Source organism: Dipodomys spectabilis, unplaced genomic scaffold (assembly GCF_019054845.1).
Source record: "Dipodomys spectabilis isolate Male_0828 unplaced genomic scaffold, ASM1905484v1 ptg000004l, whole genome shotgun sequence".
NCBI lineage: Eukaryota > Metazoa > Chordata > Mammalia > Rodentia > Heteromyidae > Dipodomys > Dipodomys spectabilis.
In genome coordinates, this window is record NW_024870681.1 from 6,258,873 (window position 1) to 6,330,961 (window position 72,089).

The following is a 72,089-nucleotide window of genomic DNA, read 5'->3' on the forward strand; positions in this document are numbered from 1 at the left end:
CAGAGATTGGATTTTTTAAATTATTCCTGAAAAAGGAGACATGGTTCAAGTGGTAGAGCACCAGCCTTGAACAAAAAAAAAAAAAGCTAAAAGAATGCATAGAGTCAGGAGTTCAAACCCCAATACCACCCCTACCCCCCCCCAAAAAAAAACAACCAAAAAAAACCTTTTCAATTTGGAAGTGGGAGTTTTTTGAGCCCCATAGAGGAAGAATCTTTGATTTACACTGAAAAGGGATAAGAACAGAAACCAATGAAGGAAGAAAGATACTCCAGGCAGGGAACAGCATATACAGGTATACAGGTAAGGCAGATTGTGTTTGCAGAGGATAAAGAATATGAGATAGCTGGGCTGGGAAGCAGAGAACAAGGCTGGAGAGGCAGGCACGGGGAAAACTGTGGATAGTGGAGGATGGAGGAGCCCTGGATGACCTCAGAGACAGGCCATCTAGAGGGAGGACAAAGGCAGGAACAAGGAGATCAGTAGGAAGGGTGTTCGGTGAGGAGTGAGTAGGCAGGGCAGGACTGAGAAGCCCCTCTTCCCTCCCAGCCCTCTGTCCTTAACTTCATGCTGCCAGTCTCTCCAGCCTTAGCTGTGGGGATCAGGGTGTGAGCTGAAGAGGCTGGAGCGATGCCTCTGCAGGTCCCCACCAGTCTCAGTGGCTACCAAGCCATTCCCAAAAGGGGCTTCCCAGGCCGCTCAGGCAAATAGGGTAGCTGGAATAAGTGCCACAGGCTTGGCAAGGACAGAAAGAGGCCGGGCAGCTCCCATAGGGATGGACAGCGCCCTGTTCACCTGCTCCAAGATAACCAGCTCACACACCTGCGCACCTGCACCTTAGATGTTTGTATCAGAAGCACGGGTATAGAGGAGAGCTTGGAATGCCTTCAACCTGGCTCCTGCAGCTTCCAGGAAGGAGCCAGCCCAGTTTCTCCAGCCCCTTCCCAAGAGATACCTGAGACCCTCTGCCATGCACAGGAAACAGCTGGCAAAGGGTTCAGAAAGCTCATATTGTTATGGATGAGCCCTGCCAAGGATACTCAAGACAAGAACTATAAGGGACCTCCTAGAGGGACCTAGGCCAGTACCTTCCCCCCCCCCCCCCCCCCCGCTTCCAAAGGCCCCTGTCTGGGAGTCTGTGACACCATGGAGTCTGTGACACCATTTTCTCCCTCACACTCTGGCCCTCCACTGCCTAAAGCCAGATCTGTCTCCGCCCCTGCACTTTTCTTTTTAAAACTCCTTTTTCTTTTAACCTGACCTTGAGCTCTCCTCGGTTGGAGGGAATAAAGGGATGATTCTGAATGGCAGGAAGGGATAGGATGAGGATCCCCACTGGGGGCGTGGGGGGGGGGGTGTCGGGGGGGGGGGGGGCCGGCAAGGCAGACATGTCTGGCTCTCCACAGGCCCTGAGATGTTCTCCAGTTCTTAACTGACTCAAAATAGAAGGGGTTTGGAATAAAGCTCTTAGGAAGGGTCCTCACTCAGCTGGAGGCGGCAGAAGGAAGACAGGACTAAAGGTTAGGGACACAGAGACCCAACTACACCCCCCCCCCCCGCCACATTCAGCTAATAATCATCTTTGAACACAGCTAAGTTCCAACTGTGCCAAGCTTGTTCCCACTTTCTACCCCACCTGCAGCCCTGAGGGAAACAGGAAGGGAAAGAGGAAAAGGAGAGAGGGAGGGAACAAATGTTCCTCCACGAGATTCAGGTCTTGAGGGAGATGAAATTAACCTCTTACCCAATCCTCAGCCCCAAATACAATAACCTATGTTACATTCCACACAAGTTCAATAAATATGTCACAATGGCAGAAAGAAGTATTTACTGAGCAACCTTAGCCTTATTTAATCTTTGTATTTTTATTTCTTTGTACTGGTTCTGGAGCTAAGACTTGGGGGCTGGGGGTTGCCCTATGGCTCAAGGCTGGCCCTCTACCACTTGAGCCGCAGCTCCACTTCTGGCTTTTTGGTGATTAATTGGAGATAAAAGTCTAGGCTGGCCTCAAACTGTGATCCTCAGATCTCAGCCTCCTGAGTGGCTAGGATGACAGACATGAGTCACCAGCACCCCCAAGATAGCCATATTTAATACTGACTTCAATGTGTTTAGAGAATTATGGCTCTTCCCATCCAGAGAGGTTAATTACATCTCCCCCTCCCCCCTCTCCCACAAAAAAAAATCACAAAGCCCATAGGTGGTAGATCTGGAGCTCTTACTCTGAGTAGCCTGACCTGGAAGCTTCTGCTTTTCCTCCGCCCCCTTCCACCCTCTGATGTGGTGAAGCTTCAGATTGGACTGACCAGAGGAGCCTTGGGTGTGGAGCCCTCTGCTTGCTCATTGTGTACCTGCAGTACTGGCCGGCATTCTCCAGTAGTTCCTGGAACCAGGCTCTGAGTCACACCCTCCTTCTCCCGGGCTTGCAAATAAATGTTTACAGGGGAATGAAATTCTTCAAAGATGTTTTCTCCAAAGGTGGCTTTTAGGCTGCTTCTAAAGGGCACCTGGACTGGGGTGTCTACTAGGTAGGGCCTGGGAATGGAAGACATGCAGGAAGGCCAGGGTCCTGGGAGGAAGGGGATGATGGCTGCAGAGTAGCTGCTGGTCCTCCTGCCCACCTTGAAGCCAGAAAGGCACTTTGGGCTTTCTTGGATATAGAGCAGGCAGCCTGGCTGGAAGAAGCAGGGTCAGGACTTGAACTGGATATGGCCTGCTGCATTTGCTCATTGACTGGACCCATAGAAGTGAGGTCCATTCACCTTTTAACCCAGGGACCCCAGAACCTAAGGAAAAACCTCAGGAAATCCACAGCCAGGTGCTCACAATGAACTCTCAGCCAACCTTCCTTGCATGTGACAGGAGACACTGCAGAAAAGAGAAGGGACACAGTGGAGCTGGCCAGCCTAGGGGAATCCAAGACAGGGTGTACACTCTAGCCACCTTGAGAGAGCACCCTGCCCCCTGCCCAGACTTGGGGACCAATGAAGAAGTTCAGGCCCCTGGGCCAATACCAATTGAGAGGGCAAAAGAATGAGTTGAGAGAACATCTTCTTGGTCCAGAGGGTACTTACTTATTCCTCAAAGTCTGTGGGCAGTTAGATGACAGCACATAGAAAGGAGGCAGTCCTAGGGACTTGGTAGATTTTTTCCCCATGATAAAGAGCTGAGGTGTGAGCCAGGAACCTATAATCCTAGCTACTTAAGAGTCTGAGATCTGCAGATTACAATTCCAAAGCCAGCCCAGGCAAGGAAGTCTGTGAGACTCTTATCTCCAATTAACCACCAAAAAGCCAGAAATGGAATTGTGATTCAAGTACTAGTGCACTAGCCTTGAGCACAGAGAGAAAGAGAGAGAGAGAGAGAGAGAATGAGAATGCCCAGACCCTGAGTTCAAGCCCCAGTACCAGTGTGCGAGACATTCTGCATATCTCATACAATGTCTGCTAGCTGGGTGAGTGTGACCCTCATTGTCCTTCTACCAGTAAGGACACTGATAGCGATGTCACTGCCAGTGAGCAGCACAGCCAAGTTACTACACACCAGTGACCCCAGGGTTCCCACCCACTGGGGTTCCTTCTCCTCCTCTCTCCAGGTGGGCCAGGATCACTAAGGTCTGAGGTGCCACCTCCTCCACAGATCTGATGCCTTGCAGCCTGCAAACAGGAAAGCAGAATTGGGCTGGGGCTAGGACTGGGCTGGGGCTGGGCTGGGGCTGGGACTGAGGCTGAGGCTGGGGCTGGGGCTGGGCTGGGGCTGGGGCTGGGGCTGGGGCTGGGACTGAGGCCAGGGCTGGGGCTGGGGCTGGGCTGGGGCTGGGGCTGGGGCTGGGGCTGGGCTGGGGCTGGGGCTGGGGCTGGGCTGGGGCTGGGGCTGGAGCCAAAGCTGTCAGCTTCCCTCTTCCCTGTGTAGGCGTTTGCCCGCTACTTGCGTTCAGGGTGGTGATTGAAGGCACCGGAGGGGAACTGTGCATCTTCCAAGATTATGACAATTATTTGCGGGGAAATGACTCTGTCTATTCTTGGGCAAGGGGCTGGTGCAGGTGTGCCTCCTATGGTGACCTCGTCCTCCTGAGAGAGAGACCTGCTTTCCCTGAGCGGGAGTGGAGTTGTAGGAAACTTTCGCTTAGGCCCAGCAGGTGCTCGCAGCTGGTGGGCAAAGGCTCAGCGGAGCTCCTTCACAGCTGGGACTCTCCTGTGTGGCTGAGCTGCCTGGAGAGAGCAGCCAGCCAACTGGGACCCCAGCACTTGGAAGCTGGCTGTCAGGCCTGGAGTTCTCAAGTTCACTCTGCAGGGTGAAGAGTGCACATCACAGACATCCCTGCTCTCCCTGCTCCGGCCAAGCGCTCCAGCTGTGCCTGCCTTGGTCATTAAAAAGGACACCCCCCCCCCACCTTCCCCATAAATGGCCTTCTTCCAGGCTGGGTCTCCTATCACACTTATGTTCCCCACTCCCTGCAGCCAGGCTTGCTGCTTCTCTATCCTCAGACTTCTCCAGCCTTGTTCTCTATACTCAAACTCCCTTCTCTCCCAAGCGCTGGGTACTTGGCTAGGCTGCAGGCTCTTAGAGTCACCTCCATCTCCACCCTTCCTGGAGAGGTCCAAGCTGAAGAGTGTGGGAGGTGGAGGGAGGAGTAGGATGCATAGAGATGTCCAGACTCTTGGAAGGTCTGAAGGCCACTTGGCCCTCCAAAGAGCCACCTTGCATCCCAGCATCCTTAGGCTAGGCTTGGGTGAGCAGGGAGACAGTCCTGCAGGTCCCCTTCCCATCCAGCCATTCATTGTGCCAGGCAAAGGACAATCTCCTCACATGCCTATGCCACTGCAGTTGCTCAGCCCCCACCTACAGGCAGGACACCTCCCTTCAGAGGTTTTCCAGGGAGGAGGGAGGAGCCGAGCATCAGTCAGCCTGGGGAGTGGCTGTAGGAAGAGGGGCGTGTCTCTTGTCAATTTGAGAGGAGCGGTTCATGAACTCACAGGGAAGCTAAAGCAACTCTAAGAAGTCCTAGCAGGTGCGTCCCCTCCCCTTCTTATGAGGAGGTTTAGTGAGTCTCACTCAGACCTCTCCATCCCTGCCATGGAAGGTGGATGTTGGAAAAGTAACATTAAGTGAGGCCCGCTCTCCCTTGAATGGATGGAGAAACAGGCCCATACCCCAACAGCCCCACAGGGCCTCTGGGATCCAAGTCACCAAAGACTTTAAGTTGCTGGAGGGTGTGCAAGCCTGTTTGCTCCTTGGCATTAACACAAGTCTCCCTGGCTTCAAAGAAAAAAAAGAGGCTTAAAAAAGACTTGGGCACCAAGAAGCAGACATCAAAAGCTGCCTGCCCGCTGCCAGCCAGATGTGCCAAGTGCAAACGAACCTGGCACGTGCAGATTCAATTTCCCTTGAAATGTACCTGTCAGCCCGGAAGGGAAAGATTAACTACTAAAGGGCAGCCCACCAACCACATCTGCCTGCCCTCCTCCTTCCAGCATCCAGCCCTCCCCTGATCTGCTGAAATCTCTTAAGCTGGCTGGACCAGCTCTGAGGGCTCAGGACAAAAGGGAAGAAGCAGCAGGATGGAGGGAAAGGCCTCCTTATGTAGCTCAGCATGTCCTGGGGGACCAGAGGAGGCCAGTGGGACTTAAAAGGGACATACAGCCCCTCACTCATGCTCAGGATGTCAGAGCTGGAAAAGTCCCTGCATCAGGAGCCTTGGTTTGATGGGGAAGATGCACCTCCATCTGGGGAGAAAGGGGATCCCCCAAAGTCATAAGGGCAGAAACAGCTCTGTGGCACATGAGCTCCTAACCTGGTAGAAGAGACACAGCCCTGCCTCAGATGAGCTGTCTGTCTGATGGGGGAGGTAGATCTACTCCCCACTTCCAAATCTCTCAGCTTGGGGGCTGGGAAGGTGGCTCAGTGGTAGAGCACTTGCCTTGTATGCATGAGGCCCTAGGTTTGATTCCTCAGCACCACATAAGCAAAAAGAAAAAAAGCTGGAAGTGGCGCTGTGGCTCAAGTGGTAGAGCGCTAGCCTTGAGCTGAAGAGCTGAGGGACAGTGCCCAGGCCCAGGCCCCATGACTGGACCTCCCCCCCCCAAAAAAAAGAAAGCAAATCTCTCAGCCTGAGAGCTTGTCCAGCATCTCATAAGCAATCTGAGCTCTGCAGAGCATGGAAGACAAGCCTGAACCAAGTTTGCCATGAGCAGCAGAGTTGTTAGCATCAAGGCCCTTCTACCCCGCCATGCCCTCACTAATTCCCTAGCCATCCCAGAGACCCCATTTTCTTCCCTTCTCCCACTTACAGCCTGCACAGGGCCCTTTCTACCCCACCCACGTCCCCAGAAGCACATTCTAGGAAAACTGGCTCTTAGGGAAGAATCCATGGCCCCAACACTGAGAAGATCAGCACTGGCCCCAGCAATGGTAACATCAGTGGATGATCACTATGATTCCTACAGCCTGGTACCTCCAGGAGCTGGGATGAGGCAGCCAAAGCCCAGTCCTGGCTCTGACAGGCTCCCTATTCCAACTTCACAGCTTCCAAGTGCTCTGAGCAGAGTGCACATCTGAAAGATCTGTGAAGACTCAGAGGATGGAGCCATTCATCCTCTCCAGTAGCAGTGGAAGGCAGGCCTGCACACTGGAAGAAGAGACATTGGCCTAGACCTTGACAATGAACGGCATGCCCCACTGTGGCTGGTCCTTACGGGCACAGGGATAAAGAAGGGGGCTGCTGGGCTGCCCAGAAGTGGTCTCCAGCTGCATCCCACATCACCCCCTTGAAGACTCACTATAGCACCCAATGTCCGGCCCAGCCCTGGCTCCCTCGGGACCGGGATTTGATGAAGGTGGTGCTGCTGTGTTCTGGACCACAGACAACACCTTGAAGAACCACAGAGGTGAAGGGTCACAGCACATTGGATTATGATCCTCCTTATTCAATTCCTCCTGGTAATAGAATCATATATCTGCTCCTTTGGTCATGTGATTTGCCTTCTGCTCTGGCATTGGGGGTTGGAGGAAGTTGGAAATATGTTTTCCTGCTCCTCTGGGCTGCTTTGGTCAGCGAACAGACCGTGGACTTCACGAGCAGAGACTAAGCACTCTTGCCTGGTTCTCTTCTGCCTCCACCACCTGGCATGGAAGAGCACACTTAAGTTCTCTTCTGCCTCCACCACCTGGCATGGAAGAGCACACTTAAGTCCCAGAATAAGGGTCGCAACCTACAGCTAACTTACAGCTGCCCAGGCCCCTCTGGTATCCATACATGAGGAACATAAGTTTGTGGTTCCAGTTGTCGGTGGTTCACACCATTGTCATCCTAGCTACTTGGGAGGTTGAGATCTGAGGATCATAGTTCACAGCCAGCCTGAATAGGAAAGTCTGTGAGACTCTTACCTCCCATGAACCATCCAAAAGCCAGAAGTGGAGAGCTATGGCTCAAGTGATAGCGCACCAATCTTAAGTAAAACAAAAGCCAAGTGAGAACTTCTAAGCCCTGAGTTCAAGTTCCAATACTGGCACACACACACACACACACACATACACACACACACACACTCACAAACTAAGTTCATGGTTATAAACCCTAGAGACCTGGGGGTTGTTTGTAATGCAGTATCATCTTACAAGAGACCTGCTGGATACAAGGACTTGGGAGGAAATGCTAAGAAACTGAGGTAGGCAGAGAGCTTAATGCAAAACAAACATAAGTGGGTGAAAACTGGAGTCCAGAAGGCCAAGTAGAAGGTCACACTGCATTTTACATGACACTGGATGAGGGTTCCAATAGTCAGGACTCACTGACTGAGGAGAGGAGGGGCAGGAGAAATTCCTAGTAATGGTCGCACCTCTGGTGAAGGCCCCTTGTAGTACCAAAGCCAGTTTGCCCGTTGCAAAGCCAAAAGCACAGCAATTTATGTTGTTTTTCTCCAATCCATTTGGTTCTAGGTCAGCCGTAGATGAGTTTCACCCACGATCGGCAGTCTTTTAATTTAATTGTGTGGTGCTGGGGTGTTTCTCCCCCTCCACCCCGCTTTTAGCAAATACATCGAAATGGTCATGTTGTAAATAAACAGCCCTCTTCCCCCACGTGACACCCCCCCAATCCCCAGAGCAGATACATACACAGCTGCAGCAGCTAGAGGGAAAGATGCCCCCTCCCCCACCTTCAGGGGTGTGGGCTCCCCCTCCCCCCCACCATCAGCCCCTCAGGAAGTTCCTAGGAAAATGACACCGCCTCTCTGAGCCTGTTTTGGGTTGTTTTTTGTTGTTGTTGTTGCTGTTGTTTTTTGTTCTTTCCCATCTGAAAATGGAGTCTTCCTTGCAAATCAGTATAAATCACAGCTATCCCGGGACTTGTAACGTGTCGGGTGTTTGAAGATCTCATGGAATGGCCTTACAAAACTGCAGGAGAGACCTTAGAGGCACAAGATCTGAGATTTTGCCCTGTTCCTTCACTTCCTTTGTGAGCTTGGGAAGTTGCCGAACCACTCTGTCCCTCCGTTGCCTGATAGGTAAACCAGCACAAATAAGAGCATCCAAATCACCACGTGTGGTGAAACAGCACAGTGGTCCACGTAAAGAGTCTGGAAGAGAACTGGCCCATGGTAAAGGACTGGTAAGTGCTAGCCACTCTTGTTTCATCCAGGAGGGAGTTTAATTCGAGAGGCTCAGGGTCCCGCCTCCTGGCCTCTAGGCTTTATTGCACACAGATTGGGAAGTGTGGACCATTTGAGGATCAACAGCCCAGGACAAGGTTTCCTAGCTGAGTTCTCACTGGAAGCCCAGGACTACCTAGGTAATGTGTTGTCCCCTTTCCCCCTTCTCCCAACATTCACAGATAGTGACAGAAGTGACAGCGTGGCAGTAGAGCTCAAATGACAGAGAGAGAGGAAGAGAAAAGGCAAGATAGAGCAGAAGTCCCTCCTCCAGGGCCATGGGTGAGATCAGAACCAAAAGTCATTACCTACATATTAATGGGGATTTCCCCACTACTGTCCTAAGGGTGAGGAACAGAACTGTGGTGGGAAAAGCTGGTATGTCCCACCTTTCATGAAACATCCATTCTCAGTAGATGGAACAGAGAGAATAACAAATAGAGAAAGTAGCATGAACAAAGGTCCTGTGATAGGGAAGAATCTAGCATACGTGAAGGCAGGTACAATGGAAATTTGTCCTTTTTTTTATTTTTGGTGGGTCATGGGACTTGAACTCAGGGCCTGGGTGTTGTGCCTGAGTTCTTTTGCTGAAAGCTAGCACTCTACTACTTTGAGCCAAAGCTCCATTTCCAGTTTTCTGGTAGTTAATTGGACAGGAGAATCTCATGGACTTTCCTGACTGAGCTGGCTTTGAACTGTGATCCTCAGATCTCAGCCTCCTGAATAGCTAGGATTACAGGAGTGAGCCACCAGTACTGGCTAAAGTCATCATTTATATAGGCTGTCCAACAGCCAAACCCCTTTCATTTGTTTGAAGAATTGGCCCACCCTTCTTTTTTTTTTTTCCTTTTCTTTTTTTTGAAGAATTTGTTTGAAGAATTGGCTCACCCTTCTTGTTTTTTTTTTTCTCCTTTTCTTTTTTTTAATATCAAGATAAGCCTCCCGCCCGACAGCTACACATACCAGCTAACCAATGAACAGCCTCCCTTGCAGCTAGGCTGCATTCAGGTGCCTGTCCTGGCCAGATCACACAGGCATGCTTTGTCACACAGCGCCCTGCCTAGGACACAGATCACAGGTTCAAGGCTGCTGCTTTGTCATTTAGTATCCCTTCGAGTCCTTAGAAAAATCTGCTTTGTATCCCTGCCACTTTATCCAAAGCTCATTGGGTCCACAGTGGCCCTCCTGGCCTTTCAGAAAAAAACAAACAAACATCTGCTTTGTATCCAAACACAGGAGGGACAACACAACACTACTGTTAAACAGAAATCCTGCAGCTTTTCAGGGCCTTAGCAGAACTCCACTTAGCTTCAGAAAACTCTGTGCTTTGTTATCAGACCCCAGCAACCCCAGCATTGACACACAGAGATGGTCTTTATTCTACCCAGCCCAGGTTTCTTATACAGAAACTCACCTGGCTTCCCAGAATTCTTTTTCCTCAGAACTGGGCTTAGTTGTGCCAAACCTTCAATGAATTTACAGAGATCAGAATTCACAGAATCCTGCTTTGTGATGGAGAAGCCTGCTGTGCTGTGGCCCACCAGGCTGCTCTGAAGGGACTCAGTATTGTTAAGACAGTTCTATTTACCCAGATGCTCTCCCCCTCTGCCCTTACCCCCACCCCACCCTGACCCACCCCACCCCCACACACAGCTCAGGGCTCTGAAAGCCGTTGGCCTATTCTTGGTGTGACAACCTTGTGGCTTTACCAAAGTACATGGAGGGGGAGTCCAATGTGTACACCCAAGAGTTCAGAATGTCTGATTTTTTTCTTCTATAGATCCCAGAAGTGGTGCTTGGAAACCTGTTAACTTGCAGAGAACTCGTCTTTTTTATTTTTTATTTTTGCAGCCTCCCTATCCTGGAACATGGAATCACCATTGCTTTTTCTTCCTCTAAAGCCAGATTCACTTCTTACTGTCTTCTCTGAGAAGCCGGCACCTGTGCACACCTTTTTGGGGCGTGCCCATGGCGTTGAACATCTGACAGTTCCTCCTCAGATCACCCTCTGTGCAGGTGAGGCTCGGACCTCAAAGAAGACTCAAGCCCAAGCTCTGCCAAGTAAGCGGAGAGTCATGGGGTTCTCAGGGAAGGGGCAAGCCCTCACCGCATTTCTCTTCAGTGCCGGTCTCATTGCCTGGGCACAAATCTACTTGGACAGAAATAATCAGCCAAATTAATTTAGCTTTAAATAGCAATCCTGAGAATGCTTCCACAAAATTTTCTCAGAGGAGAGCTAAGCAGAATTAATGATGGCACCATATCAGGGAGAAATGTTATTTATTAAGATCGAATCATCCCAGGGAGGAGGGGGGAATCCTTGTACATCATACTGTGTGAATCGGTCATGCCAGCCCCGCGCAGCCCTGCCCCGTTTACCCCACTGCTGAGGAGGAATTCCTGGGATTCATGATGGGGGATCTGGAAGATCCACTTCCTGCAAAGCACACAGCTCCTGACTAGCACTTGAGGGCTACCTTTGGCCTCCTAGGTCCCAATTCTCCTCCTTGTGGTATGGGAATCATCCTGCCCCCTTATTCTTTTGCTGAACCTTTCTGAAGGGGCTCAACACCTGTGCAAGACACCACCTCAGAACAAAGTTTGCCACCAGGAGAATCCATCCTGCTGCCTCCTCCATAGCTCCCTTCACCCCGTGGTTCTCTTTACTAGTATTTATTGGGTCCCTGCAGCTATAAGCCAACAACTGGTCTCTGTGCTGGGAAGAAGGAAGCTAAGGAAATGGACTGTGAAATAAATGATCAAGAGATGGCTGATGGTCAACGATGTTATATAAACAAGAGACGGAGCATGATCAAAGAGGTGGCTACATTAGATGGCCTGATGGGGACAGCTACTAAGGAGAGAACGTGATTGTGAGTCTTGGTTGTGAATCTGATTGGATTGAGAGACATCCAAGAGATGCGTATAACTTGCCTCTGGGTGCGTCTATGATCTGCTTGCAGAGAGGATTAACCGAGGGGAACTACGAGCTCTGATTGTCAGCGGCACCATCTCCTAGGTTTGGGGGCATGGATGAAATAGAAGGGGAAGAAGGAAGAGGTCCAGTAGCCCAAGCAAGCATCCTCTCCTCGCAGCTTCCTGGCTGCCATGAGGTGATCAGCTCTTCTCCCACTAGGCCTTTATTTTAGCACACCCCAGAAAAAAATGCAGCCAGGCAAAGACCTGCTTTCAAGCTGTGTGTCTCAGGTACTTGTCAGAGACACAGAAGTCTGAGTAGCATGGGTATATTTGAGCTGAGATGTAGACCGGGAGAAGGAATTGCTCCTGTGAAGAACTGAGGAGAGGAGTCGCAGCAGCAGGCAGAGGGCACAGCAAGGACAGAGGCCTGGATGTAGAGAGAAAAGTGACCTTCTGAAGGAAGACTAAGAAGGCTGGAGTGGTGGGTGAGGGATGGGGAGTGGCAGGGGCTATATTTGCTCTCTTCAGAGCAGCAGTTCCACTCCCAAAGCTGCAGGGATGGCCCAGAGTTAGACAATCCTCAAAGGGAGGATGAGCTTTGAGACTCTGCCCCCTGCACATCCTGAGGTCTTCATGTTGTACCCAGCACTGTGAGGATTCCTGGTCCCCATCTAAAGGGTGTCCCAGCTTCTAGACAAGGCAAGATACAGGCTCCCTTCAGGAAGCCTGTGCTGGGAGATCTCTATCTCTGAGGTTAGCTGGGATTGCAGATATAAGCCACCATGCTCAACCCTCTCTGCTAGTCTTATCCTGCTCATACCTTGACAGAGTCCATATTTGGTTTATTAGCAGAGGCAATACTCTTCCAAAAGGAAAAAGGAGGGGTCAGGGGGAAGCTCTGATATATGCTGGTTCCCACAATGTGACAAGCATTATACTAGAAGTTGTCTGTCCGTCCATCCTCAAACTTGAACCTTAGACTAGCTTTGGGAGATGAACGTGAACGTAAGCTGATGGGAAGGGGGGATCCCCACAAGGTCTCCAGGTGAAGAGCCAATTAAGTGGCAGGAATGAATGCCTAGCTTCCACCTGAGCGTGAAGCCCATGTATTTTTTTCCACTTTACAATAATGACCCTTACCCTGGAAGTAAGTGGTCCATATCCCCATGCTTCATGTCCCTCTTGACCAGCCAAATGAAGAATAAGAGCTAATGTTTCCTGAGCATCTTCTGGGTGCTGGTGCTGTGCCAAGCATGTATAATGTACCAGCATGGATATCTTATAAACATCCCTGTGTGTAAGAATCAGGACCACCCTCATTGCACAGATAAGGAACCTGAGCCTCAGAAAACATGAGGAAGTGGTAGAGTCCTGATTCCAACTCTCCCATCTGGCAGCAAGCCTGGCCTTGTGGCTTACATGTAGACCAGTTCACCATAAGGTCCTTGGGTAGTGGGGCAGGGAGAGGAGTCAGGGCCGCTAACTTGGACCTTCCGGCCTCTTCTCAGGAGCCCAATTCCTCCACAGGTCCACCAGCTCCCCACAGTCCTCAGCTCACCCCTCAGTACCTGGTCACTGGCCTTTATACCCAGAACCCCAACCCTCTCCAGCTGCAGACATGACAAATGGCTCCAATTATCCCCTCTGAGCTCTGATTTAAGGTAATGTGTTATTAATGGCAACTATCAGGGCAAAGCAAAGAGCCCACTGTGCACTCATGCAGGCTGCTGCCTGCCTCTGTGCTCAAGCACGCTGTCTGGATATAGGAATGGAAGGGCCAGAGGGGGAAGGTGCCATCCCAGCCCCAACTCCACGGCGGAGAAATCACACACCACCCTCTATGCTAGCTCCCCCCATCTCCCCCTACCCTCACCCCCCAGCACAGCAAATCCTACTCTTTCTGGGTGCGTTCCGCCCATCGCTAATGCTCTGTGGCTTCCTTGACTGACAAATTAGGGGTTTGAACAAAATGCAGGTGAGGGAGGAGGGGTCCAAAGGCAGCTGCCCACCGTGCAATTAAGAGGGGGTGAGGGAAGGTAGAAATCCTACAAACAGGCCTTCCTCTTTCAGGTGTTGGCTGAATTCTCTGAGAGCCAATGTGAGCCACTGCCAGCCACAGGAGAGCCTGCCCTCAGGCTCATCCCTCATTCTCCCACAGCCCTGTCTCCCTCTCTCCTCAGAGCCATCATCCTAGGATGGGAGCCATATAGGCTTCATCCATTCTATTGGACAGATGGAGAGAGTGAGGTCTAGGGCAGCAGTCCCCTGCCCTAGGTCACAGTAGAAACAAAGGCAAGATTCACATTCAAGGCTTTGCACTCTATCCAAGGTCCTCCTCCTACAGGAAGCTGCAGCAAAGAGTCATAGATGAATTGCAGCAGGGCTTGAGTGTCTCCTATCTACTCCTCAAGTACACACTGAGCCACTGGGACACAGATGGAGACTGGAAAATTCTGGGGTGGTGTCTATGTGTACAATGGAGACCTCTTCTCCCCGCCCAGGTCATCAAAAGAGGCTTGGTACTCCTCTTTCAGTAGAAGTTACTAAAGGTGTGCACAAGGGAAATACTAAATGGCAATTACTATTGTTGAGTGTTGCTAAACCCAGACCCAAAGACATTTTTAAGAGTTAGTGAGCCATCTCAAAAACCTCTGAAGGGTACTAGGAGGAGGCAGGTCTGGGAGGTCCTGAGCTTTGTCATTAATGAGTAGAAGCCAGGACCACTGCTGAAGTCCAAGGAGACATCCAAGATGGGACTGAAACTTAGAAGCAGTCAAACAAAGAAAGGCATGCAGTCACCCTTCCATGAAGAACCTGAGACAGTCAGCTCAAAGAGAAGAGTGTATTTGGGCTCACAGTTTTAGTGAACCCAATGATCCATTGGTCCCCGTGATTTGGGGGCCTGAGGTAACACAGCATGGAGAGAGCTTGTGGCAAAACAATCCCACTTACCTCATGGCTAGGAATCAAAACAAGAGAGCCAAAGAGACTGGAGTCCAGCCATTGTATTTAAGGGTATACTCCTTCTCACCCTACCCCTCCCCCACCAATGACCCAAACACCTCCCACCAGACCCTGCCTCTTAAAGTTTCTACCACCTCCCAACAGAATGAAGCCGAAGACTAAGCCTTCATCATGTGGACCTGTAAGGGACACAACACCCAAGCTGTAACTGCAGATATTCCCAGGCTAAGCAAATAGCAGGTGGGATTTTCAAGGGGGAAGCATGGATGGGGTCCAGACCTTAAGGAAGAAAAGGCACTGCATACAGAGGCTAGATGACACTGAGGGCGGAAGAATACAAATCCCACCAGGCCAGGCTGAGAATTCATCACACTCTTTCACCTGACGATCCACAACGGCTCTAAGCAGAGATGCAGTCTATGCTTCAGAAAGAGCATGCTGGTCCTGTGCAGAGAAGGCATGGGGTCTGGTGGGCTGTCGTGGGAGACACTGAGGACTGGGAGGGGTGAGCAGAGGACAGCAGGTAGGACTAGACTGGGGCTTGAATAAGGGGAGACAGTGAAGTAACTTCTGATGTCCTGGCAGGGAAGAATAAGGAAGAAAGCCTCAAGATGCCAGCATGGTGACCCATAGGGAGTGGCTGGGAGGAAGTGGTGGCAGAGACTCATGTGGAGTTAAGGGATGTGTTAAATGTATGCAGTCAGGTAAAGCTAGGTTTCCCTCAGGTGGGACCACCTGTGGTGGTCCTGGAACCGTGCCAGTCCTGGGGCTTGAACTCTGGGCCCGGGCGCCGTCCCAGAGCTTTTTCTGCTCAAGGCTAGCACTCTTATCCCTTGAGCCACAACTTGATTTCTGGCTTTTTTAATAGTTTAGTGGAGATAAGACTCTCACCGACTTCCCTTCCCCCAGCTGGCTCCAAACTGAGATCCTCAGATCTCAGCCTCCTAAGTAGCTAGGATTACAGGTGTGAGCTACCAGCACCTGCTTCAGACAGTTCCACTTGACCACAAACTCTTTAACGCCAGGGCTTGGCTCTGGGATGGGGCCTCCCATCCATCCAATCCAGGCCCTCCTGGTAGCTGGACCTGACTGTGACTCCATCTTCTTCTCTAACTTTCTACCGGCCCTGGGGCCTCAAAAAACTATTGCATTGCTACCTGACGAAGTACAGCAATCCTTTTAACTTGATTTTTTTAAAGTTGTTAAACACAGTATGAATTTGACTTTTAGGGAGAAGTACCACAGTCCGATGAGCTGTAGCACAGAGAACAAATTCATCACCCCACAGAACTCCTTGGCTCTGTCCTTCAAAATGGAGCCACATCTATTCACCCACTGAAGAGAAGTTGGGATATTTCTGGTTTGGAGGGAGGGAGGTTATCAGTGAAGCTGCTGGACACACTTGTCTTAAGGTTTTAACTGAACCTACACGTCCTCAGATAAATCTGGGAATGATGTCATTGACTTAATACCATGCACATATCTAATGAGAAAATGCCCAGCTTTATAGAAGAGCTATATCATATGCACTCTCCCCAACAAAGAGGAGAGTTGGTTTCTGCACATTTTCATTTACACATTATTTTCAATAGTTGCTGTTTCAGCCATTCTAATAGGTGTATGATGGTATTTTCTTGTGGTTTGTATCTCCCTAGTAGCTGCTGATGCTGAACATCTTCTTATGTATTGCTTTGCCATCCATATATTCTCTCTGAGAAAGTACCCATTTAACTCCATGTCCATATGTTTATTTGGGTTGCTAGTTTTTACAGTTATTGTTGAAATTTGAGGATTCTTTATATATTCTGGAAAAGATTGTCAGATGTGTGATCTATAAATATTCTTCCATATCTGTAACTTATCTCTTCATCCTCTTAACCAGGCGTTTCATTTATATGGGCTTTTTTCTTTCATTTTGATGAAGTCCAATTTATCAAATTCTTCATCTTACGGACAATAATTTTAATGTCATATATAATAATTTTTCACACCACTTCAAATCACTCAAGGTTTTTTCCCATACTTTCTTCAAAAAGTTTTATAGTTTCTTTTTTCCTTCTTCCTTCCTCCTTTTCTTCCTTCCTTCCTTCTTCCTTCCTTCCTTCCTTTCTTTCTTCCTTTCTTTCTTTCTTCCTTTCTTTCTTTCTTTCTTTCTTTCTTTCTTTCTTCCTTTCTTCCTTTCTTTCTTTCTATCCTGGGGTTTGAACTCAGGGTCTGTCCCTGAGCTTTTGTGCTCAAGGCTACCACTTTGAGCCACAGCTCCACAGCTCTAGTTTTCTGGTGGTTAATTGGAGATTTTCTTTTCCTGGCTAACATTGAACCATGATCCTCAGACCTCACCTTCCTGAGTAGCTAGGATTACAGGCATCAGCCACCAACTCCTGGCAAGTTTTATACTTTACATTTAGGTCTATCATCCATTTTGAGTGAATTTTTGCCTAAGGTATGAAGTTTAGAGTAAGGCCTTTTCTGTATGATTGTTGAGTGTTTCAATAGGATTTCTTGGAGCAGGGATGTATCATTTCTCCTTGAATTGCCTTCATACATGGTCAAAATTAAGTCATCTTCTGTATGTATACAGATTTATTTCTGAACTTCTTGAGATCTTCACTTGACCTATCATTTTTCTCTTTCTTTTTCTCATTTCATAACATTTCCTTTACTATGGTAATTTTAGTCTTAAATTTTAGTCTTGCAAGTCCTGAAACCATCTTTGTTGTTTTTTTTTTTTTTTTCAAAAATTCTCTGGCCATTCTAGTTCTTTTGCCTTACTTTAGAAGGCAAAAGTTCCTTTAGAACATACAAAAAAAATCCTGCAGAACTTCCATTGAAATTACCTTAAATTCATGGTATATTTGGAGACAACTGACATCTTCATTATACAGACTTTTAACACACACACACACAGAGTATATCTCTCCAATTGTTCAGACCTGATTTTAGTCTGTAGGACAGCTACATGTATTAACAAATTTAAATTTATGTTCCATCATTTTGGAGCTATTATAAATGCTGCACTTTCAAATCTTGTTATACAGTTGTTTAAATGCTAATGAATGGAAACACGATCAGTTCTTGTGTACTGAGTATGTATCTTGTGGCCTTTGCTAAGCTTCAACTTCGTTGTAGGAGTTTTCTTTTAGTAGATTCCTTTGGAATCTTCTTTGTAGACAATCATCTGGCGTGTGAATAGGACAGGTTGATTTCTTATACTTACATCGGCATATATTTACTTATTTTTCTTTCCTGATTACATCAGCTGAAACTTCCAGTATTGAGTGAACATCCTTGACTTGTTTTTCAGCTCAGAAGGAAAGCATTCTAAATTCACCAGTAAGGGTGACACTAGCTGTGGGTTTTTAAAATAGATTTCTTTCCTCAGATTGAGGAAGTTCTCTATGTTTCTGAGGGTCCCTCCCCCCCCTCACATCCAGTGTTGAAATTTGTTGAAGGTGTTTTTGTGCTAGTGGATGTAATCATGTGGTTTTTCTCCCTTAGGTGGAGTGTAGCAGCTTATATTGTTTATTTTTCACATATTTAACCAGCTTTGGTATTCCTGTGATAAAGCCTACTTAGTCACGGTGTATTATGCGTTACATATATTGCTAGAATCAATTTGCTAATATTTTGTTAGGAAATTTTGAATCTGTGTTCATGAGTGAAACTGATCTATCGTGTGCTTTTTTTGTACTTGTGCTTTCAATCTTTGAGTATTTTTTAAAATGCTAATTCCATAAAATTAGTTAAGAGGTCTGCCCTATTCTTCATGGTCCAGAAAAGATTATGTGGAATCATTCAGACATTTTTTTTAAAAAAATAAAATTGTTTGCCAAGAAAATCATCTTGGCTGAAAGATATATTTTTTGAAAGATTTGTATCTATAAAAATTCAATTTCTTTAATAATTATAGGATGATTTCAGTTGTCGTGTGTGTGTGTGTGTGTGTGTGTGTGTGTGTGTGTGTGTGTATGTATAGTGTGCCAGTACTAGGACTTGCACTTATAGCTTTGCATGCTCATTGTGTTTTCCTGTTCATAACCAGTGCCTTATCATTTGAGCCAGGCCTCCAGCCAGGCATTTTGCTGGCTAATTGGAGATAAAGTCTCTTTTTCTACCTGATCGGGCTTCAAACTGTGATCCTCCAGGTCTCAGCCTCTCTAGTAGCTAGAATTACAGGCAGCAGTACTGGTTCAGTTGCCTATTTCATCTTGAATTCGTTTTGGTTGCTAGTATTTTTCACCATTTACAGTATAAGAGACTCATAGATTGAATGAATTGGATAGCAAATGTTCATTTTTCACAGTTTCTGAAAAAGTCTGAGATCAAGGTACCATTGGGTCGTGTCTGGTAAGACAGCTCTTCCGGTTTTCAGATGATCGCCTTCCTGCATCCTCACACAACAGAGAAAGCATCTGTTTGAGTTTCTTCTTATAAGGACACTAATCCTGACCCACCCTCATGAATTTCAGACCTCCCAAAGCCCTGTCTCTTACTACAGTGACATCGAAGGTAAGGCTTAACAGGACACAAACATGAACAATGGCCCTTGAAGAACTGATCCCTTTTATCTAATGTTAGTACACTTACATGACTGGAATTTTGTATTATTCCTTTAGCAATATTACCGATTCTCTCTTCTTCATTCTCCTACTACTCTTCTTCTTTGTTGCTGTAGTACTGGGGATTTTAACTTAGGGCTTCATGCTTACTAATCAGGTGCTCTACCACCTGAGCCATATCTCCAGCCCTTTTTACCTGCATTATTTTTGAGGTTAAGACCTCACATTTTGCCCAAGACAGTTTGGGCTGCAATGCTACTATCTATGCTTCTTTCCATAACTAGGATGATAGACATGTGCTACCATACCCAGCTTTTCCTGTTGAGAGGAGGGGAGGGCCTTATGAACTTTTTGCTTGAGCTGGCCTTGAACTGTGGTCCTACCAATCTCAGCCTCTCAAGTATCTAGGATCATAGTCATGAGCCACTGCGCCTGGCTAGCTTTGATTCTTGGGGCATGTTTATAATCATTATCTTAAAAGCTTTGCTTAAGGGCTATATTATCTGTGCCTTCTTGCTGGCTGCTTCTGTCTCTACTGTGAGTGTTGGGGGGCATTCCTGCGCCTCCAGATGCAGGGTAACTGATTGTATCTTAAGCACCTCAAATATGATGTTATGATTCTGAGTCTTAATTAACTCCTACAGGGTAAGTTATTTTTGTTTCTAGCATATAAGCAGCCCAGTTGAGTTTAGACTGTGAATTCAAACCAACTTCTTATGATTTGTAATCCCAACACCAATGCAGTAGTGGACGTTTCTGTCTGTTATCTGTCCCTTACACATCCTATCCACTGGCAAGCTGGGACCTGAGTGTGAGCTCACCCTTTTGGTTCATTTCTCAAGGCCTTTGACAGTCTGCTTAGTGTTGGATCCATCAAGATTCACAAATGCCTTTGTAGAGTCTGACTCCCAAGGTCCTTCCTTTCCCAGCTACCCTCATCCTTTGCGATTCCCTGGGAACTCTCCCTTATTTACAATCCTTTGGCCTGAAAGCCAATGTATATTGACTATGACCACATCTGCACCTGAGACTAATAGCAAAGGAAGGAAAGAAAGAAGGAGAGAAAGTGAGAAAGAAAGAAGGAAGAAAGAAAAAAATGAAGGAAGGGAGGGAAGGAGGAAATGACAAAATCATGTCACCCTTTTCAAACCATAGCTCCTGTGACAATTTACCTCCCACAGAGACTTAAGTGACTACAGATCCCTCTACCATGTTGTTGCTGCTTCTACCCCATGCCACAGGACTACTTGGAGACTAAGCACAAGGAAAGAAAGTACATCTGGTGTCTCCTCTCCACCTCTCAAACTCCTCCTCCTCCTCTGTATTCAGTACCCATCTAGACTTGGGTATCAATTAAGGTAGACATGGGAAGGATGGCCAAGCTAGGGGGCATCAGTAACCCATAGAAACCAGAACGCATGGCCTTGCCCCAGACCCAAGGTGCTCAGATGGGATCCCAGGCTGGAAACTTGTCTTAGTCCATTCAATCTACATTACAAAAGTCATCAGTTGAATGGCTTATAAAGAACAGACATTTGTCTCTCACAGCTCTGAAGGCCAAAATGTCCAAAATTCAGGCACCAACAGACCCTTCCTTCCTTCCTTCCTTCTTTCTCTCCTTCCTTCCTTCCCTCCTTCCTTCCTTCTTTCCTTCCCTTCTTCTTTCTTTGATTCCTTCCTTCTTTTCCTCCTTCGTTCTCTCTTTCCTTCCTTCTTTCCTTCCTTACTCTTTCTTTCACATACTTGCTGTGTTCTCACATAGGAGAAGATGTGAGGCAGCCTCTGGGGCCTCTTTCTTTTCCTCTTTTGTTTGTTTGTTTTGGTCATACTGGGGCTGAACTCAAGGCCTCATGCTTACCAAGTGTGTGCTCTACCATTGAAGCCATACCCTTTTGCTTGTACTTGGTTTTTCATGTACGGTCTTACACTTTTGTCTGAGCTATCTTTGGACCATAATCCACCCACCTCCACCTCCCAAGTATCTGGGATTCCAGGCATGTGTCCTCATGCTCAGTTCTCTGAGCTTCTTTCCTAAGGGCATTGATTCTATTCATGAGGGCAGAGTGTCCCAAAGGCCTCCGTTCCCAAATGCCATCCCCTGAGCATCAGGTTTCAACCCTGGATCAGGAGAAGCATATACCATTCAGACCACAGTCAACCTGAGATTCCCAGGATAGCCACGCCTCAGGCCTGCCAAGTCACCACGCTTCTCAGCCACACATCACCTCACACTAAACCCACTCAGCCTCACTAGCTGCTCTGTAGTTCTGCCTCTGCCCTCCTACTGGATGGGCTTTCTTCTGCCTTTCACATCTCTCTTATTCTCCCCTCCTCGCTCTTCTTCACCCTCCTCAGTAATTCCTCCTGCTCCACTCCCCAATTTGTTTCCCAGCTTCCTTCTCCCCTAGCCCCCCCCTCCGATTCCTTCCTTCTGCAGTCAGCCCAGCCTGTATAGTGCCATGCATGGTCAGTGTGGATGATTCCAGAAGATGAAGATCACACCTTGCCTGGATGAATTCACAATTCTAGCTAAAGGGATGGGTAAGCTGGGCGCTGGTGGCTCACCCTTGTAATCCTAGCTCCTCAGGAGGCTAAGATCGGAGGATTGAGGTGCAAAGCTGGACTGGAGAGAAAAGTCTGTGAGACTCTTGTCTCCAATTAACCAGCAACATCTGAAAGTGAACATATGGCTCAGGTGGTACAGCTTGAAGGAGAAAAAGCCAAGTGGGAGCAGGAGGCCATGGGTTCAAGCCCAGTACTGGAGGGGGGAGGAGGGGGGAAAAGAGAGAGAGAGAGAGAGAGAGAGAGAGAGAGAGAGAGAGAGAGAGCAAGCATACACCAAGTAAGAATGTAAGGAACAAGTCCTAAGCCTCCTAGGCCAGGACCGATGGGAAGATGCCCCTCACTGACTCCCCACTATTCTGAGTTCAAGCAAATGTATTGCTGCTAGTGCAGACAAAGTCTCACCCAAGAGCACCATTAACCCTGATGATGCCTTTGTGCAAGCCAAAACTTTTTTAAAAGCAGGGCCAGGACCCACACTTTGACAGGGTGAAGCATAGGTTAGACTTCAGCTCCCAACTGTGTTCTTGGTTGGGAGGTTTTGAGCCCTACATGACTCACCCCTGCTCTGGTGCCTGCGCCTTAGTCAGTGACCCACTCTGCTTGGCACGACCTCCTGATCTTTTGGACAGAACCAGAGAGGCTTTGCTTACTGAGCAAGGCCAAAATGTCAGGGGCTCACACGGGCATTCACCAGGAGCTTCCTGGCATCTTTATCCCACCCACCCACCCCCGGCTGACTGGTTGTGCGTCTTTGCTGAAAGCCCCCTCTGCTCCCCGCACCCTGCGCCGTTCAAAGGCTGAGCCTGCCTCTCCTGCCCATCTCATCTTTCTGTGCAGTCAAAATCGACAAGTCCTCAGGCAGACACAGCGGCCCCTCCTATGACAGCAAAGCAGTTCTAGATAAATGACTATTGGTTTTGCTCTGTTTGTTTTTCATTTGCAGCTCTCCTTTGAGTTTTTTTTTTCCTTCCCTGTAAAATTGGTTAAGCAATGATAGCATAGGTCCATTTCTGCAGGGGCCATTGATTGGGCAGCTCAACGTCTGTGTGTTGTAGGCTTTGCTTTATTTAGCTCCTCTTTCCCACTCTGCCTCGACTTCCCTCTCTATTTTTGTGGGACAGGTAGGAAGGAAGGGAACTAACACGTACCCCGCATCTATTAATGCCAGCACTACGTGGGTGGCTCACACTGATTGTCTCATTCTACCTCCAAAAACGAAAATCCAATCCAGGGTGTTGCTCATCCTGTTTTGCAGATGGAGAGGGGTACTCAGAGAGGTTTCAACACCTGTTCAAGGATGCACAGCCAAAACCACGGGAGGGGAGGCCGTGGGGGGGGGCTCTCTGCCTCCTTTGCAGATGGGTACATTTCATGACTGATCCTGGACAGTCCTGCCCAGCACCCAGATGCCCTTCTGTGCATGGAGATACAGCGATGGTCCTCTTCAGGCCAGCAGGACATAGCATTATCCTTCCAGATGGAGAAACGGCGCTTGCCAAAGAAAACTGTAAAGGAAAAGGGTGGGTAACAGTGAGGTAGAGGGGCCAGGGTAAAGTGGAGGGGGGAAGCTTGCAGGGCTGAGACCAACAGGGAGAGCCTGGGGAGGGTCATGGATGTGCAGGTACCTGGCTTCCACGGCCCCCTCAACTCAGGGAAGGAGGTCTGGCTCCTCTTCTCCTGGGCTGAGCTCTGGGTATCATTGAGCTAGATGTCTGGCAAACTAGAGGAGATCTTGGTTTGCACATCTGAGCACTGAGTGTGCCTACAACTCTTTTGTATATATGGGAGACAAGGGCAAGGAGATAGGAGAGAAAGGACTTTGGACTGGCCAGACCTCAAGGGTTTCCCTGGGGGTCCATCCTGGCTGGGACACAGGTGTCCTAGCAAGGGTAGCTGGGGGAAGAGGGAGAGGGGGAGTGGCGGGGAGGAACATGGGAATCTCCCTCCCCTCTTCTGTGAGGAATGACCGAAGACAGTCTTCCCCCCTGCCCCTCCGAGTATAGAGGAGGGAGCAGACTGGACCGGGCTCTGTGAGGGGCCAGGCTGAGGTGGACAGGCAGCTGCCGCCAGGGCTTGTAAACCAACCACCCAGTTACATTTACAGCTGTGTTCTTAGCAAGCACCAAGAAGGGAGAGATGAATCATAGCACCGTACCTCCCCACAGCCTGGGGACATGGAGGCCACCAGCCTGCCTGGCTTGAAATCTCAGCAAACCCCAAAGTTACACGTGCTCCCCGGCCAGCCCTGAATCACAGGGACAACAGAGAGCCAGGTGGCCCCCTGGGGCAGAGTAGCCATAATGAGCATAAGTCCCAGCAGGGACCAGACCAAGGGGCGGGGGGGGGGGGGGGGGGGGGGGGGGGGAGGAGAGAAAACGGTGAGGAAGGGGAGAGGCCTCCTAGAGAAGTCTGCCATCCATTCACATCTGTACTGAATGCTGTGTGAACCTGGGCACGTCAGATGAGCTCTCTGGTCTTGTGGGTGACACAAGCCTCAGAGAACAGAATCTAGGTGTTTCTTCGAATGTTCCAAAAAATGTGATCCCCCCCACCCCCAATCTTAATGCCTCTATCATACAGAAAAGAGGAGCAGAACTTCCACAGAGGACCAGTGGAACAGTGGGCAAGTGGACCCGGGCTGGAAGGTGAGGCCAGGTGCCACATTTACACCTGTGACACCTCCACCCAGCCCTGACTCCAGAGCCACGCCTCTCCTCACTGGTCACTGCCGCCCTACCCCCCCCCCCATACCCTCTTCCTGGTCACCTGTAGCAACCAGGAGGTCTGGGGACACAAGCGAGCCACAGGGTTCTTCAGCTTTGCTTGCTTGCTTTCGTACATGTAATTGGTTCCAGTGAGATTTATTAGAGTTTTTAAACCTCTTTTATTGTGAAATATAACACAAATTCCAAAAATTGAATAAGCCATAAATGGAGAGCTTAATGAGTTCTATAAAGCGAGCACCCCTGGGATCCTCCCAGGTCCCAGGAAGCAGGGTAGAAGATGTTGCTTGCATACCTTGTGTCCACCCTCCTCCCCCAAACCCAGAGCTAGCCCATGCCCTCCCCACCACCCCCCTCCCCCAGCTCAGGCCTCTTTTCTATCCTGTGCTGAGCACAGACTCCTGGGACTGAACAGAAAAGAAGGATACAGCACCAACATGTCCCCCCCCCCCCCGGCTCCACCTCCATTTGCTTAAAGTATTAGATTGGACTCCTCAAAGTCCATATCTAAGTCAGCAGGGAGAGCATTCTACTGGGAGAGATGTGGATGCAGCAATGAGGAAGGGTAGGGACTGGAGGGAGCTGGACCCAGCTCTGCAGGTGCATTTCCTACTTCCCCATGCCTGGGTGCCGCTCTCCAGCAGGGCTGTGAGTGACACTGTGACCAGGAGGCGTCTCTACTTGAAGATTGGGCAAATGGCCCTTTGCAGAGGGGGATTTGGTGTCCTCTGCCTGAGGAGCTACAGGAACCCCAGCAGGGTGGGGGTGGTAGGAGAGGTTATCACTCTCCTGCCAGAGAACTTATTGTCCAGCTTAGGTTATTTCTTACTTTTTGACTTCATATTGTGGCATCCAGAGCTCTGCCCACACATACCACTCCTGGGTCAGCTGAGCCACATACGTTCTGTCTGGGTCTGGACCTTAGGAAGCCCAGTAGCTTGTAGAGAGGCCTACCCTACCCCTGAGTTCTGGGGATCCAACCACATGCCAGGCAAGTGCTGTACCAATGAGCTACATGCTCACTCCCCAATACTGTGTGTGTGTGTGTGTGTGTGTGTGTGTGTGTGTGTGTGTGTGTGTGTGTGTGTGTGTGTGCGCGCGTGCGCGCGCCCATACTAAGGCTTAAACTCAATCTCTCTGAGCTTCTTTGGACAAGGTTACTGCTCTACCACTTTAGCTCTACCACAGTTCCACTTCTGGCTTTTTGGTGGTTAACTGGAGATAAGAATCTCAGGGATTTTTCCCACCTGGCTTTGAACAGTGATCCTTAGAGCTCTGCCTCCTGAGTAATGGGGATTACAGGCATTTCTTCAGGAGGAATTTCTACCTGCTCCCTGTCTCGGGTCTCTGTCTCACTCCTCCTATGCTGGCTAGACATGTCCAGAGGCTGGTGAATGAAGGGGTTGGATGAATGGGCACAGGAAGGTGAAATGAATTGCAAGGGAAGAATGAGAATGTGGTGGGCTGAGGGGATGTGGACTTCAGCAGGGCTCAAACCCAGCTTTCTGGCTAGCTCAACCAGGGAGCCATAGAGAAAACTCCAAGACATGAAAATAGCAAGTTGGAGGGAGGTGAAACTTGATTCGGAAAAGGAAGTATCTTGACGTTGCCCCTTGCAAAGAGCCTTCCTGGAATTGAACTCTGAAATCTAAGGGATAGATAAGAGGGCAGACAGGTAAAGAAGGGGCAGCTGGAGGGGAAGAAGAGTGGGAGGGAGGGAGGGAAGGAGGGAGGGAGGGAGGGAGGGAGACATTGGAGGGGGAAGCTCTGGGTTCAGGGCTGCATTCCCCGAAGAGTTGGAGAAACCCCACAAGCAAGTCAAATCATCCATAACTACTTACCTGAGTGCACAGACAGTACCAGTGGTTCTGTTCTCTTGCTGCCCTCCCTTCTTCCTCTCCCTTCCTACCCTCCCACCCTCCTCCTGTCTTCCTATCTCCTCCCCACTAGGAAAAGGAAGGGCCCATAAGGAAATACCTCTCTGAGCCAAGATGGGTGGCTAGGAATCCCCAAGCCCTTTTGCTCAGACCAGTGACTTCAGCCTAGGACTCTGGAGGAGCAGGGCCCAGCAGGGATTTTGCATCTTCCATCTCTGGAAACCGCTGCCAAGCAAGCCAGCCTCCCACCGCCGCCTGGCTCCCACCGCCCAGCCTAAGTTAAGTCCATGGCTTCCCAGCAGCAAACCTTGATTGCTCACGTAGCCTTTCCTGCCGAATGGTTTTAGTGGAATAATTTTGCATGATCTCAGCACAGCATGAGGAGGGAGTCCAGCAGAGAAGAAGGGCCTGTACTGAGGGACAAGATAGAATTGGAATCCGAAGAGCTCCCCTCAAATGGCTGGGGACTAGGATTTCCTACACTAGCCCCTGCAGATCACCCCCAATCACTGCAAATCACTCCCAAATAGATTGCTCTGAGTGGGTGCCCCAGAGGGCAAGGGGCTTTCTGGTGGTGGGTTCCACGCTGGTGAACCTGTATATGTCTCCATCACCTCCACCCACCAGCTCCCCACACAGCCACAACAATAGCCCTGTCCTCCACATGCTGTGAGCAAACTGCACACACCTGCTGAGAGGATGCCCGAAGCCAGGGTCCAGCCCAAACAGAAGAGCTCCGGAGTACAGAGAAGATATAGCCATTGAACCTGCACCTTACCTGGACATGGACACGGGGTGCATTACTATTTTGGAACTCAGAGAATAGGGTATTCGCAATGTCTCTGGATACTGCAGTGTCAACTAGGAATAACCACGCACACTGGGAAGGAACTGGGCAAGATTTCATTTCTGCAGAAGGGCATGCTACTGACAGGAAGCCATGGGAGGAAGCATGCTGGGCAGGCAGTCCCCTCCCCCCACCTCCCACTCCCTAGGTTTTATCCCTAATGCATTACTACCCTTTGTTCTGATTGGCCAGAACTTAGGTTCACAATCTGGCATGGATTGACTACTTTGAAAGGGGTTACAAGTTTATCCAAGCAATCAACCAAAACCAGAACACCTGGCCAATGCAAGAACTTGTTAGGAAAACAAGGGCTGTAGCTTCATGAAAATGGCTTTATATAAAATGGCAGTTGCTCTTAAAACGGCAGGGCTTATATGTCAAGCGACCACTTTAACAGAAAAGATTCTAACTTCTACAATGCACAAAATCCAGAGAAAGAATTCACCTCCTCTCCCTGGAAGAGAAAGGGTTGGAAAGGGCCATGCAGTGAGAAGATGGAGAAAAAACAGAGAGTCACAAGCCAAAGCTGACAGCATCCTTCAGAAGCTCCAAAGCTCCCTTCCTGCTTTCCTGGTGAATTGCACAATTACCTCCCAGAGAAGTCTTATGTCATGACCAAGGTCACACAGCAACAGAATGCTCCCAGGGATCAAGCCATGTTCTCCACACTAGCCTGGGCCTCCTCTCTCCCCCTCTCACCAGCCAGCCCTTCCCTAGGCCCGTGGGGGGCGGGGGATGGGGGAGGTTGTTCCCAGGCTAGGAGGGTGGTCTCTTCTGCTGTCCTCCTCCTTCATTACTATTCCTGGCATCGTCCCCCTCACTCCCCTACCCGTGGAAACCCAGTGATGGTGCGAGCTGGAATTTGGACGTTTTCCCAGCATTTGGACTGTTAATTAAAACTAATAAATCTGCCACTTGGAGCTGGGTTGAAGGGAAGCAAGGGGGAGGGAGAGGAGGAGAGGGAATTCAGGTGTGGGATCCCTCCACATACACACCCGCAAGGAGCTCCCCTTTCAATCCTGCCTCTCAAATCATCTTCTCCATTGGCCATTCCTTCATACATGCATTCATTCTGTGCTTGGTTCTTCAGCTGCCAGCAGATCCAACCCTGGCCTAGGCTAACTCTGGTCCTTTCTGGAGAGGTATAGAAGGCATGTTTCTTAGGTAAGGGCTGGTAAGCCATTCCCTGCTGCTCCTTAGGCAGAGAAAATAAAAAAGCTATAAGATCCAACTGGGGTAAACCTGGGTTCCAGGTGCCAACTTGCCTTGTGACCGCTAAACCTTGAAACTTCTGATTCTGATGCTTGTGCTCGGGACTGCAGGAGCTGCTCGAAATAGCCTGTACCAGCCAATTAAAAGATCTCTCTGTGTGATTTCCTAGTCTCTCTTCCTTCTTTCTCACCCCCCCAACCCGACTCTTCGCTATAAACACAGTGTGTGGTAACATCAGGAAAATCGCAGTGCGCCCCCTTTGTCTCCAAAGCAGTCATTGGTTCATAGAATGCTCCTCTCCAGCTTGTTGTGGGGGAGAGGGGGGGAGTGGATACTTCTGCCCCCAGCAGCCCCCACAGAGAAACGTGTCCTAGCTGGGTGAGGAGCACGTTACTCATCTTCATGGAGCTCTCTGCTTCGTGAGCTCATCTTGGATGGATGAGTGATATGCTTCTACACCAGGAGACGACATTCGGTCACTTGTCTACCAATACTCCATTCCCTTCACTCACTACCAGCTCCCTTATGTGTGTTCTGCTGCACAGCTAGCTGGCCAGGCACATGTGATCATGCTGGTCCAATCATAAGCTTCTCTGGGATTTTTCTCCCTCTGATTGGTGAAGGCCCTGCCTTCCTGTTCAGTCATGAGACCAGAGAGAGGTAGAGCTGCCTACAGGTGTAGCTCCATTCTTTCTCACCGGAAAGATGGAGCTGTGTGTGCACACGCACACACACACACACACACACACACACACACACACACACACACACACACACACATACACACACACACAAAGGCCCAAATGAGAGATAAAAAAGGTGCCCAGCTCCACTGGCTCTGGCCTTCTGATGACTAACTTGCAAGAGTCAATGAAATCCAGTGATGTAGTTAGGTTCTAAATGGACAATGACATGTGTAGGACTGAAAAAGCCAATCAGAAGCAGCTAGCTGAGAGCCTTGAGGATTAAAATAAAGTGTGGGTTTAGGGTTCTAGACACCAAGAGGTAGTCTGTCCATGTGGAACCCCAGGAGCCATTGTGTTGTGGGTTGTGCGTCTACAGTTTTCTTTTTGGTCTAGAGAAGATGTAACTATGACTTTAAAAAAAAATCACAAAGATTCTGACAACAAGAAGACCCTTGCCAGAGACCTGAGCCGTCAAACCAGGGCCAGCCCACCTGAAAGACATGTCTATGACAAGGTCAAATTTACAAAATGGGATTGCATAACATTGCTCAACTTACTTAAAAATAAGTAAATAAAGGCTTGGAATTTATTTGAAAAACCATTACAGGTTTGTAAGCAGGACAGAGAAGAACTATACTCTAGCAGTCAACCCAAGGGCAGGCAGGAAGAGGAGGAGAAAGGCAGCTATGGAGACAGATTATAGAAGGAGAGGCAATCGCTAGGCCTAGGGAGGGGATGACAAGCAGAACCATCAGGGAGGAGCAAAGGATGCTGGGGAGCATTGGGGGGCGGGGCAGGGGGTCCTGAGCAGCCTCTGAGAGCTGGCATGCAGGTGCTGGGGACCATGAAGAGCATGCTCTGAGCACAGGTGCATGGGATCTCCCCATGTGGCGGCAGCAGGAACTGCAGCCAAGCCTGACACCTGGTGGGTATCCCCACTGCTGCCTGGAGGGTAGGAGGGTGAAGGGAAGAGCAAGTAAACCAAGGCAACCACAAATGGATGACTGAATGCAGGCGTGCAAAAGTGGCAGGTAGAGGGAGGGAGGAAGCTAGCAAGCCACCACGGTTCCCAGAGTGCTCCGCAAGGCCTCTGCACCTGTTCTCACTCCTCTCCTCACCATGTCTCCCCCATATGCCCATCTCAAGCCTGATGTGGCCTGGGCTGCACCTCAGTGTCTTCCGCTCTGCAAGCCTGGGTTTCTGGAGCCTGCAACGTGAGTAAATCACTGCCCCTCTCTGATCTGTTTCTTCCTCTGAAAAAAATAAAGAGGGGATGCTATGTGAAGTCCACTTCCTGTGTCACTGGGCTATTTTCTGTCTTTCCAGGAGAGGGTTCATAGCACAGTGGAGCCCAGGAAATAGATTGGAAGAGGACCAGGGTCGGGGACAAAATGCACCCCACAAGCTTTGCCTCTGGGGACTCAGCCTTCTAAGAGGGCCAAGGCCCCTGGCTTGGACCCCCACTGAGCCCAGACCTGTACCACTTCCCTATGCTCAGCCTCAGCTTCCTTACCTGTAAAGTGGAGGGCAGAGACTTGGGCCAGGCAGTGACTCAGGTCCCTCCCAGCTCCACCATGAGGCTGGTTTTCCCCCTCAGATCACCTGTTTATTTGAGAAGAGGGACAGTCCTGTCTTTCTGGAATGGAGCAGCCTCCAGAGAGAGAGGAGAAGGAATATGGTGTTAGGTAGTTGCAGAGCCCGGGGATAAAGGAGGAGTATTAACATCTTCATGTAAATTCTGGATCAGCTCAGGGCAGGAATGACACCACCTCCAGGAAACCCCCATGATTTTTCTCCGCTGACTGCCTGAATGTGTGTTCTTCCTCCTGATGCTCTCCATCTCAAGCTTGTTGGGAGTTTTCCTTGCACAAGCACATAAGTGCATGTACACACACACACACACACACACACACATACACACACACACACTGGTGCCCCTGGCCTCCAAGTCCACGCCTTCCACCAGCTAACCACATGTTCCCGTCAAGCTGACCTCTGGCCCCAGTCCAAGGCTTACAGGAGAAACTGCACAGTCAGACCTTCTCCTCTCTTGTCCAATTTCCCTCCACTTGGGTCTTGCAAGTTCTTCGGTAGCTGATGGATTTCCAAGTTCCAGCGAGAGGCAACTCTCTGCAAGGGAAATGGAGTCGTTGAAGAGATCCCTGGGAAAGGACAAATGTAGAGAGCCCACTCTCCTCCCCCTCTTCCTTCTCCTCCTCCTCCCACCAAGTGTGAAGATGTCTCTGTGACCACAGGGCCCCTCGGAGGCCGTGTCCACTGTTCAAGGTTGCTGGCGTGTGAAAACAAGGAAGAAGATGTTGCCAGAATCTGCTTCCAAAACTTGTGGTCTGTATTACATCTAACATTTAACAATTTAATACTTAAACATGAAAATTACAGTGTAATATAATAGTTCTATTAACAGGATAATCACTGGTTGATTTTTTTAATTAATTCATAATACGCTACAGATGGTGTGGTCTGCTAACAGCACCAAGTTGAACATTGCAGGGATGAACAGTGGCTTTGGAGTCCAGGAGATAAGTTCTGACACAGGAGAAGCAACCACCTCTAGAATGGAGGGCAGGACACCAAACTGAGAGGGGGCTGATGGTGTCTCCCGTCCCTTCCCTGCTCCTGCCTTGATCGTTAGAGCTGCCTGCCCCGAGACACCCAAAATCACCCAGCAGATGGGAAATGTCCGGATACACCCTGCAGATCCTCCACTGGCCAGATGGGAAGAACAAGGACTCATGCCACCAAGACAGCGCTAAGTTTGGAACTGGCTATTTCTAAACACAGCTCGTCCGTGATTGACTCCCCTCAGATAAGTCAGCTGATCCCTCTGAGCCTCTGTTTCCACCATTACCAAATTGATGCAGTAAAAAGCCTGTTCTCTGGAGCTGCAGGCTAGCTCTCTACCACTTGAACCACAGCTTCATGTCTGGCTTCCTGGTGGCTAATTGGAGATAAGAGTCTCCCTGACTTTCCAGACTGGGCTGTTTTTGAACTGTGATCCTCAGATCTCCCACCTCCTGAGTAGCTATGGCTATGGCCATGAGCCACCGGCTCTTGGCAGTGCCCACCTTGTGGAAGTCATTGCTCTCACCTCCTTGGAAAAACACTTGCCGAGTTTCCCTCCCACTCTGGACCACTTCTCGGTCTCCTTGGCGTCTCCTCTGCCTGGACCCTTCTGCCCATTTCTCTCCAGAGACTGTGCTCATTCACAAGGCTCTCTGGGGTATGCTGGTCATTATCCTGGCACCAACTGTCCCCTTGGTCATACCCACAGACCGTTTGTCCCTCTGTGTTTGAGGGCATCTCAAATTTAAGTCCAAAAGGATTTGTGTTCATCCAAGACATACAAGATCAGTTTGATCCAGCCCCACACCCTTAGCCCATTTCCCCAGTCCCCATGTCTATTACATCACGGCCACCATGGCCCTCATTTAGTCTTTTTTTGTTTTTTTGCCGGTCATGGAGCCTGAACTCTGGGCCTGGGCGCTGGCCCTCAGCTCTTCAGTTCAAGGCTAGTGCTCTACCACTTGAGCCACAGCGCCCTGCTTATGTGGTGCTGAGGAATCGAACCCAGGGCCTCGTGCATGCAAGGCAAGTGCTCTACCACTGAGCCACCTTCCCAGCCCCCTCACTTAGTCTTTAAGACACGCCATGCTGAAGAACTCGGCTCTTTCTGCTTCCTGTGTGCCAGTTTACCCCTTGGTGAAATGGTGGGGGGCAAAGGACACTCACCTCCCAGGGATGCTGAGGGAATGAAGCGGGTGACCCCACACACGGAACAGAGCCCAGCACCCGGAGGCCCTGCACGTTCAGGAAGGATAGTCGACAAGATAACTTCTCCCTCAGGTGATTGCACAGCTGCCTGTACTCACTGTCTGGGCAACCAGTCCCAAGGCCATCTCTGAAGGGAAGCCCTCCCTGCCCACCCTAGCCCGCCATGTGCTCTCCTGAGCTGTCGCCTCAATACCTGATTCATTATCTTATTCGGAGCACAGCAGTGTCTGATATCATCTCATTTACTTCCGTCAGCAGTGATTGGCCAGGGGATTGGGGGTGACACTGGCAATATCTGCAGATACTTTCAGCAGAGGGGGAGAGTCTAGTGGGAAGATGTCAGGGGTTGCTGAACATCCTGAAATGCACAGCACAGCCCCGACCATAGTCATCGGGCCCCAAATGTTATTAAGGCCCAGGCTGAGGAACCCCGAATTCCCTCCAACACGAGGAGGGGGCAGAGGGCACAATCTTCCCTCGTATCCACAGCACCACCTCCCTGGAGATGCTCATTCGACGCCCATTGAGTGGCATGGCCTATAATAACAGTCCATGTGTAACTATGTTCCCAGAGGGTGTGTGCGTATCATCCCTGTCACTTCTACAGCTGCAAGGACCTGGTGAGTCACATAGCCTCCTCGAGCTTCAGTTTGCAATTTGTTCATTTGTGACATAGCACTAACATTCATGCAACCAACATGTGCCAAGATCTCCAAGTCCCTGCCCGCTCTCTAGAATCGTCCCAGGGATCTCGGCAGCCCTACGGGAATTAGCCTTTGGGACACCTGCTCGTAGGTCACCTCCTCTGGGAAGCCTTCCCTGATGGTTAACCAGCCAGCCCTAACCACAAAGCAGAGTCCATCTCTCCTGCTCCTGATTCCTAATGCTCCTGTATTCTCCCCATATGGCTGAGCTGTTGGCTCCCCACCCCTCTCAATTGCTTCCCCCTAGGATCACATATATCTTGTAATGGTTCCTTTACCATCCCAAAATGAAATTCGTATTCAGCAGAACCTACCCCGGCACATCGTTTGAAAATAAATCAACATAATGCCTTAACTGTAATATTAAAGAAAGGTAAAATAAAGATAATTTATAATAAAATATGTATTGCGACATGCAAGTAAATGCTCGGGCGCACCGGCTCAAGGCTCCATCACAAAGCCTCCGGTGAGTGTCCTCGAGCCAGGATCTACACCAGGGGCTGCCCATAGTGCAGCCTGGTTCTGGGGGCGCTGAGACTGCCTGGTACCCAGGGCCATCTGAAAAGTGAAGTTACACCAATGATGAATAACTCCCACTAGTGCTTCCAAGAGAATGACGTACCACCACCCTTCAATTTACATGTCCGTTGTATTCCCAGAACATCCAATGTGATTTAAATCCATAACCAAAATACTTCATGTGTCCATCCGAAACAGTCACCTTCCGGGCTTGAGTAACCACCCATAGACTCTTCGCCTACTTGAGATGGGGTGAGAGAGTTACAATCTAAAGCCAGCCCCTGGCAAAAACTTGAAACCCTATCTGGGGGGGTGGGGGGACTAAAATGCAAAAGAGTCGGGGCCATGGATCAAGTGGTAGAGCATTGCCTAGCAAGCTCTAGTACCTATGTTCAAACCCCACTGTCACCAAAGTAATAAAATAATGGAAGAAATAGAAGGTGAAGAGGAAGAGGAAAAGGAAGAGGAGGAGGAGGAGGAGGTAGAAGAGGAGGAACAGGAACAGGAGCAGGAGAAAGCATGGCCATTTGTTTGCTATTTTGTTTGTTCAAATAGGTAACTGGGCTCTCTTCTGTCACCCTTTCAGTGGGTGGCACCTGACATTTCGTTCCTTTAGCCTGAGTGGAGCAGGTTTTTATGTGCCCTTGCGTGCGCACTGGCTCAGAGGCAAGCACAATATTTTTTGCAGGGTTTGCACACAGTCCACCAAGTCAAGCAACAGGACAATCAGAACAACACCAGCACAAGCCGGAGTGGAGAATGTGAGACACACTGGAGTGCTTAGAGACTGAGTCACAGGGCTGACTGGGTCACACAGCCCCAGGTCTGGGAGGCCTTCGAGATCATCTTAGCATCTCACCTCAACTCCCCAACTTGTATTTTCCATAGCGTAGTTCACGAAAGATTACAATTACTGGGGGCAGAACATAAACAGCGTGTGTGTGTGTGTGTGTGTGTGTGTGTGTGTGTGTGTGTGTATGTGTGCCACAGGTCCACAGGGTCTATAATTCAGATGCGTCTCCAGGGATCATTAAAACCTCCTCTTTCCAGCAGGAAGCCTTGAAACAGCACCACAGCCATACATCCCTGTGCCTGCCCAACCACACTGACTGCCTGGAGCTCACCAGGGCAGGAAGAAGGGAGCCAAGGCTGGTAAGTCTTGGAGAATTCTCTCCAACATACCAGGCTGGAGAGAGTGGGCAACCATGTGGTCGCAGCCGGCAGAAGTTCACTCTCAGGAGAAAGAATGACTTGATCACAAGAGAGGGTCTTTAGACCAATGCACAGAGGTGTCACCTTCACCCATGGATGGTAAGGAGAGGTGAAAGAAAGCCTGGTTGGAGGGTGGGAAGGTGGCTCAGTGGTAGAGCACTTGCCTTGCATGCATGAGGTCCTGGGTTTGATTCCTCAGCACCACATACGCATAAAAAGCTGAATGTGGCACTGTGGCTCAAGCGGTAGAGTGCTAGCCTTTAGCTGAAGAGCTGAGGGACAGTGCCCAGGCCCAGAGTTCAGGCTCCACGACCAACCAAAAACAAAAACAAAAAAGAAAGCCTGGTTGGACAGACTGTGTTCTGTACCTGAATAAAATTGAGATCAGGAACCCAGGAGAAGAAATATGAATAAGGAACAGGAACAACTCATGAAGACTGGAAGATGGACTCTATGCCAGGCACTGGGCATCCAAACCCATGCTCACTCCACCTGTACCCATTTTATAGATCAGGAAGCTGAGTTTCAGAGAGAAGAAAGATGCTCCCCAGGGGGGAAGAAATCATCTTGACAGTCAGTCAACAGATGTGCCTTCTTCTACATCTCTCCAAAAGCCAGATCTCCAGGGTTAGATTATTACTAGGGATTGACTTTAGTTTGATATGAAAAACAAACTTTCTCACACTGTCCCACACTGGAATGAACGAGCCAGATAGAGAGGTGGTGAGCTCCCCATCCCCAGAAGTATGCAAGCACAAGCCGGATACTCACCAACAGAACTTCTCTAGGAAGGCTAGGCCCAGTTCCCTGCAGTCTCTCGGAGCTTGAGATTTCAGTGTTCTCTGCTATGGGCTGGGATGCCCTGATTGGAAAAGTTGAGAAAATGAAGACTTAGGGACAAATGGAGGAGCTCCAGACCCCAGCGGTATCTCTGCCCTGACTCTCCCAGAGACTCTACCTGGTCTCATTTGCCACTTTCCTGCAGCACTCTGACTGGGGGCAGAGAAGGATTATGAGCAGTGCACACCACCAACAACCACACATCCCCTGCCTGCATGCGGAATAGCCGGGCCTTCACCCGCTGACCCTGAATCAAAGGCTGCCGCACGCACGGTGGCTGCTGGATGATGCAGCTCTCCCTCAAGCTCCAATTACTCTGCAGGAAGTTCATCTGGTGGTGAGAGGCAGAAGAGAGAGGCAGGGAAGATGGAATGAAGATGCCGTATCCTGGGGAGATCTTGGCATGGCCTAAGCCCAGGCTGGGAGAGCAGAGAGGAGATGGAGGGGAGGAGGGGGTTCTTCTCAGTCCCAGCCTCCATTCCACCCAGGCCCACAGAGTAGCAGCCACCTTGGGATGTGGGGGTGAGAGGAATGCCCTCGGTTAGGCTGGCAAGAGGCTTGGGATGGGATGAGAGAGAAGGGGAGCGTGTGAGCTTCAGGATGGCCCAGGCCTGGTCCTATGGGAGAAGATACTGCCCCACATCTACACCCTAACCTGGTAGTGGCAAGCAGCGGTCCTTAGAGGTGCCTAAAGACTGCGGGGTCGCTCCTCTCCAGCCTGGACCATGCCTGAGGTGTCCAGGAAGGGTTGCTGGAAAGAACAGGTTCAACATCTACATCCACACCCACGCTCAGTCCCCCCAGCCCCTTCCCTCTCCTACAGGACTGAGCTGGGATTTTGTTGCCATCCACAGAGATGCCCAAAGCCAGTGATCTTGGAGACCCACTATTTTTCTGCCTGGTGACATCTCGCCCAGTCTTGAAGCAGTGAGGGGGATCCTGCAGCAGGGGCCAGGCGGCGGGGGGGGGGGGGGGAGGGATAGTATTTGAGAAGTAGCTCCTACTCTGAAGAAGCTTTGCATGCCAGAACCCTGCTCTGAGGGCAGAAGAAAAAACACAGGTGGCCACACAGCTACCAGAGAGAGGGTCCCCTGCCCGCCATGGCATTTGTGGTTAGGAGAGCATCGTCTCTACACCACAGGAGGAAGCTAGAGGCTGCAGGAGGCTCTGCAGGCAATCCTGTGGGCCACCCAGAGGAGGAAGACTCTGAGGTGGCTTCACACACAGCAGCTGCAGGAGGCACCTTGGGGGAGTACGGGCATGTGGGGCTGCACAGCTTTGGGAGCCAAAGAAGTAACTTGTTCATTTAATCCTTAAGCAAATTTACAAAATCGCCAGAGGATTTGCAGGAAGCTGAGGAAAGTGACTTCCAGGAGAGCCAACAACCACGTCCTAGGAGTAGGGATTTGCCTAGCCAAGGAGGCAGCAGGCAGGCGTGGAGGCATCATGCCTCAAAGCCCCTTCCCAGAGCTCCTGGCAGGAGTCCTGCGTCTCTGTCTTCTTCCCGCATGCTCCTCTCTACAAGCAGAGCCTGGACACTGGTCAGGGAAGATGCCAGGCATCTTCAGAGTGGCTTGCAGAGTGCCTGCCCCCGAACTGACTGGCGGGCTCACTTTGTTGAAATGAATAAAGCAGTCCCTTATTGTGGGAGATCCAACAGCTCCTCCATAGCTGAGGCAGGTTCCAAGACAAGCTGTTCAACTCTGGAGGTCCGCACTGAAATCTTTCTACTGCTCTCCATCCTCTCTTCTTTCTTTCTTTTCTTCCTTTCTTCCTCTTTGTCAGTCTTGGAGCTTGAACTCAGGGCCTGGGCTCTGTCCCTATGTTTTTCACTCAAGGCTAGTGCTCTACCACTTTGAGTCATAGCACCCCTTCCAGCTTTCTGGTGTTTAATTGGAATGAGAGAGTCTCACTGACTTTTCTGCCTGGGCTGGTTTTGAACCTTGATCCTCAGTTCTCAGTCTCCTGAGTAGCTAGGATTACAGCCATGAGCCACCGGAGCCCGGCCTCTCTTTTCCTTTTGATGTCTATCCAAAAGGGGGGAAATCTATCAGCACTGGTGGTTCACATCTGTCATACTAGCTACTCCGAAGGCTGAGATCTGAGGGCCTGGGTTTGATGCCATCCCAGGTAGGAAATTCTATAAGATTCTTAACTTCAACTAACCCCAAAAAGCTAGAGGCAGAGCTGTGATTCAAGTGGTAGAGCACCAGCATGGAGCAAAAAATCTAAGGAATAAAGCCCAGGCCTTGATTTCAAGCTTTAGTACCAACACACACATTTTTTTTTTTAAAAAAAAAGGGTGGTGGTGGTAGTACTGCTAGAGTGTGGGAGCATACATCTGTAATCCAAGCTACTTGGATACAAAGAGGTAGGAAGATCCTGGACAGAGGCCAGCCCCAGACTCTTTACCTAAAAAACAAAACTAAAAGCAAAATGACCTGGGGACCTGGCTCAAGTGGTAAAGTACTTGCCTAGCAAGCTCAAGTCCCTGAGTTTTAATCCCAAGCATTACAATAATAAAATATGAGGTATAAAAATGCATAAAGTAAAAACTGTACAAGGATAAAGTCAGGATATGGATCATATGAGTGCCACTTGGTGCCAAGCCAGACACCCCTCCCTCCTCCAGCGTGGCCCACCCTCTTACCCACACCTCTTCCATCCCCAGGGCTTCCCTTTCAGGTTGGAGCCCTCCAAGAAGGCCACATTGCATCTGGGGTCTTGACTAAGGCCTAGGCTCTTTCTTGGATGGGCTCCCAGACTTACAACCTCACAGCGATTCCCCTGTTTGCTTAGGACAGTCCAATAGCCTTCTAGTTCAAAGAAGAGAAAGCCCGACATGGTTGATTGCATCTCCCATCCCCACGGGGGACTGGCTACAGTTAACCTGCTTAGAGAGGTCACCCATCAAGCACCCATGAGGAATTCACTGGAAAGGCCCTGACCAGCAGGCCACTCTTTCCAGGCCCCTGTCCCTGGTCTGGCTCCTCTGCCTTCATCCACCAGAGCCCTCATTAGCATCTTAATGTGAGGAGCATCTGGGAAGAGGCATCAGAGAAAATCCCCCAGCATTTAAATTCATTAACAGTCGCTGGAAGTCTACAGTGTGGAGGTGGAATTATGGCTAAACTGCTTTTAACTTAACCAGCTGTGTGCTAAATGGCCACCACCACGTGGAGGAGGCTAGCATCGGGACTTTTTAGGAGAGAAAGGCTGGAGGGTGCTGCTGTCGGTGGGTGGGGCTCACGCCCAGGGGTGCCGAGGCTCCTGGGGCCTGAAGAATGGGTGCTGACTGATACTGATGTGGCTGCAGATCTCAGGTTAACTTCTATGACCCTCACTTCTCTTTGTTCTCTCTCTTGAGTGATGGTGGAGGGAATATCCCTCTACTCCCAGAGGTGGCTGTCCTGCCCTCTGTCGGCCAGCCTTGCCAGTGCTCCAATTGCCCCCCCCCCCCATCCAAGGCATTTCCTGCACACGGGCTCTACCCTCACGCGGGTTCTAATCCACCCTTCTTGTCCTGCACACTGCCCGTCACTCCAAGACCTTGCGAAGCGGGGGGCGTCTCCTCTGTGCCCCACAACCTCGCCCCAAAGTCAGCATTCTGCCTGCGTGTCTCCCAGAGTCTGATCCGCTGCTGGTACCAAAGACAGGCTTAGCAAACGATTCATGGAATTAATTAATCGATTGATTAAATGTCTTCTTTGCCTGCCGTGTCGATCACAGTGCCTGGATCATTGTGGTGTCTCAATAAATATTTGCTGAATAAATGTCACATGACAGACAAACGATTGCTGCTGGGCTGGGCTGGGCGAGAGTGGTTAGGATTTAGAAATTTCAAGACCTCATTCAACAAATATTAATTGAATAACTAATCAGTACGATGGCTAATGTTTGTATTGTGCTTATGCTATCCGCGAAGCCAGACTTTGTCATTTTTATGACAACTCGAGGAAGATTCTGATATTGTTTCCATTCTACAAAAGTGGAAACTGAGGCGGCTAAGTGGCTCACACAAGGCTGTCCAGCTGCTGTGTGGGAGCGAGGAGATTTGAATCCGGGGAATCTAGCCCAAGTGTGGTGCTGGCCAAAGGGTGATAATTGAGAATCACATGGACAAAGTCCCCTGTCCTAGAAGCCCCCTTCCAAAAAAGTAAAAACAAAATGGGTAAGAATAATTAAAACCTGATCATCATCTTATTCAGCTCAGTATATCCAACCGATTACCTTTTACCACAGGTGATGGGCATTTAAAGTGATTGATGCCATACTTTGCACTCTTGTTTGCACACTAATCCAGTGTGTCTGTTTCCCACTCACAGAGCCAGATCATTCCACAAGTGCTCAAGAGCCACACATGGCTGATTGGATGATGCGCAACTGAAGACTGCACGTGCAACCACTGCATCCCCCTGGCTACACACACACACACACACACACACACACGCCATGTCCAGATGTCCCAGAGTTGCATGTAAGGACAAGCCTGCTTCAAGGGAGCCACTGTTTACTGAATATACAGGACCTTGTCATGTATGTTGGTGACACAGATGTGACAAGATCCTGGCAGAATTGTGGTATTGTAAAAATCCTGCAGGACTACAATGAGGTTTGGCAGTGGGGTCTTCAGGTGCCAAGGTCCAGGGGTGGGAAGGGATCAAAGTTCCTATTGGCAGTCCATTCAGTGTGACTGGAGACAGGAGGTGGAAGAGGAGAGGGTGGGAGGAGGGGTTGGAGGAGTATTAGAAGGTGAGGCTGGAGGAACAGACAGAGCAAGACACACTAAGTTTCACACAAAACACCCTAAAAGAGTTTGGACTTGATGCTGAAGGACACAGAGAAGAGGTTCTTAAGTGTGGAAAGGATGGAGCCCTCAGTGCCTTTAAGAGGTGAGTCCGCCAGGTGATGCTGGAGATGAGGGCCATTCCCAGCTCTAGATCCCACCCTGGGGCTCTGGCAAGTTTGCTGGAAGACAGCAAAGGGGAGCAAGGGCGGCTTTCTTTGAAAAGAAAAAACACAGCATCCAGAGAGCTGGGAAGAAGACGCGGGGCTTACATTCTGTCAGGCGGAGTCAGGTCCAGGTGTGGATGGACAGGCCCTAGGAAGGCATGGGAGAGAAAGCAGGGTTACACTGGAACTTGGTGGGTGAGTAGGCAAAGTGGGCAGGTGACAAGAGTCTCTGGAACCGGCCCTTCTTGGAGTCACATTGCACACACAGCACACAGGAAATCTATTTCCTCCTGGTAATGGGTGGAACTAGAGGCAGTGGCAGCCACAGCATAGCTCTGCGGTAACAGCAGTGGTGACTGCCAGCCTCATTTTCAGTCTCCAAACGGGCAGTGTCCATCAGACTCCAGTGTGGGAAGGGGGTGACCACACATCCTCCTGTGTAATGCGTAGTTAGGCCAAAAGAAAAAAGCATTCTGAAGACTTAGAGTCTAAGGCAATCATGTTCATGAGGAGGTAGCATGTCAGCAAGGCTCGCTTGTTTAATGCCATCCATCCGTCCATCCATCCTTCCAGCAGCTACTTACCAAGCATACCCCCTACTCATACCTGCAATGAGGCCTTATGGATGCAAGATTGTGTTGTGGTGTGTAGTATCCAGGATTTAAAGAACCAGGAAGGGTCAGCACAGGGTAACATGATGAATAAGATCTGGTGGAAGGAGCTAGAGATACAAGGCAGAGAAAACAAGCTCAGTGGTAAGAGGAAGGTCTCAGCTTTCTGGCCTTGTCTTTTCCATACCACATTCCACTCTATCTGGCCCCCAACACCAGCCAAAGGCCACAGGCGGTCTCAAGAAGCCTTGTACAGGTGGTCAGTTCTACTGTGTCTTCCCCTGTGGCTCCCCGGCCCTTGGATGGAAGCAGTGGAATCAAGTCCAGCTTGGGAGCAGGAGAGCTGCACCTAACAGCTCGTGGTGTGGCTCCTCCTTGTGTCCACAGGGCAGCCAGGAAGACTGGCTCCGCTTCGCTCATCCTCCCAGCCTTGGCATCACCTCTCAGCATGTAGCCAACGCACATGCTTGAGCTCCAGACCTGTGATTCCTTCCGTGCACAGAGTGGCCATGCTAGGAAGAGATGGACCACGTGGCTGCCTGGGCAAGATCCTGGGAACAGAAGAGGACAAGAGACTGTCCAGCCCAAGCCTTCCCATTCTGTGGCCACTGCACCTGGGATGCTCAGAGCATACCTGGCCACTGTCAGGGACACAGTGCACCACCCTAGCAAGCTCACTCCAGGACAGCAGGCTGCCTTCCAGGTAAGCTAGGTTTAGGGAATTCACAACATGCTCAGTTAAACTGGCCCCTGAGATGCAGAAGCATTTCAGTATGTTCCTTTCAATGTAGGAGGCCCAATAAGGGGAAGGGAGGCTCTCCCAGGCTCCAGGCTTTAGAGACCCACAGCAGCCTCATTCCCCTGGCATTTGTCACCTGCTGTTCCTGAGTGAAGAAGAGGGAGGGAAGGACTGGTCTCATCTGAGATACCTGGAAGTATCTTCAAACTAGGGCCAGGGACGTTCACCCTTAGCAGCCCTAGAACTCCGAGCTCCAGCAGCTTGCCCCTGAGTTAGCTGCCTCAGATCTTCCTTCAATCCTGACCCCAGCCCAGGCCCCTTGGTTCCTAGGTCCTACCATTCTCCAAGGAGGAAGAGGAAGAGGAAGAGACCAGCTGGTAAGACAAGACTACCATGCTGTGGATAAGGTGGGCGGAGCCTCCCAAGCCAACAGCCTGTGCTCTGGACACGGGAGGAGCATCCCTCAGAGCTTCTATGGTGACGCTGGTGGCCCCAGTCCAGGCCCAGACTGCCACCAGGCACAGATCCTCCTCACCCCCACGGCATTCCACTCTTTCCAGCAAATGGGAGGGGCTCCCCACTCCCAGGTCTGATGGATCCTTGCCTGATCAGAGGTTGAAAGTGAAGCTAGAGGAGCCCTGCTGTCACCTAATGGCCACACTGGGGCTGCCCCTGGACACCTGCTGCTCTGTGAGGAGGATGGCTAATGAGGACAAGACACTCCCCCAGGCTAGCTAGCACCACCAGCATTCCGGGACATTAGCTTCCACGAGGAATCACTTCCACTGCAAAAGCAAACAGGGTCTGAGAGGGGAGCCACTGGGCAGGGACTGCCTGGATGGGGAAGAAATAATATACTTCAAGAAGCCCCTTAGGAACTCTCTAATTAACTCCGCCCAACACGCAGCAGGGAGCCAGACCCGGGAGATGCCAGAGAAAATCTTAGTCTAGAGAAATGAGGGTGCTGGAGGGACACCCGGATTGTCCAGATAAGGAAACTGAGGCCCAAAGTCCAGATGCGATGAGTCAGGTAGAGCGTCTCAGGTTTGTCTCTGCTGAAGACAGGAGCCAAGCCCCCATGATTTCCACACTCCCCCATGGAGTGTGGAAATAGGGATGACAGAAATTGGGCCCTACCTGCGTTGGGGGCATGGGGGTGGGGGGCGTGGAGCAGAGAGGCCTGGTAGGGTGTGAAGCCTCCCCTGAGCTAGAGTAACTATCAGACCTCAGGCCTAGGCTGTGAGACTGAAATTGAACGAATGTGTCCCTCTTGCTTGAAAGAAGGAAACCCAGCTGTTGACAGCCCGGCCCAGGGGTGTGGTAGGTGTGTGCATTCATGGACCGAGAGTACTGCCCTGTTCAAGTCAAGCATAAACCTACTCTTGCTGCTCCTGAGCACAGTCCACCAGGCATGGTCTCACTTGCAAATCCCCTTTCTCCCTCCCCCCAACACACACACACACACACACACACACACACACACAGAAGACAGAGGCCTAAAGCATCAACACAAACCCCAGCAATCCCCAGTATGGCCACCTGGCCCCTGCCCTGATTCACCCAGAATGGAATACAGCCTGGGTTCATCATCACCCCCTTTGTAATGTATGTTTTATAATGCCTTCTCTTAAAAAAAATTAAAAATCCAGTTTTATATTTGCTAAGCTGGTACTCTACCTCTTGAGGCTTGCTCCTGCCCCATTTGCTCAGATTATTTTTGAGATAGGGTCTTGCTTTTTGCCCCAGGCCAGACTGTACTGCAATCCTCCTGTTTACACTTTCCACTGTAGATGAGATGACAGCCGTGTACCATCACACTCAGGCTTTTCTGTTGAGATGGGTTCTCATGAACTTTATTTTTTGGCCTGGGCTGGTCTGTGTCATGAGCTCAGCCTTCTGAATTGCTGGGATGACAGATATGTGCCACTGTGCCTAGTTTATAATGCCCTTTTGAAAGGAAATGAAGGTATGGACTAGATGGCCTATCGCCATGTGTATTTTTGTCTTTAATATAAGAACAAAAGTAATAAAAAAAAAAAAAATGAAGCCTCACATGATGCCTCATGCTGATAAGCCCAGCGACTGGAGAAGCAGAGATGAGGAGGACTGTGACTCAAGACCCATCTAGACTGAAAGTTTCAAGATCCTGTCCTAGCCAGGAAGACCGATGTGGTGATGGATGCCTGCCAGCCCTGCTGTACAAGAGATGTAAGTAGAGGAATTGTAGTCTGAACTTCCTATCCCAAAATAACAAAGGCAAGAGAAGGTGTGGCTCAGGTACTGGAGTGCTTGCATAGCAAGTTCAAGGCCTTGAGTTCAAACTTCAATGCCACAAAAACAAAAAGAAAGAAAGGAGAAACTATAATAAAATAATATGAGGTTGGGTATGCAGGTTGGTGGTAGAGCATTTGTCTAGTATGTATGAAGCCCTCCAGTATAATAATAATAATAATAATAGCAATGTGTGCTTCAGCATGTGGGTTCAGGAACACCAAAGGAGAAGGCGGGAAACCTAGAAATACAATCATCAAGTTGGATGCCTTTTTTCTCTTAGGGGCTGCCAGCATGCTGTGGTATCAAGCTGATGAGCAAACGCTCAGGAAACAGGGCCCAAACCACTCCAGGTTTCCTATGAGTGATAATCCTGGAAAATATGACACATACAGGTTCTCGTGCCAAAGAATAAGGAGCATTCATTTATGGAGAGTGAGGTTCTAGCTTCAGAAAAAAAACATGCCAGGTGTTTTCCTGCGTGACACCTGGCAGAACCTGCATCTTTAGTTCCCTGACTCCACGCCACAGCCCATCCCTAAAGGATCCAGCACATCTCCTAGAGGTCTCAGAATGGCTTCTCCAGGGTCCTGAGACCCTGACTACAGCCAGAGGAAAGGGCCCAGAATACCCAGGGGTGAGGAGGTTGCTCCCACTAAAGCAGATACTGGGAATCACAACCTGAGCATTGGGTATACAAATGATCCAGCACCCAAGCAGGGCACCTAACACCCCAGATCTTTGGTCCTTTGAGAAAGTGGAGGAAGACAGAGGCTCTGGCTGCTTAAGTAGCTGGAGTTCAAGTTTGCCTGAATCTAAACCCTTTGTTGTTTTGTAAGATACTGCAAGAAAGGCTCCAGAGAGGAGAGGATACTTGCTCATGGCTTCTGTCTGAAGGACAAGAACTTTCTAGCAGGCAGAGATAGCAAGAGAAAGCCATCCCAGGTAAGGAAGGCCTAGAAGGCATGATTAGTTAGACTGGGCCTTAAGTTGGCCAGGGAATATGAGTATGTGTCACTGTGTTGGGATACATGTCTGAATGAGGGCAGGGCGTTGGGGAGGGAGGTGGCTCTAAGCCAGATGTCAGAGAGCTATCAGGTAGGGAGTTCAGTTTTGATCTGGTAGAAACTAGGGAGCCACTAAAAGGTCTTGAGCAAAGAGGTAAGGAATCCAGATCTGCCCTTCTGCAACATCCTGATTTGGCCTCTACAGTATTTTAGCTAGTCCCCAAACAAGGCTCTGCTTAGCATCTTGCCCCTAAGCAGGTCTCTGTCTGGGGTTGAAGCTGTCAGTGAATTCCTCCTAGCCTCCTGGAGTAGTTTTCAAGCCGTAATTAATTGTACAGTAACGAGGATCTAATTGCCTTCCCCTGCCAGCACCCCAGAGATGATGGGCTGTACCTTGGGAAAAAAAAAAAGAGGTATGTTCAGAAAAAAAGTAAGTTAATTAACACCTTGAACAAAGAGGCTGCTAATTGCATTGTTTCCAGGATTTGGAAAGATTATTTTCAGGAATGGAACTTCTTGTCTTGGGCTTCTTAGCAAAAAACAAAAAAGCAAAACAACAACAACAAAAAAAAAACAACCCATAGGTCTTAGGGTGATGTCATTTATTCTGACTGCAGAATAAAGCCCCCATCCTTTTCCTTAGGAAAGCCCAAGACCCAAGAATCTTCTTGTACCCATGTTACAGAGAGCCAGATTAAGACCACAGGACACAATGATTTAGGGGATTGCCATCTTGGACTCCCTTTTACAGTGCTCACTTCAGTCTGAATCTGACAGAGTGATCCCGGAAGTCAAGGTTACATTGGGACAAACTGCTCCCAAAGTTCTGGCCACGTAGGAAGGAGGAAGTATGTGAGGGAACAACAGGCTCTTAGCTCCAGCTGAAGGAAGCTCCTGGAAGTCAGGAGAGTCCCCCTTGGGTTCACCTTCCTTGCCTGGAGGTGCTGTGCCACACTCTGGGTGGGTCTGTCACTCACTAGGGAACCCAGCAAACTCCAGGGGCAGATGGAGTGGGTTTGGGCACAGGAGCAGCCAGTCCCAGCCTGGGCCTCCTGGGGACACTAAGACCCTCCCTCCTTCTTGCCAGCCTATATACCAAGTCCCTAGATAGCAGCAGCATCCAATTGTTCTCTGTACCTGCAGTCTGGACTCAAAGAACCACATAGCCCTGAAATCCTAGCTTCTTGGGAGGCTGAGATCTGAAGATCTGGGATCCTCCCAAGCACATCCTGTGAAAGGCTAGATCTGTGAGAAGCGGGTGACATAGAAAAGCCTTTTAGCAGTCAAGTGCTAGTGGTTCATGCCTATAATCCTAGCTACTCAGGAGACTGAGATCTGAGGATCAAGGTTCAAAGCCCACCCAGGGAATAAAAGTCCATGAGATTATCTCCAATCAACCACTCAGAAAAAGCTGGAAGGGGTACTGTGGCTCAAAGTGGTAGAGTACTAGACTTGAGCAACAAGAGCTCAGGGACAGCACCCAGGCCCTGAGTTCAAGCCCCACAACTGACAAAAGAAAATAAGAAGAGGGAGGGATGGAGGAAGAGAGGGAGGGAAGGAGAAAGAAAAAAGAAGAAAGAAAGAAAGAGAGAGAAAGAAAGAAAGAGAGAGAGAGAAAGAAAGAAAGAGAGAGAGAAAGAGAGGGAGGAAGGAAGGAAGGAAGGAAAGAAGGAAGGAAGGGAAGGACGGAGGGAGGGAGGGACGGAGGGAAGGAAAGAAAGAAGGAAGGAAGGAAGGAAGGAAGGAAGGAAGGAAGGAAGGAAGGAAGGAGGCAGGGAGGGAGGGAGGGAGGGAGGGAGGGAGGGAGGGAGGGAGAGAAGGTGCTTTGATGGTGAACATGGGCTCTGTGACCCCCAAGCTGTCAGAAGTGACACCAGGCCTCTGGGATTCCCTAGGGAACAACTCCTGGGATAAGGACTAAGTTTTCCTCCTGTCTGGCCCAGGCTGCTGGCAATTTCCCCAAAGAGTCATCAAGATCCTAACACAGAAGTCCTGGCTCTCCATCACTGCCCTCCCAAGCACTCTGCATGGCTTTCTGCTCAGAGTAACCTGGAAGCTCCTGGGCCTGGGGCCCTGGCTTGATTCCCTGGATCGGGACAGCCCTGCCTGGAAGAGCTCCCCACTCTGTTTCCCCCCTAGTTGGGTGGTCCATGCAGGCCAGGCCAGGCAGAAAACATCTACAGAACATGACAGAGGGAGAGGCAAGTCCCAGCAGCTGCAGGACCATGGCCAAGGCATGGAGACAAGACACAAGGAAGGAGACAAGACCCAAATGGCACCGACTTGGCTCTGCGGAGGGGCTTGGAGCCCTTCAGGTGCTAATGAGAACTCCCAGGAGTCTCTGTATAAGCCTGTGCAGCAGGAGAAGCCAGGACATGGAGGAGGTGTGGATGGAACCGAGATCAAAGGCTGGAATTGGAGCTGGAGATAAGTACGTGGCTGCCTCATCCCAGGGCTGTGTTTGTGGTCCTCAGGCTCCTCTACCTGCCTAGTCCTTAGAAATTGTGCCTCCTATGCACCATTTGGGGTAGGGGGAGGGAAGAGGGAAGAGAGGCTGGCAGGAGGAGGGAGCAGCCAGCTGGGCACCTTGGCATGTGCATTTTGCCCAGCACATCCTCAAAGCAAGGAGGACAGCACAAAGCAGAGGTGCACAGACTTCCTGACAACTCAACTCCTAGGGAGCTGTGAAGATAGAGAACTCCAGGGGGCCAGGCAAGGTGGCAGGATCTTCTGTGCCTTCTCCAGTTCGCTTTCTGGGGAAGCCATGTAAAGCCCCACTACGCAGATGCGGGTCCTGAGGCTCTGGGATAGGTCACCTGTACCAATCTCGCAAAGCCAGATGACCAGGCTGGACTCAAACCCAGTTCTATCTGCATTCCCCAGGAATGACGTTCAAATCACCTAGCCACCAATATTGCTCAATATTCATGCATAAGAGAGCCAACCAGGCTGGTGAGCACCAGGGAACCCCAGCATGGCTGTACCTCCAAACTCACACACAAGTTACAGCAACACCCCAAATGCCAACCACAAGCCAGCTGGCTTTGCCAGTGAGGAATTCAAACCTCAATGAGTCTGAGACCCCCATTTTTCCTCCATTTCATCCAACCCACCACTTAGGGACCTGGCAGAATCCCATCCGGTAGTCCTCATGCTCAGCACGGTCACTTTTCAGACAAGAAAGTCTAGGTCCAGAGAGGGAAGTTAAGTGCCCCAGGTCACACAGCAAACTGAAGATTCAGTACCCATTATGCTAAGGTATGATTCCAGCCCCTTGCACCCTACTGCCAGAGTACAAAAGCAATCTGGTAATATGCAAAATGAACCATGCCACCTGCTGGGCCCAGTGACCTGGTAATTCTCCTGTTGGGAATAAACCCTTGGGAAATTATCTAAAGGGACAGGGTATAGGGGGAGAAGGGGGGAGTAATTTGACAAAGATGTTCATGGCAGCGTGATTTGTAAGATTGGAAATCTGGCCACCACCCAAGAGCCTAACAATGGCAGTAAGCAAGCGGTGGTCATATTAATGTGCTATGGTTATTAAAAATGACAGCTCTGAAGACTAAATGGCACAGTAGAAATGTCGGTGTAACACACCATTAAGTGGAAAAAGAAGAAAACATCTTCACACATTGGTTACAACCAAGCAAAACAACGTGTGTGTGTGTGTGTGTGTGTGTGTGTGTGTGTGTGTGTGTGTGTTCACAAAAGCTGGCCAAAAGGAGAGAGGGAAGAAAATAGCTTATTGTCCAATTAAGCTTTTATTTCCCCCACGGAAAGCTGTTTGGTGTCACAAAAAAAAAATCTTAAAAGATTTTTTTAACTTAACCAACAGTCATGGAGGAGAATTAACCATCGGAGAACAGTATCACATTCAAACCTAGTGAGCAGAGTCTTAAATCCCACTCGGCTCCCCGGAGCATGGATAGAGGTCAGCGTCTCCTTTCTTCAAATTGGCTTTTTTGGAAGGACATTCTGGGAGCTTCTTTGCTTGCATGTGGTGTTAGGAAGTTCCTCCACATGTCTAGCCAGCTCCTCAGGACCTTACAGGAATGGGAAATGGCTTCATGGCAGCATCTTGGCCATGAGCCTAGCAGAAATGTGACCAAAGGTTGGGGAAATGCAGAGAAAGTGGGGGGGTGGGGGACGGCAGAGAGGGAAGAAGAAAAGGAGTAATGTGAGAGCCATAGATGTTTCCAGACCCCAGAGGAATTTAAAAAATTCTTCTGAGCAGCAAGGGCTAGTCGTGTCAGCAAAGCTAAAGTCAATCAAACCTAGCCAGTCTGACTTAGGGAGTGGAGGATGCTCTACGCTCTCCACCTCTACCCAGGTTTCTGCTCAGAGGTCTCCGCTGCCCGCTCCTCCCAAGCCTCATCTACCACCCCGTACACATGATGGGGCCACTCAGATGGCTAAGATTAGCGGTTCAAAGCCAGCCCCAGGCAGGAAAATCCATGAGACTCTTATCTCCCATTAGCCACCAAAAAACATGAAGTGGACCTGTGGCTCGAGCGGTAGAGCACCAGCCTTGAGCAAGAGAACTTGGGGACAGTGCCTAGGCCCTGAGTTCAAGCTTCAGTTCTGAGACACATACAGAGGTGAAGAGGGGAGGGGAGGGAGGGGAAGGAAGGGCAGGGAAGAAGACAAGGGGAGAGGAGGTTGCACAACAATGCTTTCTCCACATGATCTTCCCATTTCCTTCCAAAAGAATGTAGTGCTCAGACTCCTGAGTAGCTAGGATTACACCCACTAGCGCCCAGCTTCTAGGAATAGCTTTTACCACCACCTCCCTCCATCTTCAAGTCTATCAGCCAAGCTTCTGGAACGCCCCTCCCCCCAGCATGGGCAGGTGGCTTACCTTCAAGACATCCTACTGTCCCCATTGGTGAAGAGCAGAGGGTACTCACGGGGTCCTGTGCTGTCATTGGGTCCTCCTTGTGTCCGTCATCACGCACGCACCCCCTCAGCACTGGGCCGGCGACCCTGCTCCCCTACACTCCAGTCCCAGTCCACTCCCGGCCATTAATAACAGCAGCACCATCAAGTGCTTCGTTACACAGCAATTTGCAATCATTAATTAGTGGAAATTGCAGATTGGGGCGGTGAAGGAGGATGGTGAGATTTTACTCGTTTGGAAATCAAGTTAATGGCGTGATAGAGGGGGATGGCTGTCTAGTCTAGAGCAAGAGTCTCTCCTCCTGTTCATGCTGGGTCAGCCCCCCAGCCTAGGACCAAGCTCAGGTTCCCTATGAGTAAAACAGGATAGCAGACACCTGAAGATGCCCCTCTCTGAGCATTTGGGGACATCTTGATACATGGATATGAAGGACGGAAGCAGACCTCGGGGCCACATTCTGAATAAATCCTTGTTCCCAGCCTCTACTGTCCTTTGAGCTTCTGCAACAACTTTGCTGCCCCTCCCAGACCCCAAGAATTCTTCCCCAACTGATCTCTTTGAGTGACTCATAATTCTTCGGAGTCCATGGGCTGGGAAGGTGGCTCAGTGGTAGAGCGCTTGCCTTGCATGCATGAGGCCCTGGGTTCGATTCCTCAGCACCACCTAAGCAAAAAAAGAAAAAAGCCAGAAGTGGCGCTGTGGCTCAAGTGGTAGAGCGCTAGCCTTGAGCTGAAGAACTGAGGGACAGTGCCCAGGCCCAGAGTTCAGGCCCCACAACCAGACCAAAAAATAAATAAATAAATATAAATAAATAAATAAATCTTTGGAGTCCAGCAGGCATGATTAACCTTGAAAGTGACCTCACAGGGGGTATCTGAGGGCAAAGATTGAAACATGCTCCCCACCCCTGCCCTAACACCATCCTCTCCTCCCCTCCTCTCTCCTCCCCTCCCCTCCCTTCCTCTCCTCTCCTCTCCTCTCCTCCCCCTTCCCTCCCCTACCTTCTCCTCTCCTCTCCTCTCCTCTCCTCTCCTTTCTTGGCTGAGTAAACATCTCTTCTTTCCAGAGTAGAAAGAAAGATGTCCCCGGCTCCCATCCATATTTCTTCCTAAGGCCACACAGTTATCTCTGCCACTTCCCTTTCTGGCGAGCAACAAGATGACAGAGCCTTTGACATATGGTGGTAGCTGGGCTCCCCATGTCGGGTAACCAGGCCTCTCTCCCTCCTCCCCCACCCTAAGAGCCTCAAAGAGGAAGACAAAGCCCAAGTGTGCTGAAAATCCTGGATCAGCTCCCAGCCTCTGCTATCCAGCTCCACCTGAGCCCCCAGGGCAGAAGGGTGGAATCAGGCCCCAGGAAGGCTGCAGCTTCTGCTCACCCCTCACGCCTCCTTGCTTCCCACTGGAGTGCAGAGAACAAGTTCACCTGATCCTCGTCCAGATCATGCCTTGCCTGGGCTGGGTTCTCTGCCTGCCATGCCACCCCTCATAGCTAAGACCTCTGCTTCCTCACCTGCCCTGCTAATCAAGGTGAGGTTGATGAGCCACTATGCACTGCAGCAGGGGAAGACAGTCTCTCTAGAAGCAATATACATACAGAGGCCATGGTAGAGAGAATGTTGCAAAGGGTGCATCCGTCACCCAATGGGGTCTTGACGCATAAGTAGGAGTTTGCCACATACATACTGAAGGAGGCCAAGGGAAGAGAGTTTCAAATGCAGGGACCCGTATGCACAATGTTCAGAGTAAAGAAAGAATACAGTTGTTGGCGGGGATGAGGGGTGCTGGGTGTGGTGTGTGGCCCTAGATTGTACAGGGTAGGGGGAAGTAGTCACATTTGAACAGGCAGGGGGCTCATCATCAACCATGTATAGCAGGGACACTGATAGCTGTGAGCAAACACTTGCTCAGGAAGCTGAACAGAGGATGGCTGTGCAGGGGAAAATCCAGAGCACTAGGAAGTGTTGGGAGCCACTGGTATAGTCCTGGTGCAAGGGGCTGGGGCCAGCACCAAGGCAGCGCGGTGAGCATAACAGGGAGTGTGTGTTTGACGGACATCTGAGAAGGACAGTCGATGCACCTGCTAAAAGCCCCATTCAGATTCTGCCTCCTCCATGCAGGGCCGTCAGGGAAACAATTCTATTTGCAGTAGCCTCAAAAAATGAACCTAGGAATAAATCTAACCAAGGAAAGCAAGGGCCACTACGATAATAACTAAAACCCAGCCAGGGGCCCGTGGCTCACACCTGTAAGCCTAGCTACCCAGGAGGCTGAGCTCTAAGAGTTTCAGTTCAAAGCCAATGGGGGAGGGGGAGGGGAGGAGGCTGTGAGACTTTTACCTCCAATTAACCACCAAACAAAGCCAGAAGTGGAGCTGTAGCTGAAGGGGTAGCTTAAAGGGAAAAGAAGGTTCAGGGACAGCACCCAGGCCCTGAATTCTAGCCCCAGGACTGGTACGCACCCATACGCATGCATGTGCATGCGCGCGCGCGCACACACACACATTCCTAAAACCTTGAATAAAAACTGAACAAGACACCAGGAGATGAACAGACTTCTCATGTTGGCCATACAGCCAAAGGCAGTTTACAAATTCAGTGTAATACCCATCAAAGTCCCAATGTCATTCTTCGTAGAGATAGAAAGATCACACCAAAAATTCACAGGGAAGCACAAAAGCTCTCAAATCCCTGCACTGAAAGCAGGGATGGAGTTATCACAAACCCAACACGTCAGACTAAGCAGTAGAGCCATAGTAATAAAAACAGCATGATCCTAACACAAAACAGACCTAAAGATTAATGTAACAGACTAGAAAATCCAGAAATGAACTTACACACTTATAGCCCTCTGATTTTCAAGAAAGGAGCTAAAATGAAATGTTTCAGGTTTGGTGGTGGGGGGAGAGAGAGGGGACTAACCTCTTCAACAGATAGTCCTGGAAAAACTACATGTCCACATGCAGGAGACTGAAAGTCAGACTCCGTCTCTCACTTGTACTAATAATGATACAAAATGGATCATAGACCTCAATCTAAGACCTGAAACTTTAAAACCACTTTAGAAAGAGTAGGGAAAGCCCTAGCACTTGTTGTCATAGGCAGGAACTTCCTACACAAACTTCTAGTGACACAACAACATGAGAGAGAACTGACAAATAGGATTGTATCAAGCTAAAAAGCTTCTGTACAGCCAAGGATATCGTCCACTAAGCTGAAAAAGACAGCCTAAAGAATGGGAGGAGATCTTTGCCAGCTATACATACAGCAAGTGCCTAACAACCAAAATATACAGGGAGCTTTAAAAACTAAACCCCAACAACTCAATAATCTAAGTAATAAATGATAAAGGAGCTAAACAGACACCTCAGAAGAAGCACATGTAACCAATAACGTGTGAATATAGATGCCACATCCCTGGTCATAAAGGAAATGCAAACCCAAATAACATCAACTTTCCATCTTACTCCAGTTAAGAAGGTCATTATCAAGAATACAAGCAATAATAAATGAGGTAGGGGCCCAGGGCCCTAGAACACAGTTGGTGCTAATGTAAATTAGTGCAACCACTATGAAGACAATATGGAAATTCCTTAACAAACTAAAAGTAAAGCTACCCTATGATCCAGAGATGCCAGTCTTGGGAATCCTAACAAGTCAGGATGCACCAAAAGCCCCTGCACACCCATATTCACTGCAGCATAATAGCCATTTTATTGAAAGCCCAGATGCCCCACTGCCCTGCAACTGATGAGTGGACCAAGATAATGTGATACGTGATATATATCATATTGTACAATATATACAATATTGTATAATGTATACAATATATACAAAATTGTATGATATATACGATATGATACATGCAATATATTATATCATATTACATGATATATAATACATATCATAATATATACTATATTATATATGTATGTGTCCCAAGACCAGCACAAAGAAATGTATTGTACACATAAATGGATATGTTAAATCGAAAAATAGGAGAGGTGAGCTGGGGCACCAGTGTCTCATGCTTATAATCCTAGCTGTTCTAGCTAGGATTGCCGTTTGAAGCCAGTCTGGGCAGGAAAGTCTGTGAGACTCTCATCTCCAATAAACTACTCAGAAAAGGCCAGAAGTTGTGCTGTGGCACAAGTGGTAGGGTGCTGGCCTTGAGCAGAAGAAGCTCAGGGACAACACCTAAGCACTTAGTTCAAGCCCCAGGACCAGCAAAAAAAGAAAAAAGAAAAAGAGAGAGGTGCATATTATATATATATATATATATCATGTATAAAATATAATATATAATACGTACATATATAATGGAATTTGGACCATACATCAGGAAAAATAAAATTATGTCATCTGCATGGAAATGGATGGACCTGAAAAAAAAAGCTTACTCAGCAAAGTAAGTCAGGCTCAGAAAGACAATGTGCACATGTTTTCTCTCATAAGTGGATGCTAGACCTAAAGTACGACCATATGAAAACATATACAGGGCTCTATGCATACCTGGTGAAACTATGATACACACAGGGGTGAGTTTCCTTGGTGTAACCCCTTTTGAGTAATTACTCCACGGCCTAACAAAACGAATATCAGGAAGCTGGAGTATGTCTTAACTGAAGGGGATGTGCGTAAATGGCTGAGGGTGAATGGAGAAGGAAAGGTGGGTAAATGCAATCATAATACTCAATGTATGTATGTAAAAATGGAAGTAGGAAGCTTGATGAGATGGGTGGGGATGGGATGGATGAGAGAAGAAGGGACCATGTGGAAGGAGTGATGCTGATCAAGATGCACTGTACATAAACTGGGTACCAGTGGCTCACACCTGTAATCCTAGCTACTCAGGATGCGGAGAGCTGAAGATCACAGATGCAAGCCAACTTGGACAAGGAAGTCTGTGAGACTCATCTCCAATTAACCACCTAAAAGAGTGATGTAGAGGTGTAATTCCAGTGATAGAGCACTAGCCTTGAACAACAACACCAAAAAAAAACAAAACTCAGGGATAGTGCCTAGAGCCTGAGTTTAGCCCAGGACCATCACACACACACACACACACAGAGACAGAAAGACAGAGAGAGAAATAAGACATATTGTACACACAAATGAACATGTTAAGTTGGAAGCTAAGGGAGGTGAAGAGTCACTGAGTGTGATGACACATCCTGGAATCTCAGCACTTGGGAGGCTGAGGCAGAAGGATCTTGAGTTCAAGGCCAGCTTGGTCTATATAGAAAGACCCTGTCTCAAAAAGAAAGAAAGAAAGAAAGACCAGAAATTGCATTATTTAACTATAATCCCAGCTACTTAGGAAGCAGAGGCATGAGGATCCTGGTTCAAAGTTGCCATAACAAAAGCATAAGACCCTATCTGAGAAAGATAAAGTACAAAGGGCTGGAGGCACAGCTCAAGTGACAGAGCACTTGCCTAACAAATGCAATCAATCCCCAGTGCCACGAAAGGAAGGAAGGAAGGAAGGAAGGGAGGAAGGGAGGGAGGGAGGAAGGGAGGGAGGGAGGGAGGGAGGGAGGGAGGGGGAGAAAGAAAGAAAGAAAGAAAGAAGAAAGAAAGAAAGAAAGAAAGAAAGAAAGAAAGAAAGAAAGAAAGAAAGAAAGAAAGAAAGAAAGAAAGAAAGAGAAGAAAGAGGGGGGGGGAGGGAGGGAGGAAGGAAGGAAGGAAGGAAGGAAGGAAGGAAGGAAGGGAGGGAGGGAGGAGGGGGAGGGAGGGAGGGGGAGAAAGAAAGAGGGGGGGAGGGAGGGAGGAAGGAAGGAAGGAAGAATGGAAGAGAGGGAGGGAGGGAGGGAGGGAGGGAGGGAGGGAGGGAGAGAGAGAAAGAAAGAAAGAAAGAAAAGGAAAACCAGAGAATGGAGTCTTCAGCCCCATCTCGGACACTCATGGGAGACACAGGCATGCATAGAGAAGAGGAATACCCGATTTTTCTGGGAGTCCCAATCCAAAGAGGAAGGTAACAGTTTTGATCTTGATGTCACCTCAGTCAGATGACAAGTATGAAGCCCTACCAGATAAGGTTCCCTCAATTCTGTAGAGAGACTGAACCTTTGCTTTGGGGATCTGCCAGGAAGGCCTTTTTGATGCTTCCAGTGGGCTCAGAGGACCCTGGGAAGAGCAGCACGGGGCCAGCACTCATCACCCTACCCACCCAGGCCTGCTGTGGGCTGGGGAGGAGACACAGGGGACAGAGGGAGCTCGTAAGAGACCTCTTCTCAAGTCACCCACAAAACCAAGCTCAGCTCCCGACCCAACATGCATCTGAAAAATGTCCCCAAGCATGGTAGCCGGGCTATTTAGCACTGTAAACATTGCGTTTTACTGTGGCCATTAGGCCTGTAACAGCGGCCCATCCATCCTCGCCCTGGCCCAGCAACACCAAATGCTGACAGTGCAATTAGGCAGGGAAGAGTGGCCGTAAATTCCAGTGCAGCCATCGTCCTCACCTGCTCTTCTTGCAACTGGTGGGGCTCTCCAGTTCTAGGACCTCGTGTCTGTGCACACTGCCCATTGAGGCTGGACTCCTGGGCACCAATTTTGCCTGTTAGGGCCACAGGAAGTTATAACGTTCTTTGAAGGGTTCCCTTCCACTGGTCTACCTATGTCAGATATTTTTGAGGTCCTCTATTGTGCCTCCTGACCACTGCCAGTCTGTGTTGGACAGCCATAAGACTGTGTGCCCACCTCCAGACCAAAGCTGAGGCTGTATCTTCTGTAGTAGTGGGGAATGTTGTTTGTTTTTTGCTTTGTTGTTGGTCATGGGGCTTGAACTCTGGGCCTGGGAGCTGTCCCTCAGCTCTTCAGCTCAAGGCTAGCCACAGCACCACTTCCAGCCTTTTCTGCTTATGTGGTGCTGAGGAATCAAACCCAGGGCCTCATGCATGCAAGGCAAGCACTCTACCACTGAGCCACCTTCCCAGCCCTGGGGCTGTGTCTTCTGAATAGATCTTTGTGTCCCCTAGGAAGACGATGTAGTAGACACTTTAAGAAAAGGAGATGACACATCCCAATCCATAATGACAGACATTCACTGTCACCTTAGGCAAATTGCACTCTTCATAGACCCATTATCCACCTATCAAACGAAGGGAGAACACATTAGAAGTTACAAATGGGGGACCCACTGGCCAAAAAGCTGTGTCTTGCATGACTCAAAAGAGAAAGAACATTATTATATTATTCGATTCTTTGAGGACATTCATGCTACCGTAAATTGGCCTAAAATTCCAAATTTTCAGGCTGCTTGGGAATCAGAGACCAGAAGACTGGGATTTCAGGTCAGCCTTAAAGCAATGCATTAGGAAGACCTTGGCTCAGAAAAAAACGAGCCAAGCACGGGCAGTTTATGTTGATAATCCCAGCTACATGGGAGGTGGAGGTAGGAAGTTCACCATCCAAGGCTGACCCAGGCAAAAGTGTAAGACTTCATCTGAAAAATAAACAGAAAGCTGACTGGGGGTGTGACTCAAATGATAGAGCGTTTGCCTAGGAAGCACAAAGCCCCGAATTCAAGCCCTAGTAGCACCAAAAATAAATAAATAATAAAGAATCTAAACTTAAAATAAGAGGAAGTGACACCAGGAGGCCCAAAGTCTCCAGGCAGCAAAGTGCTCAGTGCTGCATGGCTGTTTTATGTAGAGGTAGACGCTCCAGCCTGCCTGAGACCTCCCCTCTTCCCTACCCCAGTTCCTCACACCTCCCTCCCCGCCCCCCCCCCCCACCGCTTCTCTGTTTTCTGCTGCCTTCCTATGGCCTCTGGTCTCCCACACAACCAGGCCAGAGGCACCCAGTGTTCCCATTCTCAGGATCCTGTAAGTAATGAGCAAGCAAGAGATGGAGGACATGACCGCCTCATGGATGCAAGACCCTCACTTATGAGAAGAAAATAAATCGTAACATCCTTCATTTGTTCCGCCCCTGGCTCCCTCAGCGGTCAGTAAAGAAAGGTGAGTCTGTAAAATATCCAGAATAATGACAGGTGTCACAATGCCCCCAAATCAGAGGAGGGAGGGTGATCTGGGAATACATACAAAGAGAAGGACCTGTTGACAACCCCAAGCTCACTTACCCCAGCTCTCCTCCTAGAGTTTAGCGCATTTCAGGAGCAGCACCTTGGACAGCTCCACCCCACGGTCCAACCTCCCTGCTCCAGACCAGTCCCAGGCATTCTGCTCACACCCGCCTGCCTCCCGGACATTTTCCACCCTCAGCACTGACTGACCCCCTTGACCCTTGTCTCCAGCCACATGGGCTTCGTTTGTACTCCACAAACGTGCCACACGCACCCCCTGCCTGGCATTTCTGTCTGCATACCCTTCTAGGGCTCTCGCCTGCTGCCATCATAGCTCAGCTTCAGGACCAGGATGAGCCTTCTAAATCACATCTCCACTCATAGAATGGGCTGTGGATGGAATGATGTAGACATTTGTGCCATATTTTTGTTTCTTTGTTTAGCTGAATGTCTCCTTCCAATTTATAGCAGGAGCTTCAAGAGGCAGAGTTCAGACCCATGTGGTTAGGAGTGTTCAACATCACCTCTGATTACGCAGTTAATAAATATGGATAAATAAATCACTTGTGCATTCAGGATACTGCCTTAATCTACAGTCCTTTTCCTACACTAGCTGGTAGGCTCATTGGTTAATTAAACCACACACACACACACACACACACACACACACACACACACACACACACACACACACCTTATAACCCTGATTTGGAGGTAAGTATGGTGTTACACAACTGTTATCCCAGCACTTGGGAGGCTGAAGCAGGAGGATCACACATCCAAGGCCAGCTTGCGCTACAAATCCTGACCTTGTCTCAAAAAAAGAAGAAGTTGATCCGGGAGCTATACAATCAGTTGGAGTAGGTGACAGAGTCATGGTCAAAGCCCCACATCTCCAGCTTTGTGGTCCATCCCAGTCTCTGTGGCCTCCTTTTTCTCCTGTGGTTCTGTTATGTTATCTAACTGCTAATGGCCAGGCACCTACCCCCTTCCATTATCGCATCAGCCCGGCTTGGGCCTCTCTATTGCTGGCACTTAACCCCCTGGGGCTTCTGTTTGCTCTGACTCTACCTCACTGCTGCTTTACAGAGAGTTTGCTTGGGCTTCAGCAGCTCTGAGTGTGACCAGGCAGGAAGATTGAATGTTGCTGCTTTGGTCTTTGTCTCTGCAAAGCAAAGCCTTCCCTGCTGGGAAACTCATCATGGCTCAATGTTGAGCTCAAGCTGAGTTCCACTTAGCTGTTTGCAAATGGCCCCCAGGATGGGCTGGAAGCCCCAAGGAGGGGCTGGAGGGGTTGGTAGGAGGGCTGGTGGGGAGGCCAGTAGGGTTTGTGGTCAAGGCTGGCTGGTTGATGGCAAGTCAGGAATGCAGGGGAGGAGGGCGCAGGTCTGCCCTGCCCACGGTCACACCTACCACTTGGGTCAATTTTCTGCTCGCAAGAATAAGCAGCCCGGATTTGGGCAGCCTTACAAAGCACATTTGAGCATCTTTCAGCAAAAGGTTCCTGGGATTCCCCTAACTTCCATGAGCCTCATTTTACTCATCCTGAAAATGGGTCCCCTTGCAGCGTTGCTTACATGGGTGGTAAAGTCACAGAGAGAGAGAGAGAGAGAGAGAGAGAGAGAGAACAGCAGGATGCATATGCAGCAAACTTCCTCCCCTCCCTATAACTGGTGCCTATCCTAGCCTGTGTCCTGCGCTGACCACAACTTGTCCCTCCATGGTTCATCCAGAGAGACCATCTGGGAGAACAAAATGGATTAGAGTGGGCCCTGCACCCCCTCCAGCCCCACCTCTTCCCTCCTTGCTCATTCCAGACACTGGGAGGCTGCGCTGAATTCTCTGAATTGCTGGCAAGGTAATTTATTCACAGGCTGAGCTCTAAGCACCTTCTCTTCTCCCCTGCTGCCATGTCTCTCTCTCTCCCCCCCTTTCTCTCTGGCTCTCTCTCTCCCTCTCTCTGTCGCCCTCTCTCCACCCCGAGAATGTGAAAACAAAATTCCCGTACATGAGATGAAAAGGATGGGGGAGCAGAGAGAACAGGACCGAAGAAGGAGAGCAAATCCAGCCACTGCCTCAGCTTCTCTAATTGAATGACTCTCCTACCTGAGTGCTTGTCTGTTGGGTCTCATGTCCCCTCCTTTCTCTCTGATGGCCTTGGAAATCATCACCCCCTGCGCGCGCGCGCACACACACACACACACACCTCACCAATTCCTCTTCCTTCCTCCTGCATGTCCTCTAAGCCTCAGATATATAGATATATATATATTTCAATTTCTAGCCATTCTCATTACTTACTCACTTAGTATGGCTAGCTCTCAGGGAGGGGAATGGAGGGGGAGAGCAGCAAGGAGTGGGGGGCGGCGCTGGGCATGACTCTCTGCATGGTGCTTAGCCAACCTAGTTACCAAGGCCCCTCACTAGGGTGTATTAGAATCTGATACAACCAGATAATAGACTCCTGTCCCCTATGCAGGGAACCAGGAGCCGGCAACCACGTGCCTTCAGTACAGTGGCTTCTAGTCAGACGATGGCTAGACCTGCAGTCTTCACAGAGAGGTTTCTCTCTTGCTGCGGCGTGTGTGGAGGAGGGGGGGAACCACCCTGGGAAAATTGCGTTGATCAAACATTTACCAACACCTTGTATAAGCCTGGCACACACTGCACAACAGGTGCTGAGGGTAGATGTGGCCAGATAAACTGGCCACCCCACCGGGGCCCGATGGTCAGGGGAGAACTGGAGATGTACCTGCATAAAAACCTGAGGGTCCAGTCTCTGGGTTCCGTTCCCCATCACTCTACCCAATGGAACCTGAAAAGATTTCTAGGCAGATCACTGACTGGAGATATCTTGGCAAGAAGCCAGAGCCTGGGGTTGGGGGTAGAGGGTGGTAGAGGAGGGCAGAGAAGGAAGAAAACCAGGTGAGGCAGAGGCAGATGGCTGAGCTGGCTGCCACTGAAGCAAGCCGAGGCCCTTCTGAACGATGCCTTCACTAGACAGGAGGCCGGAGCATTTGCCCCACTTCTGTCCCCATTTCCTCCCAGAGACGTTCATTTCCCTCTATTTCTCTCTCACACAGGTGCAGGATGAGCAGGGAAAGCCCTGAATCTAGAAAGCAGAGAGGCACCTGCACATGCTTAGCCCCCCCCCCCGTGTCTGGGCCTGGGGGGGGGGGGGGGGAGGCGCTGATGGCAGACCCACTGAGGTGACCTAGTGGGGAAGGGGGTGGGGGTCTGGAAGGACAGAAGTGTCTGCCACAGTCCACTTCTTAGAGCCCTTCAACCCAAAACATATTCACTCGGTCACTGAATATTCACAGGATGCCAGCTGAGAAGGTGAATGGGTCACTGTACATTACCAGCTCCCACAGCAGGTCCTGAGACACCCCCCCCCCCAGCCTGTCTCCTTCTCCCTCAGCCAGTATTTTGGCTAGGCTGGGCTGTTTCCTCTGTGAGGGTAACCCAGACAGACATTTACACACACCTCCCCCAAAAGATGCAATCCCTTGAGGCCATGGTAGCTGCAATTGCCCATTCACCATGCTCATCGAGGATACAAGCATCTCAGTGAGTTCCTCCTCCCCCAAGGCCCAAGGGAGGCTTCCCTGGTAGCAGGCAATCTCAGCAGTGATGTATAAAAATCATGGCCAACCACTCTGTCTTTCCATCAGAAAACCAGGAAGATTGACAACCATGTTTGAGAAAGCCATCACAGGCAACTAGAAGTGGCTAAGAGGCTACACTAACATCCAGTGTGCCCTAAGACCATGCCAGGAGGCAAAGAAGCAACCGCTGCCCAGAAAGCTGATGAGAGGGAAGATGGAAGGACCACAAGGGCAGTAGTGCTGGAAGGAGATTCAAGGCCAAAGAGGTATGATCTGGCTGTACTGGATCTGGTAAGTCTGGATTAAGGTTTGCTTCTAGATGCCAGGCAACCAGGGGCTCACACCTGTAATCCTAGCTACTCAGGAGGCCGAGGTCTGAGAATCGTGGTTTGAAGCCAGCCTGGCAGAAAAGTCCCTGTGAAACTCTTCTCTCCAATTAACCACCCCAAAATTGGAAGTGGTGCTGTGGCTCAAGTGGTAGAGCATTAGCCTTGAATAAAAGAGCTCAGGGACAGTGCCCAGGCTCTGAATTCAAGCCCCACAACCAACAACAACAACAAAAATGTCAACTGAGCACCGGTGGCTCACTCCTGTAATCCTACCTGCTCAGAAACTGAGATCTGAGGATTGAGGTTTGAAGGCAACCGAAACAAGAAAGTCCATGAGGCTTTTAACTCTCCATAACCAGAAAAAAAAACAAAAAAACCTCAAGTGGAGATATGGCTCAAAAGGTAGAGTGCTAGCCTTGAGCAGAAAAGCTCAAGGACAGCCCCCAGGCCCAGGACCTGAGTTCAAGCCCAGTACTGGCACAAAAAAGAAAGAAAAAAAGACACAAATAGGTGAAGAAGTCAAGCTGGTCATTTTAGAGAAGGGTGACAGAATTCTGGAATGTTAGAGGCTGACTAGTTTCTTCCTGGGCACATTGCACCAGGTGGCACTTCCCAGCCTCCCTTGCAGCTAGGGCTGAGTTTTAGGGGTGAGTGTAAGGAAGAGTGACAGATGGGACCTAGAAAGTGACCTGGACAGCCCTCACATTTATCCCCTGGCTGATGAGAGAAGACAGAGGCCTGAGATGGAAGGAAACTGGGATATCAAAGCACTACCTGGGAGGCTGTGTCCTGAGTAGCTGTGTGACAGTTAGGGCCGTGAGAAGTCAGTTTGTGTTACAGAGATGAGGCCACTGGGACTTGGAGATGGGCAGCTCACCTGTTCCATCTAACAGATCATCTGACACACTGTTGGAAAAGCAGCAGCTTGGCAGATGCATTAGACATTGTCTTTGTGTACCACTGTGGGGCAGGACAGCCCATGTGACACCACAGAGCAGTTTAGGACCAATGCGAGGACAGTTTCAGAGGTACAAACCACACAGGGCAGAAAGACATGAACTGAGCCAACAAGAGGAATGGGAGATCTTACAGGACAAGGTTCTGCCACCAGCTTGTCAGAATTGGGAAGGATGCGGCAGAAGCAACTTGACCTCAGCACTTGACCTCAGCTTGCACTTGACCTCAGCTTGCACTTGACCTCAGCTAGCACTTGACTGCAGCTTGCACTTGACTTCAACCTGCATTTGACCTCAGCAAGCACTTGACCTCAGCTTGCACTTGACCTCCGCTAGCACTTGACCTCTGCTAGCACTTGACCTCAACTTGCACTTGACCTTGGCAAGCACTAGACCTTGGCCAGCACTTGACTTTAGCCCGCACTTGACCTTGGCAAGCACTTGACCTCAACTTGCACTTGACCTTGGCAAGCACTTGACCTCAGCTTGCATTTGACCTTGGCAAGCACTTGACCTCAGCTTGCACTTGACCTTGGCAAGCACTAGACCTTGGCCAGCACTTAACTTTAACCCGCACTTGACCTTGGCAAGCACTTGACCTCAACTTGCACTTGACCTTGGCAAGCACTTGACCTCAGCTTGCACTTGACCTTGGCAAGCACTTGACCTCAGCTTGCACTTGACCTTGGCGAGCATTTGACCTCAGCTTGCACTTGACCTTGGCAAGCACTTGACCTAAGTTTGCACCTGATCTAAGCTAGTACTTGATCTCAGCAAGCATTTAACAACATGAATACTTGGTGAACATTGACCTTGGCAAGCATCAACCTTGATGAGCACTGGACATCAACAAACACTTGACCTCAGCAAGCACTTGACAACAGTAAATACTTGACCTCCTGGGCAAGCACTTGACCTCAGCGAACACTGACTTCAAGCACACCTTCTGAAAGTATCTCCAAGACCTTCTTTTGGTGATGGTAGGGTCTGGTATGCCCCAACCACCATGCTGCCTCTTCCTTCACCCTAGGGTCTCCCAGGCCCTAGGCATGACTCTGAAAGCCTGAAGCTCTCAAGAAAAGAACCCTAATTCCCCTTCAAAGCTGTTCTGGCTCCTCCTGACCCACAACACCCAGCAAGAGCCCCAGAATCAAATCTGAGGACCCAACTCGGTGTTCATGGAGGACATGATAACTAAGAAAGGCTTACATGGAGCTCTCCAACTGTGCACTCCAGAGCAGGAAAGGGAGGGGAGGCTCTAAGTGGGGAAAGAGGAGGCAATTTGAAAAGGAGAAGAGAAGGGCTAGCTGCTCCCCAGTGTCCACCCAAAGCAGTAATCTCAGCTCTGTCCAAGGATGACAGCTCTGCAGGGAGCTGGATAACAGGTTCTCAGGAAAGAGGCTTGCTCCTCTCCATGGGCTTTTGGATGAGAGGTTTTGGACTGTGTTTCATCAACATGCAACCCTGCACACACATGCAGGCACCACACACACACATGTGCATGCACACACATTACACAGGCACCTTGCACCTGCATGCATGTGTGTGCATGCACTTATGCCTGCACACACACTGTGTACACAGGTACACACTCTACACGTGTACATACCCTGAATGCATATGCATACACGTGCCTATACTTGCACCTTGAACACATGCCTTGCACATACATGCACTCAAGCTACTTTGCACACACCTTGTGCATACCCTGCACACATGCCATACACCTGAATTCACATAAGCACAACTGCATGAGTGTGCACTCACACTTCTCACATACCCTACACACACATATGTGTGTGTGCACTTATACCTTACATGCACAGGCACACATCTTATGTATGCATGCACATGTGTGCAACACTTGCACATATACCATGTGCATGCATGCAACATGTGCATGCACTCGGGCCTTGCACATATACTCCATGTGCATGAATACAGGTGTGGATACACCTGTACCGTGCACACACTACACACATATGCACATACATCTTGCACAGTCCTTGCATGCACAGGCATGCACACATGCACACATACTCGTACAGATCCTCCCACTTCTGTTCTGGCCTCCAGGGAGAGGCCTGTTATCTCAAACATTTCTCAGAGCTGAGCTCCCCAAAGTATCCTGGAATTTCTAGGAATCTGGGGCCTTGAGCAGGGAAGTGGGAAATCACAGAGAAAAAAGCATACAGCATTTTCCTGACATTAAGACAGATTAAATTTTCTTGTCTCCTCCCCTGCCCACTTCCAGTTCAACTCCAAAGCAGCCTCCACATCACCATGTACACCACATTAGGGCCAAATTGAATTAGAATAATTAACTTTTGGTCACACTTTTAATTTGGCGCAGGAAATAAGAGAGCTAATGGAGATTAAACAAGGCTCTCACTCCAGAGATCATCCTGGAAGCTGCTAAGGGAGGCCACGGCTCTGGGGAGGATATCGAACAGCCAGGGAAAGAGGCTGAGACAGATATGCACAGTGTGTGAACATGCGCTAGGCCCATGCATAAAGATGTACGTAATATGCATTATGTGTGTCACATTGACAAATACACTCGTGTACACCTGAAGGGTTGCACACAAGTATCCCTTTGCATGTATAAATCCCCTGCAGGTAAAGTCACCTGATTGTGTGTGTGTGTGTGTGTGTGTGTGTGTGTGTGTGTGTGTGTGTGTGTTCCTGGGAGCTTGAACTCAGGCCTGGATGGTGTCTCTTAATATTTTTGCTCAAGGTTAGTGCTCTACCACTTGAGTCACACCTCTATTTTTGGTCTTTTGGTGGTTAATTGGAAATAAGAGTCTGGAGGGATTTTCTGCCCAGGCTGGCTTTGAACCATAATCCTCACATCCCAGCCTCCTGAATAGCTAGGGATACAGGCATGAGCCACATGATTTTTATGGCATCCTTGCAGCTCTGACTTAGAAGAGTCCTTCATAAATATCTTCAAATATTTATGGAGATATTCAAATATCCCAGTCCCCTTCCACCTGCTGTTTGAACCCCTTCTTGTACATTCCCTGAGAGAGTCCACGGCATCTGTCTAACGCCCTGCACTGGCAGGGTGCTCCCCTGTGCTGAATGAAGCAGCTGCCCGTGGCACTGTTCCGGTTGTTCAATAGAGCTCAGTCCTTCACTCTAGGTCTTCTAGCTGCCTCCACCGTCTCTCCCCGAGATGGTGAACACTCCCACAGAGCCTCCTCTCCTCTGGTTCAAGCACTCCCACCCTCTTGCCAGACTTCACATGACAGCTTTGGCACATGGCCCCCAACACTCAGTCCCACACCAAAGCATGAGGAGCTCAGGCCGGGAGAGGGCCCTGGAGTTTATGAGAACATATCCCCAATCCCTTACCCAGGGCTCTGATCCCACAAGCCCACAGACGGTAAGGCTCCTCTGCCTTTTTAACACACAGGACCTGAGGCAGGGGCCTATGAAGCCTCATTTGAGGACATCGATACACTCCAAGACCCTCACCATACACCCAGGGAGATGAAGGTCGAGAGAATGAGTTAGAGCTGCATCAGAACAGTCTTCTGTCTCTGGTGGGAGATATCAGCCCCTCCAAGCCTGTTACCTCCCCCTAAAGGAGCATACACATGCATGGGCACATATGCACACACACACACACACACACACACATACACTCATATGCACGCACCACACAAAACATATATACATATACACCATGCATACTCACATATACTTGCCACGCACAATACACATACACAAGCCACACAGTATACATATACACACACAGATACACATCACATACACACACCACATACATACCCTCACCTACACATGCCACACATATACATAAACACACTACACACATACACCTAATATGTACTTCACATGATTGCTTTACTAGTCTCCCCTGTCTGACTCAGGGGCTTATTTGCAAGTTGCCCCCTCCCCCTTTTTTGTGGATTGTAGAGCTTGAACTCAGAGCCTGGGCACTGCCCATGAGCTCTTTTGTTCAACATTAGTGTTCTACCACTTGGAGCCACAGCACCACTTCCAATTTTCTGATGATTAACTGGAGATAAGCATCTCACATACTTTCCTGCCTAGGTTGGCATCAAACCACGATTCTCAGATCTCAGCCACCTGAGTAGCTAGGATTACAGGTGGGAGCCACTTGTGTCAGACAGTTCAGCCCTCCCCCCCCCCTTTTTTTGTTGGTCGTAGGACTTGAACTCTGGGAACCGTTCCTGAGCTCTTTAGCTCAAGGCTAGGGCTCTAGCACTTGAGCCACAGCACCATTCCAGCTTTTTCTGTGTATGTGGTACTGAAGAAGCGGACCGGGGGCTTCATGCATGCTAGGCAAGCACTCTACCACTAGGCCACATTCCCAGCCCTCAGCCCTTTTATTTGATTAGAGCACACTGTGTGGAGGTCAAGGTCACCCATTCGCTGATCTCTGTGAGGTCACTTCCTGCTCACAGGAAGTGAGGTATTTCATCTCCTGACCTCAGAGAAACTCCCAAGTGTTGCAAATCTATCTCCCCTCTTCAAGTCCTGCCACTTCACTGTAAGTTCATCAGGTCAGATCTTCAGAATCATCCCAATAAACTGCTCTGCTCCAAACCCTCCAACAGCTCTGTTGTACTCAGGTTGGGGGAGCGGGAGCCAGAGCTTCAACAATGCAACAATGTCCATGAGACCCTACCTGCTCTCCTCCACATTAGTTCTTTGCCCTCTTGACTACCTCTCTCCCCAGTATCCTTTCTGTTCCAGCTATACCAGCACAAGCTGCCAGGCAGGATTCAGTCTCAGGACCTTTGTACATGCACAGATAATGACACAGCCTGCAGTTCTTCAGTTCTCCATTCAGATGCCCTCTTCAAAGCAAGGCTTTGCCTACCATCGCCTCCAAATCACACCTCCGACATCTCCAATCTCTCTTTGGTGCCTGTCATTTTCCTTCTGAGCACTTATCATTGTTAATACTGCTGTAGTTGTTACTGATTTTTCTTTTTTGTCAGTCATGGGGCTTGAGCTCAGTGCCTGGGTGCTATCCCTGAGCTCTTTGGCTCAAGGCTAGTGCTCTATCACTTTGAGCTACCGCTCCACATCTGGTTTTCTAGTGGTAAATTGGAGATAATACTCTCACAGACTTTCCTCCTTGGGCTAGCTTCGAACCATAGTCTTCAGATCTCAGCCTCCTGATTAACTAGTATGAGCCACCAGCACCCAGCTGGTGTGTGCGTGCGTGCGTGCGTGCGTGCGTGCGTGTGTGTGTGTGTGTGTGTGTGTGTGTGTGTGTGAGTTTCTCCCTCCTCTAAAATGTAAACTCCTTGAGGCAGAGATTTTTTTTTTTTTTTTGGTCAGGTTTTGTACCTATTTCTCAGTACCGAGAACAGTTGTTGCCTGGCACATATTGAACATTTGAAAAATGAATAAGAGTGAGAGAACATTTGAAAAATGAATAACATTTGAAAAATGAATAGGAGAGGGAAGATGGGCGTGGGGGACGCCGCCGCTGCTTCTCAATGTCTCATTTCCTGGAAAAGCAGAGTGGATCAGAGCTAGGATGGCAGCTGGACAAGAGGCACCAGCTAGTTCTGAGTGCTCACCATTGCAAAACTAAGTACAGGGAGCATCCTGACTCAGAATTCAGGGGATCCAAGTTTCCAGGTGGGGACAACACCCTTGCAAGAGCCTGATAGGATTCAGTGATTTTCTGAGTACACTCGGAATGTCTCCCTAATGGGCTCCTGGCTCCAGGGGCCATGAAGAAGATCTGGGGCTGGGGAGAGGCACTGTGTGAGATGGCCAAGCTCCTGGAGAAGCTGCTGGAGGAGTCCCCTGCTCTCCTGCTGGGTGGGCTTCTTTGGAAACCGGTATTGGTCAGGAATCCTTGCTGTCCGTCTCTACCATCCTTCCCCAGTGTGAGGGAACATGCAAAGTCAGACAATTATTTTCCTGGTCCCTGTGCTTTCCTTCTCCTAAACAGATCATCGAGAGATTCTGAGAAAGCTCCTTGCCTCCTCTTCTCTGGCTGCCAGCCTCAGGTCTCTGTTCTGCAGAGGAAAAGGCCTGGCCAACGGTGCCTTTACTGGCTGCAGGTCCATCCGTGCTCTTGGGTTGATCTCTAGTTTCTTTGGCCCTCTCTACGTCAGCCTCCCTGGGTGTCGACACCCACCTCCCACCCCCTGTCCCTTTTAGCATCTTTCCCTCCCTCCCTCCCTTTCCCTCCCTCCCTTCTCTCTCTGCTCATCTGCAGGTCTGCCAGTTCCCCTGTCCACTCACTTACTCCCTGCTCCTTTCCCTTTGTCTTTCCTCTTTTTGTCAGGTCTGTTTTTTCTCATCTCTCTCTTCTCTGCCTCTATGTCAGTGTGACTGTATCTCTCTCTCTCTCTCTCTCTCCTCTCCCCTTCCTTCCCCCCTCCCTCCCTCACCTAATTGCTTCTTGTCTCTGCACAGGGCTGTGAGGATTTATGTAACACTCGGACAGCAGAGCAGTAGCCAATTTGAAAGGCTGCTGGCAGATGCAGGGACGGAAAGCTTCAGCCTTCAGGAAAATGAGCTGTGACCCCCCCCCCTCCACACACACACACACACACACACACACACCCTCCATCTCCAGCTCCTGCACCACCAGCTCTGCCAGGCAGCCAGAGCCTTCTTCCCTTGTGCCCTTGTGCCACAGAGGGCCAGGCAGCTCTTCAGACAGCATCTCCCCACCAACACACACACACACACACACACACACACACACACACACACACACACACACACACCACATCCCTGTGTTTGCGGATAGTTGTATGGTCTCTGCAGCTGGAGATGATGGAGGCCCCAGGAGGGTGATTCATGATTAGGTTCCTGTCCAAGGCAGTGGTCTTGAGGCGTGGTGTGTGGGTCCCCATGCTTGCTGGGGAACAGGCCTTGGATAAGACCCCACCTCATTCTGGGTCTCTGTTCTCCTGTGTGGAAGATGGCTAGACACCTTAGAGGAGGAATCAGGTGGCTGCATCTCACTCAGGTCAGAGCAGCAGCACCGGTGGGGATTGGGGGGGGGGGCGGCGAGGGGCTCTACCTTCTCTGCTGCTAGACTGGGGGGCCTTGCTCAGGGAGCTCCAGTCATGACTTGTACCCGTCCCCAAGTTCCAGGCTTGGCTTTCCCTGAAGCCACAGAAGCAGAGGAGTGGAGAAGGCGGCAGTTTTCCTTCTATGTGTCCCCATGAACCACCTTCAAGGAAAGGTGAGCTTGCAGGATACATTTTGAAGGAGAACTTCAATTGCTCTTTTCAGGTTCTTGAAGAGTTCATGTCTGAGAAGCAGAATGACACGATCCGTTTTCACACCATAGAGACAACGGTCTCAGACTACCAGAGAGAACCTGAGGGTAGACTTGAAGGAGGGCTTCCCATCCACCAAAGAACTGATACAGGCTTGAGTCCACCCTTGGAAGTGCCACTGTAAAGGACAGGTGTCCCCCTGGAGATCTTTGGAAAGGATGCCCACTGGCAAGGACATAGATGATTGGGGGCAGTAGGTGTACATGTGCGTGATCACTCATGTCCACAAACACACTTGTTACTGGAGTGGGCACCACGCTTCTCCCTGAGGAGGCTCTGCAGCCCACCTGCAGCTAGACTGGCTGGCTCCCACTCCCCCTACCCCATTCCCACCTCAGCCCTACCTGAAAGGGGAGGCGCCCTAAGGGGGCTGATGGGTAGCGTGTCCCCACAGACAGGCAGGAAGCCAGAGCAGACATGGTTATCTCCTCATCACTCCAGGCAGCCACCTCTGTGCCCTCTGCCTCTCAGGAAGCCAGTCAGGAAATTAACTGGGAGCTGAGAGGCCTGCAGACACCTGCCTGGAAATTCAAACCCCAGAGGGGGAGGTCCAGGGGAGGTTCAGATGGGAGGAGTGCAGGGGGAGATGGGAGGGGCTTTCCAAAGAGGGCAAGGCTGTACAGAGGGGGGGGGGCGCTGGTTGGGGACCATGGGGGACACAGCCAGTTCTGGAGAGCAGTCTCCAACTCACAGCAAGAGACCCCATAAAAGAGCAGAAGCCACTGTGCACTGGTGGCTCATACCCATAATCCTAGCTATTTAGGAGACTGAGGATCAAGGTTCAAAACCAGCTTAGGCCTGAAAATCCGTGAGACTCTTACTACCACTAAACTACCCCCTCCCCGAAAAAAAGCAGCAAAAGCCCCTGCTATTCGGTGATAGCAATGAAGGCTTTGAACTTCTGCAGTCCCTAGAGGATGCAAACAGAGGAGTAAAAAAATGATGGTGGGTATAATCCTAGCTACACAGGGGACTAAGATCTGAGGATCATGGTTCAAAGCCAGCCTGGGCAAGAAAGTCCATGAGATTCTAATCTCCAATTAACCCCCCAAAAGTTAGAACTGGAGCTGGAGCTCAAGAGGTAAAGTCCTAGCCTTGAGCTTAAAAAGCTCAGGCACAACACACACACACACACACACACACACACACACACACACACACGAAGATGATAGGGATTCTCCTTAACACACACACACACACACACACACACACACACACACACACACACACACACACACGAAGATGATAGGGATTCTCCTTAACACACACACACACACACACACACACACACACACACACACACACACA